The 72,089-nt window shown below is 34.8% G+C and overlaps 1 protein-coding gene and 1 long non-coding RNA gene across 2 annotated transcripts; both read right to left on the bottom strand.

Moving 5' to 3' along the window:
- Nucleotides 1–21,706: 21,706 nt before the first annotated feature.
- LOC105466278 (large ribosomal subunit protein eL19-like) lies at nt 21,707–22,348 on the bottom strand. Its single transcript, XM_011715286.2, has one exon. The coding sequence runs from the start codon at nt 22,310–22,312 to the stop codon at nt 21,728–21,730; it is 585 nt and encodes a 194-aa protein (XP_011713588.2). The 5' UTR covers nt 22,313–22,348; the 3' UTR covers nt 21,707–21,727.
- A 7,665-nt stretch (nt 22,349–30,013) lies between these two features.
- LOC105466277 (uncharacterized) lies at nt 30,014–67,404 on the bottom strand. Its single transcript, XR_978074.2, has 3 exons — nt 67,154–67,404; nt 39,533–39,582; nt 30,014–30,135 (listed from the first exon to the last, which is right to left on the bottom strand). It is a non-coding gene; the product is annotated as an uncharacterized lncRNA (long non-coding RNA).
- Nucleotides 67,405–72,089: the final 4,685 nt, after the last annotated feature.

The following is a 72,089-nucleotide window of genomic DNA, read 5'->3' as shown; positions in this document are numbered from 1 at the left end:
GTAGGACTTTATTTATTAAATTATTTCAGTAGTACATAATTTAGTTATTGATAGAAAATTACCTCAGTAATGTGTTTATTGAATCTCCTGTCTGTAGATAAAATCACAAAATGATTTCATCTTTTCTTAAATAAATCAGTATGTTACATATCTGAAAATGAATATTTAAAAATAAGATCAAAACAAAATCAGAGCTATAGCTAATACTTAGCACTATGTGCCATGCACTACTAAATGCTTCTCATTAGTTAATTTTCGTAATTAGCTTCATTAATTTACTCCACTTAATATCCTGGCAAGGTAGAAACTATTTTTATACCCAGACAGTAGTGCTCAGAGATATTTAATAAGTTTCTCTCCCCAAGCCATATAGCTGGCAAATTTTAAAATTAGCTTTTGGACCAAGGCAGTCAGGCTCTTAAGAGCACAAGGTCCTGATTATTATGCTGCACTGCCTCCCAATGGAAGTTCTAGGTTTTCAGCACATATGGATTTGTCCATCATGGCATATTAGAAGACCATGATCTTTGGAATTAGGCATAAATTCTCAAATAGCAGTTCTGCCGTTAACTAGTTTTCATAATTTTGAAGGTCTCTATTCTTTGTGAACTTTATTTTTTGGTCTGTAGTAAAAAAAAAAAAAAAAAAAAAAAAAAAAATTCTTTCCCACCTCTCAATCATTATCCTGAGAATGAAAGATTTTTACATAATAAGTGTCCAGCACTGTATTTGACATAAGCCTGGTGATTAATAAAAGTTAATTTTTATTCCTTACTTCTTAATTTGATAAAGAATATGTATAGAAGTCAGAGTGTGTGCCATAGTAATCATATGTAGTTTTAAGGACTAGAAAATTCAATAAATGTCATCCGTTAGAACAGGGCTGACTTCCTAAAAAATCTGAATGTTCGTTTGACTGATAGTTAGAAACTATCACCAACAACAGGAATGTACCCAAGCTTGTCTCATAGGTTTTACTCTGATATATCATTCACAGAGAGTTGAAACATGTTTAATCTATATCTATAAATAACTTCAAGGTGGTAAGTTCTAATTGATAGCAGTTCTGGGTTAGTGTCAGTGGCAGCTTTTCAGAACATGAGGAGAAAACCATGGTGCAGACCTGTGTGGCACTAAGAAATAATCAGCCTACTGAAAATGGCTGTGCAGCTTTTACTCAGCAGAAGAACACTGCATGTATGGGGTTAGTGGGTACTGAAAATTAACCCATATTTCATGCACTAAAGCCTCTAGTTATGCACTGGAAATAGACAACCATTGCATGAAAAGTAAGATCAGTGAATGCGCTAACACATCCTCATCATTCCCTACACACAAAAAAATCACTAGGTAGTCAGGCACTCAGGAGTTCAGAACCATGTGTGTTTTTGAACTTACCCTTAGTTGTACAAATATGTGTTTTAGTTAAAATTATTTTTGGTGTGATACACTAATAATTACCTTAATATGGAAAATTACTCAGAGATAGCTATAATTTTGGTAAAGTTATTTTCAATATGGTATTTGCATATATGCATAAAACATTATGCCCCCCAAAATAAGATTTATCTCAGATATGTCATCTCATAAATTATTGGGTCAGTCAATATGTATTTTTTTATTTTTCCAGTGCTATAAAATGTTATTTTCAACATGTTTTTAATGTTTGATAAGTACACATCCCTATGGTTATATCATAATTTATTGTTATGGTTTATCATTGGATTTTTTTTCTTACATGTTGATAAAAAGCAGAAAATTAAACATTTGGGTTAAGAATATGGTCATTTTAAGTTTTCTTTATTTGTCTGATTTAAATAAAAAGCCAAATTGCACTTTACAAATGCTATACTCTTTTACAAAGTCAACAGTAATCTATCAGAAAGTCATTCCACCACAGTCTCATAAAACCTTGATATGGTATTCTTTTGTGTCTTCAAAAATCAACAAATGTTGTCTTATTATAATATTAATTATATACCATTATATTAATTTTTCTTCAGAAGAATTCATTTGCTTATCTTCATTTGCAAATTATCGAGTCATACATATCCTACTATTGGGATGTTCATCTTTTTAAAAAGTTTGGAAAGTACTCTTAATTTGTTTTGGTGAAAACATTGAAATAAGTAATAGAATGAAACAACAAAAATAATAAAAATCTTAGCTAGAGCTAGACGTCTTTTTATGAGTTAAACCATCTATATCTCTGCAACTCAGATGATCATATAGAACATTTCCAGCACCCCACAAGCCACCCTTTCTCATCTTTTATTCACTTACGTCACGAAAGGTAATCACTATTCTAATTTCTGCAACCACAGAAAGATTTTGTCCATTTTAAAATGTTAAATAAGATAAATCATAGTGTTTGGCTTTTTTGTTCCATGTTTTCTATGCAATTGATCTAAGAATTTGCTAGAAGTAACAATTCATTCTTTTTTAAAATTACTATATATAGAAGCATTATTTTACTACTCTTACTTTCTTTTATGAACTGACTATAATATATATATTGTACTCTTTATAGTCATTTCTATTTATTCCATTTATTATACAAATGTTTTTATACTTTACATTTTCTCTAGGTGTTATAATTTCAGTGTTGTATTTTAAAAGTTGTCTATTATGTGTTGAAATAGATTTTTGTTTTTGTGTAACCAAAGTGTTGATTTTCATATATTAATTTCACAAAAAGACATGTTATTATCTTGTTTTGTATTTCTAACAGTTTTTCAGTCATTATTTTGGATTTCTCAAACATGATATATATATTTCTCAAGAACAATTTTAACTTCGTCTTACTAAATTTCTACATTTTTTCTCTAGTATCATTTTCTTGACTTGAAACATTTAATATTGCTTACACTTCAATAAGAATTTTTCTGGCATTAATTTGCTATGCATGATGATTATGTTGGATTTGAAATATAGCCATTTTTTCAAAGAAAGGTACACACCTATTGTCTGAGTTATTAATTTAAAAATCTGGAATGAATATCGTTTATTAGCACAAGATTTTTCAGCTCTGAGAAAGTGTCATTATAATTTTTACAGGTGGATAAATAAATATGATAGTTTCTACTATTGTGTCATACTAACATTTCTAGAATGATCCTACTTACTCTAAATGAATTAATGCTATGCAGCTATATTACATCTGCAATACATGTATTTAGCATTTTATATTGTCATTCAAAAGCAAAATTGGTCTTGTTTTACCCCTATTCTTAAAATTTTTTGGCTTTAAATTATGAAAACTCAGAACAATGAATGTAAGATATTTCCTCCCTCTTCAGGCTTTAGAATTTTTAACCCTCATTATGTGGTTATGTGTTTTGACATTTTAGTAAAATTTATTCACCAAACTGCTTGCCATTTATGCTAATGGGAAGGAAAGAACCTTTACATAATGTTCTATTCTTTCCATGATCATTGGCCAAATTGTTTTCTGGCTCTTCTATAGTAAATTATAGACATATATTTTCTCAGAATATTGTTTGTTTCAACCAAGATTTTCAAATTTATTTAAGCATTATCTAACAAATTCCAATGTCCCTTTATTCTGTTGACTTTGTCATTTTTATTTTTCTGTTATTTATTAATACAAGATTTCCAGCTCTACAGAAATGTTACCATAATTTTTTACAGGTGAATAAACCAATCTAGACATAAAGATAATTTATTTATAATATTGTATCATACTTACATTTCTAGAATGATCCCTACTTGGAATTTTCAAATTTATTTGAACATTATTTAACAAATTTCAATATGCTTTTATTCTGATTACTTAGTCATTTTTATTTTTAATTGTATGCTTTTATAATTACTCATCTTTTTCTTTATTAATTTTGTTATAGATTTAATATTCTATTATTTGTATGTATTACATATTTTTGGTTAATTAATTTATTTGTTTTCATTTTTATTAATTTTTTTATCTCTCCTTACATTTATTTTGGCCATCTCCATCATTTTTAGTTGAACGTCTAAGTCCTTTTTTTAAATATATATAAATGAAAGTGTTAGGAGCATAAATTTTCTTCGATAACTTCTTCAATTATGAAAACACTATGTTTTCATTATATTTTTCCAGTTGATATGCAAATTTAGCTATTGATTTCCACTCTGCCAATAGGAATTTTTAAAAAGAGAAATCTACATCTTTGGGTTTTTTTGTGGTCAATTCAAGGTTATTGAAATGTTTATTAATATTTTTATTAACTTGTAACCTCACTGCATTATGGCCGGAAAACGTGGTATATATTATACTATTTCTAGTCTTACAGACTTTCTTAAAGTATGAAGAATAGTCATGGCCTCTTTTCATGTTTCATGGTTTACATCATTAATCAGTATTCTACAAAGAAACAAAACAAAGAAGGTATAGGTATAGATATAGATATAAGGAAAGAGACTTATATGGAAGTGGCTCTTGGAATTCTGGAAGATGAGAAGTCCCAAGATCTGCAGTTAGCATGCAGAGACCCAACGGTGCTGATAGGGTAGTTTCAGTTAGAATCTGAAGGCCTGGGAACCAGAGGAGTTTGTGTAAATTCCAGTCTTAGGGCAGGAAAACACTGAGGTCCAGCTCAAGCAATCAGGCAGGAGATATTTCCTCTTACTTCAGCCTTTTTGTTCTATTTGGATTGCAATTAATTTGATGAAATCCATGCATTAGGGAGAGCAATCTGCTTTACACTGCATACTGATTCAAATGTTAATCGAATCCTAAATTAAAACTCACAGCTACATTGAGAATAATGTTTGACCAAATGTCTGGGAATCCTTTAGTCCAATCAAGTTGACATGTAAAATTAACGATTATAATGGGCGTAGGGAATGAAAGTGCATTATTGGTGTTCAGGGCATAAAATACCTTTGAATGTATGTGTGTGTTGAAGGGTGTGAAAAGAGGGAGAGAGAGAGATAAAAAGAATTGTATCTTTATTAGTGTACAGTATTCTAAATGTTATTAATGTCTCCAATATATTCACTCATTTGTGTCTGCATAATCAGGAATAGACGGAATTTCAGTTTACTACAACTGTTTTGTTTAATCCTTTGTATTTAAGTTTTGTTTATTCCTTTTTATTTTTGAAAACTTTGCTATATGAATTCTTGTCTCATACATAAAATTTTATAATGATTTTTATTGTAGATTTTTACTGCTTATTATTATACAATTATCTGTTTCATTTTATGCTCTTAATAAATTTGACCTCATTTCTCATTAAAAATAGCATTATTGCTTTCTTTTGATTTGCACTTTCCAAGTAGTTTGGTTTTATCTTTTGTTTTAACTTCCAACTAGTAATATACATATACACAGACACAGACATACACACACACACACAAACACAGACACACACACACGATAGAGTATATTGGTTTGGGTCTTCTTTTTTATCAAATAATAGAATATTCATTTAAAAAAATAAATCCCTTTACAAGTATTGATATGTCATTAAATGTTTTCATTAGTCTTATTGTTATTTGCTTCCAGATAATTTATTTATTTATTTATTTATTCATTTATTTTTTCTCTCTCTCCCTCTCTCTCTCTCCACCCCCCGCCCCCCTTTCCTTCAAACTCTCTTTCTCTCTCTTTGTCTTCCTTTCTTTCTTTTTCTGCTTTGGCCAGTAACTTCTAGGATCCCATTCCTACTTTGATATGTGAACATTTGGTTTTATCAGTGTCATTTCACTTTATAATCATTATTTGTGATTATTCCTCCCTTCATTGAAGATGACAATTTTTGTCATGGAATTCCCTTTTTATTGCTTTATTTATTTGCTTTTCCATAGGGTTAAATCTAAGAATTGGGACGCACATAATTTTACAGGTAATATTTTAAATGGAAATTACATTGCTCATTTTAATAAATTATTGTAGTGAGGCTGTTATCTTGGTTCCACTGTCTTGTCGTGAGTGTAGAATGCAACTCTACTAGTTAGGTGGCTATATCCAATGATTACTATAGAAACTAGGGGGAAAAAATGGAAACAGCCTTTTAATTTTGAACTGATAAACACATATGTTAACTAACTAACTAAACCATTAATATGATAGAGATGTAAGAAGGGTAAATAAGGGCTATAGCATTCAGGAGAGACAACAAAAATCACAGATCATTTGGAATTAATGCCAATGGTCTGTGTCTCTAATTCTATTGCCTATGGGTCAGTGTAAGTAGAGCGATGGGTTTATTTCAAGAGACTGAATTCTAGTCCAAATTCTCCCATTTGTTGGCTTTGTAATTTTAACTGAAATACTCCTTATGCCTTGGCTGCCTTATTTGTGAAACTGAATATTGATGACATTCTTATAAGTTTGTGTGGATAATTTTGGAAAGTTTCATCAAATGTTATTCAAACAATTTTGGAATTATTATTTGAATTAATATAAACTCTAGAAAACTGCTTGAAAGGAATAAAATACAATATTCAGCATGAAAAGAAACTAAGCTTGTGTACTTCTAGTTAACAATACAGCCAAGGTTATAAAAATACCCATGACATATCATTCAAGCGGGTGTGTTACAGTACAGTCCATAGCTACTCTTGATTTAGCATTTCATGACCGCATCCCCACCTACTAGTATGTTTTTTCAGTCCACCTGCTAAACTATGTGCAGATTTGTTCTTGTTTGTTAATCAGTTTAATCAATCTATAGAGAAGATGAGAAATGTTTAATGATGATGAACTTCACTCCTCAGTAGATATTATCAAGGACATTATGCTCAGCATCATTATTTGTAAAATTCTTATTTTTAATGTATTATTAATCCTCCTTCCTCCAGATGACAAAAACAAAGCTGGGTGATTATTTAACAACCAAGTGGCACCAGCTGGTGTTCCAGGCTGGAAGAAGTTACCATGTGTACCTCTTCATCCTACCATAAATTCTTGTAAATGAGAATGCAAAAGGCAAATTAAGTTCATAAATGCCTTTGGATATGAACCATGGAGAAATATCAACATTTTAATGCTATAACCAACCATCAAGGAGATGGAGTGAGAAATGAAGGATATCAAGAAAAATTGATAAACATTAATTACTTTAGCTAACTGATATGACTTTCATGATGTGTCTCCTTAAAGTGCCAAGATGCCATGCTTAGAATTTAAATGCCAACAATGCATACGAATTATTTTCTAAAAAATTAGTCTAGTGATCAAGATATAGGAACAATGAAAAAAATTACACAACAGAGAGGAAGCAATGTTCATTAAAAAGCTTATTTTGTTCATTTACATTTTATTTTATGGCTATATCAGTGTTTTATTGCTTATCTTAGGACAATTCTACTTTATTTGGAACAGTGAGTAATTTTTGTTCTTTCATTAATTCTAAAATGAGGTTTCTATTATTAACTCATAAACTACTCCATTTACTCACTTCTCTTCAGGTACTCAGTGCAAAGTTTGGTTAAGTCTAGGTTTGGCACTTTTAATCATTAAGGGCTTCACTTATAGAATGAAAAGATTCCTATAATATAAAACAGTAATGTTACAAAATACGGTTAAATGAGTTTTCATTTTGGAAAACAATAAAAGCAGACTCCTTATTTGCATTATCCAATATATTTTATTGAATCTGAGGAAAAAGACAGTTAATTTGGGTATAGATGCCTGCCCTTTGCTGGGAAGATTAAATGAAATAAAGTCTGATACAAGTGCCAAGTCTTGTTAATAAAATAGTGGTTAATCTTCTTACTTTTTGGTTTCCCTACTTCTCCTTCCTCCAGTAAACTTGATATGTACTCTTAGCTCTGACTTAAAGAACTGACCACTACTACGATTCTCTCTTTTGGATTCATGTTACCTCTGTACTGCTCTGAGCAGTAAGAAAAAGGAGATAGCCACTCTATATGTGGCCACTCTCATTCTCTCATTTTCCGTCTTCTGCTTTGCTTCTCCAGTCCGATGTAAATGTGGGTGGCAATAGCCAAAGCATAAATAGGTATTCCCTTCATTCTTTGTGCCCTTTGGGGGAAGGTCATACTCCCTTTGAGAGCTCTCTGACAGGTTTGTAGGCAAACATGCATAGGTTCAACACTCAGCTGGCCCCTTGCACATAACTTTGTATTATAATATTTTATTTTGATGGTCCTAATTAGAAAGAAATAAGCAATATTCTGTTATGGTGTGATAGCCTCTAACTGAGAGAGAAGGTGAGAGGGCAAAAGTTGATCTGGAATTGTGTCATAAAGGAACAGAAAACTGAAGGCTTCCATGGCCAGTTTGACCTCATAGATGCTCTGAGTGGTATGAAACATTGACTATCATGAATGAATAATTTAAATTTTCAGTGCTCTTTAGCAATTTAAATTATCATCTGAATATTTCAAGTGTGCAGAAACTTATTTCTAGAATACAAAATCATAAAGTAGATAATTTTGTCATGCTAAGTGAGATAAAATAGACAACTTTAAGACTTTTTTTAAACATTCACTTACACATTTTTGTTTGAAATTCAGGGCATCATTTTTTCCTATGTAAATAAGTTTATAAAGTCATATTATATTTCCAAGAAACCTCTAAAGGCCTTTTTTAGTGCTGTGTCATTTCATCTCTCATAAAACTCACAATCATAGCTGAAAGGGAAGCATATATGTCCTTCTTCACATGGTGGCATCAAGGAGAAGTGCCAAGCAAAAGGGGAAAAGTCCCTTATAAAACCATCAGGTCTCCTGAGAACTCATTCACCATCATGAGAACAGCATGGAGGCAACTGCCCCCCATGATTCAACTACTTCCCACTGGATCCCTCCCAAATATGTGGAAATAATGGGCACTACAGTTCAAGATGAGATATGGGTGGGGACACAGTCAAACCATATCATTCTTCCCTGGGCCCCTCCCAAATCTTATGTCCTTACAATTCAAGACACAATCATGCCCTTCCAACAGTCCCCCAAACTCTTAACTCATTCCAGCATTAACCCAAAAGTCCAAGTCCAAAGTCTCATTTGAGACAAAGCTAGTACGTTTCACTTATGAGCCTGTAAAATCAAAAGCGATTTAGTTACTTCCTAGATACAATGGGAGTACAGCAACTGGGTAAATAAAACCATTCCAAATGGGAGAAATTGGCCAAAACAAAAGATCTACAGCCCCCATGCAAGTCCAAAATCCAATAGTGCCATCGTTAAACCTTAAAGTTCCAAAATGATCTCCTTTGACTCCATGACCCACATCCAGGTCATGCTGATACAAGAAGTTGGCTCCCATGGCCTTGGGCAGCTCGGCCCCGGTGACTTTGCAGGGTTCAGCCCCATTTGTATCTGCTTTCATGAGCTGGCATTGAGTGTCTGTGGCTTTTCCAGGTGCACAATGCAAGTTGTCGGTAGATCTACTATTCTGGGGTCTGGAGGACAGTGGCCCTCTTCTCACAGCTCCACTAGGCAGTGTCTTAGTGGGGACCCTGTTTGGGGTATCCAATCCCACATTTCCCTTTTTCACTGCCCTAGTAGAGGTTCTCCATCAGGGCCCTGCCCCTGCAACAAACTTCTTCTTGGATATACACGTGTTTTTGTACATCATCTAAAATCTAGGTGGAGATCCACTGAAGCCATGGCCGTAGCTGTATTTTGGCCCCTTTTAGTCAAGACTGGAGCAGCTGGTACACAGGGCAACAAGTACATAGGCTACATACAGCAAGGGCACCCTGGTCCCATCCTATGAAACCATTTTTTCCTCTCAGGTCTCCAGGCCTGTGATGAGACGGGCTGCCATGAATGTTTCTGACACGCCCTGGAGATGCTTTTCCCATTGTCTTGGCAATTAACATTTGGTTCCTTGTTACTTATGCAAATTTCTGCTGCTAGCTTAAATTCTCCCCAGAAAATGGGTTTTTTCTTTTCTACTGCATCTTCAGGCTGCAAATTTTCCAAACTTTTATGTTCTGTCACCTCTTGAACACTTCACCGCTTAGAAATTTCTTCTGCCAGATACCCTAAATCATGTCTCTCAAATTCAAATTTCCACTGCTCTCTAGGCAGGGGCAAAATTCTGCCAGCCAAAGCATAACAAGAGTCACCTTTGTTCCATTTCCCAACAGTTTCTCATCTCCATCTGAGACTATCGCAGTTTGAACTTTATTGTCCATATCATTATCAGTATATTGGTCAAAGCCATTCAACAAGTCTCTAGGAAGTTTCAGACCTTACCACATCTCCCTGTCTCCTGAGCCCTCCAAGTCTACAGGAAGTTCCAAACTTTTCACATTTTCCTATCTTCTTCTGAGCCTTCCAAATGGTTCCAATCTCTGCCTTTTATTCAGTTCCAAAGTTACTTCCACATTTTTGGGTATCTTTACAGCAGTGCCTCATTACCAGGTACCAATTTACTGCATTTGTGCATTCTCACACTGCTAATAAAGACATACCCAAAACTGGATAATTTTAAAAGGAAAGAGGTTTAATTGACTCATAGGTCAGCATGGCTGGGGAGATCTTAGGAAACTTACAATTCTGGCAGAAGGGGAAGCAAACTTGTTCTTCTTCACATGGTAGCAGGAAAGAGAAATGCAGAATAAAGTGGTGGAAAAGACCCTTATAAAACCAGCAGATCTCATGAGAATTCACTCACTATTCCGAGAACAACATGGAGGTAACCAACCCCATGATTCAATTACTTCCCACTGGGTCTCTCCCAGGATATGTGGGGAATATGGGAACTACAGTTCCAGATGAGATTTGGGTGGGGATACAGCCAAACCATATCACCCCCAAAGTCAATACACATTTTCCTAAAACAGAGAATATATTATACCCTCAGCTCTGAAATGAGCCAAGATTAGAGGAGGTAATGATGGGTCTAAAGAATTAGACAGGGCCGGGCGCGGTGGCTCACGCCTGTAATCCCAGCACTTTGGGAGGCCGAGGCGGGCGGATCACAAGGTCAGGAGATCGAGACCACGGTGAAACCCCGTCTCTACTAAAAATACAAAAAATTAGCCGGGCGCGGTTGTGGGCGCCTGTAGTCCCAGCTTCTCGGGAGGCTGAGGCAGGAGAATGGCGTGAACCCGGGAGGCGGAGCTTGCAGTGAGCCGAGATTGTGCCACTGCACTCCAGCCTGGGCGACAGAGCGAGACTCTGTCTCAAAAAAAAAAAAAAAAAAAAAAAAAAAAAAAAAAAAAAAAAAAAAAAGAATTAGACAGGTGTTAGATTATGGAGTGAAAAGAACATGTTACGCAGTCAGAATGGCTATTATCAAAAAGTCAAAAAATAACAGATGCTGGCAAGGTTGCAGAGAAAAGGGAAAATTTATACACTGTTGGTGGGAGTGTAAATTCAACCATTTTGGAAAGCAGTATGGAGATTCCTCAAAGAGCTAAAAACAGAACTACCATTCGACCGAGCAATCCCTTTACTGGGTAGATACCCAGAGGAATATAAATCATTCTACCATAAAGACCCATGTACACAAATGTCCACTGCAGCATGATTCACAATAGCAAAGACATAGAAGCAAACTAAATACCCATCAATGACAGACTGGATAAAGAAAATATGCTGCATATACACCACGAAATACTATGCAGCCATAAAAAAATAAGATCATGTTTTTTTGCAGGAACATGGATGGAACCAGAGGCCATCATCCTCAGCAAACTAATTCTGGAACAGAAGACCAAACACTCTGAATATTCTCATTTGATGAGAACTTACGAACACAAAGAAGGAAACAACAGACACCTGGGTCTACTTGAGGGTGGAGTTTGGAAGGAGGGAGAGGAGGAGGAAAGATAGCTATTGGTTATTGGGCTTAATACCTAAATGATGAAATAATCTGTACAACAAACTCCCAAGACGTGAGTTTGCCTATGTAACAAACCTTCACATGTACCACCGAACCTGAAATAAAACAAAACAAAAAAAAAGCACTAAAATCATAACTCGACCAATTGTAAAATGATAGATTGGAGGAAACACAGACAGTTACTAGTATGTTGAAATACCCAACAAGCGCAATGGTGGCTAAACACCTGGGGTAGAAGTGAAGAGAGAAATATGTGTTTGAAAGCAAAATCCACAGGATTTATGATCAATACTTATTGGCAATTTTAATTCTCTAATTTGAGCAGAGTTGTTTGGGTGTTGAAGTGGAAATGTTGTAGGGATTAGATAATGAGTTTAGTTTAGAACCAATCTAGCTAGAGGTCACACATTTAGAGCAATAGCGTGAGCATTAGAGAGGCAGAAACAGTCAAGCTGAGCTCGAGATATTAACATTTCACGATACTTCTTGATTTTTTGCTACTGAGTCTGTTTATCCACACTTGTTCCATGAAGGCTGACTCATGTAGAGATTAGGAAGGTATGTGGACTTTCTATTCTGACCTTACCACTGGCTAACCTGCTATTCTTCCTATTCCAACAGACGAAATCAATGTAAGTAAAACATTTTTAATACTTGACTTACAAAACAATGGAACTATGTGATGCAACTACCTTGTTTTATGATTTTTCTATGGAGATAAAGAATAACAGTTATTTTTGAACACTTACCATGTTCATTGTTCAATTCTATTGTTAAATTCTAACATATTATCTCATTGACTCCTCAGAAGTCTCCATAGGATAGAAAATAAAAATATTATTATTCTTATTTTGCAAATAAGAAGTTAAAGCCTAAAGAATTTAAATGAATTACCCTAAACAATTCATGAGTGATAGAGTCAGAGTCAGGCCTCAAATACAGCTCTGTATGACTTCAAAGACCAAGTGTTTAAACATTAACCTAAACTGCCTCCCTATATTCTTTCTGATTCTCAGCTGGATAATCATAAGTCACATCTCAATCACTTACATTATGATAAAATTCAAACTTTGCAGAGTTTAATTTCCAGATTTTTATGTATGGCCTGTGCAGGAAACAACATAGCTTTATTTCTTCCCACTCCCTGAGATAGAGCAATGCTCTTCTTAAGTCAAATCCTACCAATGCCTGCCTCTTGAATATTCCATGCTCTTTCTCATATTTATGTCTTTACTCAAGCAACACATGTAGGTCTCCACATCCAACACTACTCAAGTTATATATCATCTCCTCGGTGAAGCTTTCCTACACTCTCGCCACCAAGATATTATTTCATTCTACCTCTTCGCAACTGTAAAACTTTGTATAGGCCTTTATTATTATGTTCATCTCATTAATATTTTGTTTCCATGTCTGATTCTCTCATAAGACTATGTACATCTCAAAATATTCTGTTTTATTCATTTCTGTTAATTAATGTTAGTGTCAGTCATTGTACTGCTATTTCATCACATTTGTAGTGTCAAAGATAAAGATGCTCTATTTGCGAGAAAGTGTGGAATTCCTTTCTATGTTCCCTCTCTTCTTTTTAGTTATTTCAGAAATGGCAGTTAGGATCACCCAGTGGAGGAGATCAATTCTCTGGTGGTAGTATTTCTAGGGCAGGTTGAGACAGTGCTCTGGAGATGGTACAGATGGAAGGAAACAAGAGATTCTTATTACTGGGCTGTTTTTTATCAGTAAGTCAATAATAGTCATTTTACATGTAGTGAATTATCTCCTTTCTGGAGAGAATTTTCCAATGGAAGAGAAAAATGGCTTAAAGATATTAAAATATTTTGAGGGAAAATATTATCATATGGGTAAACAGGAGTGTAAATAAGAGAAACCAGAAGTACAATGAGACAATGTTTTCCTTCTTCTCCGAAATAATGCAATCACCGTCTATAGCAGAGAATAACAACTCCAAAAATGTTACAAGGTTCTTCCTGGTTTTGACATATTTTGACAAACACTACGGTCTTAATTATTTGCCCTAAGAAGAAATCATTAGATGCTGTATTTGGGATCAAATATTGAAGATAATACACAGAAATGTCAAAGAAAAGTAATGTTTGAAATGCTTTTAAAGAGCACATAAATTATTTTATTTAGTGGGAAAACATTATATGAGATATATACTCTCAATATGTTAAAGTATTAAAAAATTAAACAACAATACTATAGAGTATAAATTATAGAAAGCAATGACTGTAGATAAATTAAAGTATTCAGTCATAATGCCATTAAAGAGGAAATAAGATTAAGAGAGATGGAGAAAAGATGAGTTTTAAATAGTAGTGCTAAAAGATGGGACATAAGTTACAAAATATTAACTAGATTTGCCATATTTGGTTTATCTGATCAGACCCAAAGAATGTTAATGGCTAAAATTAGACATATTTTTCACAACTTAATATGGGAAGGAAAGAAAGAGATGCACCCCAGAGCAAAATTTGTTCTACAAGGTGGTAGACAAGATTAAGCTAGATTGAAGCCTGTAGAGAATGACTAGAGTAGCACTAATAGCTTAGACTACCCAAAAATGTGTTTGCTTTTTCTTTTTTAAAAAATTGTATAGGTAAAAATGATCAGCCTGCACACACATTACTTGCAAGTTATCCTGTAACTCTCATCTCTGAATATATAACAGATTCAAGTTTATTGGTCAGATTAGTCAGTTGACCTCTTACAGCCAAATCAAAAGAAATAAAATAAAGGAAATGAGATTTTCCTTGAAAAAAATTAAGGAAGAAATTATAGAATTAGGAAACTGTATAAGAGCAGTAGAATTAGGAACCTAGGTCTGGAATTAGGCATCAGGGAACTGAACTTCGCTTGTAATCAATGATGTTATTATGAACTAAATGCTTTTCCCACCACCTGCCACCACTCCAAATTCATATATTGTGGCCCTGACTCACAATGTGATGGGGTTACCAGGGGGGCCTTTGGGAGGTAATTAGGTTTAGGCGAGGTGGCGAGAGTAGAGCTTCCATGATTGGACTAGTGGCTTTAGAAGAGGAAGAGACACCAGAGCTCTCTGTTTCTCTGCCATGTGAGGATACAGCAAGAAAACAGCTTTCTGAAAGCCAGAAAGACAGCCTTTACCAGAAACCAGCCACAGAAACCCTGATCTTAGACTTCCCATGCTCCAGAAATGTCTGGGGCTTAAGCCTCTCAGTCTATGATATTTTGTTACAGCACTGTTAAGACATGTAGAATTAGAGGAGTGACTAAGACAAATGTCAGTAAAGATTGTTTTCTTAAAGAGAGGAGACAGCCATAAAAGGTGATGTCACCCCCTACAGCAAGCATAATGAATCATGGTCTTGGTGAAAACCAACCTGCTCTTAAGATGGTGGCTGAATCCATGTCAATTCTCCCTCTAGGCGGCTTCCTTAATGCCTTCCAGGTGATTCTAAAAGAGTCACCAGCGATACACGCCTGTACATTAATTAACAAGGTAGACTCACCATGAAGATGACATAAATTCTTTTAATCTTATAGCTTATGTTAAGGTAACCATTAAGTGTTTGATGAATGAGAGGAAGGTCACCGGAAATAAAAAACATGGACAATTATTATTATATTATTTTATGATTACTTTGCAAATATTCTCTGAACACTAAAAAAGTTTGAATGATTCTAAGAATATAACTGCAGATCTATTGCATTCCCTAGAGAAACTAGAATATTTCTACATGGACATGAAAATATATCTTTTCCTTTAGTTTTGAGCAGTGTTAAACATTTTCCCTAAGGAATTTTAGCAACAGTAGAACATTATTTTTAAATTAACTTTTTCATTAAAGGCTTGTTTCCCTTGAAAAGGGAGCAGCTGTTTAGTGCTGGCAGATATTTTCCCCCTCCATCTACGAGTGTAAATCAAAAACAATTTATTTTGTGAATAATCTACAGTATGACAATTTGTCTACAAATATGTCACTGCCTGTTTACTTCAGTGTGTGTCAATTGGATTTAGCCCCTTATTTGCAGAGAAGAGAGGAAGGCAATCTTGACAGCATCCCTGCCTGCCAGGCTGGCACCGCAGCCTCTCCCCCAGCTTCCTGTTGCCACTGAGAACCACGGGGAGTGAGAAGCCACACACTGTGCAGAGTGTGGGCTTAGCAGGACTAGGCCAGCAACAAAATTAGAGACCTGGGCTCTCACTGAGAGAGTAGAGAGCTGTTCACACAGAGGCAGATCTTTCTGTACAGCACTTTGATTAAGTCTAGGAAGAACCTTAATAGACTGCCATTTACTAGAAAGGAACCTTTTAGAGACAAGTGTTGGGAGATGGAGTTGGATTTTTTTCCCCTCTGTCAGCTCCCTCTATACTGAACAGCTGATGCTTGCATTAAAGGAAGATCAAATAAAAAGCTTATTCAGCACTTACTAGATTTCCAGGAAGGAAAAAAAAAAAAAAAATTGTCAGCTTTAGCTTACAATATGTAAGTATATCCTTCTATATGTCAGCTTATATCACCCGGGGTGATGTATGATTCACTCCATGTATTTAGTATTATAATGAGCAAATCTCTTTCCCATAGCCGGGACAGTACTCTCCTTTCACATTGGCACTTGCCGGGTTTGCATATTCACAAGATTGACCTGAGCTAGTGAACTCAACAACCACACTAGGTTATTTCTATGGTTTGTGGATTACTCAGACAGATCCTAATATTGTTATTTTGTGACAAATGATAAATGTTCCCTTTCATTGCACTCAGCAGCAGCATTAGTGTTATGGTAACTGAATTACTAATCTCTATTCCTTTTCTAAATATTTGTTCTTTTTATATGTATTTTATATATATATATATATATATATATATATATATATATTTCAAAACTGAGATCTAGGCAGGAAATGGCAAATTCAATAGAAAAGTGATTTAAAGGGCAAAACTTAGTACAGGGCATGTATTCACTTGCTACATGAACACATATTATAGATGATTATTAATTAAAATCTTTAAGAGTGTTTTGAAAGAGTGTTTTGAAAATAAATTTCAAAACCAAGAGCAATCTAAAAACATTTATCTCAAGTTTCAAGTATGTAAGAAGGCTAAATTCTGAGCAAAAATACAAATGCCATTTATTTCACAACAAGACCTTTAAATATAAATTATGATTTTACATAGGGACAGGGAATGGAGGAAGTCAATACTACTTCCTCCTTTAAAATGGACTGGAAAACTCCAAGTTGGACACAATACACAGAATTCGTTTTGAGAGATAAATCCTAACTACTTACTCGGAATAGTTTTTGTTCAGATCCCAGTAGTAGGAAAATGATAATTTAGAGAGACCTAAATTGGAAAGAAGTATATCCCTCTGTCATAGCTGCCTTAAAACATCTTAAAGTAGAATGCATCTGGATGGACAAAGTGAAAGCATATTCTCTTCTTTTTTTCTTTTTTGAGACAGTCTTGCTCTGTTGCCCATGCTGACATGCAAAGGCACGATCTCAGCTCACTGTAACATCTGCCTCCTGGGTTCAAGTGATTCTCCTGCCTGAGCCTCCTGAGTAGCTGGGATTATAGGTGTGTGCCACCATTCTTGGCTAATTTTTTTGTATTTTTAGTACAAACGGGGTATCATCATGTTGGCCAGGCTGGTCTTGACTCCTGACCTCAAGTGATCCAACTGCCCCAGCCTCCCAAAGTGCTTCTTTTCTAACATTTAGAAAAACATTTATTGAAGCTATTAGAGATTATTAAATAAATACTTGTGCTTAGAAAAAATCCACGAAACTTAGAGATGACATTTAAACAATAATTTCCTCTTAATTCCTCTATACATAGGGAAAGAGAACTGTGTAAGTTTCTAAGTTTCTAAAATGCATAGTAAACTTTTGAAAAAAAAATAAACAAAAAGCGAAGCAGAGGGAAGCACATAATTTTACATATTGATGGTGAAGCCAGGGTGTATATATAAAGATGGAGTTTAGACGGATTCATGTTTTTGCTTTCCACTAAAATAAGAAATAAAGATTCAAAGACTCATAAACTCACAAGGATAAAGAAAACAGGAAAAGATAAAACAACAAGTAATGTTTTGGAAGCTAGAGTGATAGATGCATGTAACTGACACAGTCTAATAGAGCTAAATTCTAAACTGGCAATGGGGAAGGCTGAGAACAACATTTACACCATAGAATCCGGAAATGTACAGATGGGCAGCATTGGATGTTTCTTGAATTTAGGGTAACGGCAGAAAGGATTGTTTGAAAGATGGCTGAAGAAGCAGTTAGGATCCGTTCCCCCACCGACATGCTTTCCACCCCTGCACTTAGCTCTATGAACCCCTGTGCCACCAGACACTGTAATGCCAGGCTGGGGTTTTCTTCAAAGATGGACTTGTTTACCCAGTGCTGTGACTACTACCTAGGACAGAGATCAGGTGTCAGCACCCTCAGGGATTGTCTCAGTTACAGAAAGCAATCTCAGCTTTCCGTGGGCTACATCTAATGGCTATCAATGCAGTAGGGTAAGGTTTAACTATCTAAGTCCAACGGGAACAACTCTGAAGGACTGTTCTAGTTCCAGAGCTCTCTGTGGGGTCAGCCAATCTATCATTGGGCCAGTATCACAGCTGGATTTCTCCCTCTGCCTACACATAATTTCTTCTTCTCCTGTCCACAGGGCTTGAACCCAAAGGATCACCTCAATAAATACCCTATACATCAACTCGGTGTCAGAGCCTTCATCTAGGTTCTGCAACAATAATTCTTTCTAATCTCTAAAGAAGACTGTTGACTTATTCTTAGCATTCCGTAAAGCAGAGGGTGTCTCTTCAAATGGGAACACTAGGGAATGTGAAGAGCGGATATTTTATACTTAATACACGTCAAATAATTGAACATTTGTACACCAAAGCAGAGATGCAAGCCTTCTACTTCCTAAAATTTTCTATAGGTATTCAGGAAAAGTGTTTTCCGGAGTATCTGGGAAGTCTAAAAAGAAAGTTAGAATACATTCATATTAAGATAAAATGGCCCAACCAGAAAACCTTGCAGGGAAGTCCAAAGGCAGTAAACTTAATACCAGCAAAGAGCTTACAATAATTTCTTTTGAAGCTTTAGAAGCAAATCTGAGATAAATAAGTACACATAGAAACCTTTTAACATGAAAGACAAACACCAAAATAGGCAAACAAACAAACAAACAGCAACTTGGAGGTACTGAAGACTAGGAAGTAATTATGAAATTAAAACTACTTATATCCTCAGAAAGATAAGAGAAGTTATTATATTCATGAAACAAGAACAAGGTGCTATCAAAAAAGAGAATAGAGTTCCTGAAAATTAAAAAGACATTAGTCCAAAACAAAACCTTGTTAGAAGACTAAGAAGATCTAATGATGCCACCTTTCTGAAACACATCAAAAAGGCAAAGATATGAAAAATAAGATAGAATTCATAAGAAATATGAAGAATCACTCTAGAAGTGCCAATATAAAAATTTATGAAATTCAAAAAAAGGAACTGAGAAAGCAGAAGTGAAATCATCAATAAAATATTAAAGAAAATATATGGTTTTCAAGTGGAAAGAGCCCACAGAATGACTGTCAAAATAAAGGATAATAATGCCAAATTAATGTATCCCATTTTATTTTACTTTATAATTATTTTTTTAGAGACAATGTCTTGCTTAATGTACGCCATTTTAAAGGAGCAAAATAAATATTCTACAATGTCATTGGAAGCGGATGAAAGAGAATATATGAGGTGTTCTTTGAACTTCTCAGAGCAACCCTAGAAGCTAGAAGATCAGGGAGCAATAGAACATGTTAAGGTCAGTAAGATAGAATTGGCAAAACTCTCCTAGATAAATGACTATTTTCTTAAATAAATCAATCCTGGGTTATAGCGTCAACAGAAAAATTTTGGATATCAAAAGAAATTTAAAATATATGAACAAAATATAATATGCAGATCATAGGGTCCTTGTGTTGTTTTTTTAATCTTTATTCAAATTGGCCAACTTAAAAACTAGAAACAGGGAAAACTGAGCATGACCTAGTTATTAAATAATATTAAAAATCTATTTAATTTTTTGGTTATACTATTGCCACTGTGGTCTCATTTTTTTAAGTAGCTTTTATAAGAGATACATGTATTCCAAAACATTTACAACTGACATCATATGATTTCAGTATTTTTTAAAAAAAAATCAGTCCTTTCCCTTCTCCCCTGCAAAAAATAGTATGAAGGGGTGTGAGTAGATTAAACAATATAGCAGGAAGTTGATTGGTGCAAGGCTGGGTGATGAACATTGGAAGATGAGTGTATTATCTTTTCTCCCTTTGTATGTGTTTGAAAATATCAATAGCAAACAGATTTTTTAAAGCTCTGAATGTCCAGATAAAATTCAATTTTATATATCTTTCCTCTGAAAGCCACTTCAGGAGATAGTATTCCAAAATTAGGGGATAAAACAAACAAACAAAATATCTGTGTGGATCTGTGTGGAACAGGACATAGGAAAAACACACAGAAGGGAGATAAAGAATATCCCTTAGAATTATTATAGTTTTATACTACCTGTGTCTACACAAACCAACAGAAAAGACACACACACACTCACAGACACACACACAAATATGCACACGCAAACACATACAAACATATTTTTCCATTAGGCTCACAATCATGTGACCCAGGATTTTACTTGATTCTTTCGGCCCTAATTACATTAAGACAGAATTATGGGATTGACTCAGCAACTCTCAGTAGTGGTTTATGTAAAGCAAATTCTGAGGAAATCACAAAGCTGAGATGTTTCTTCCAGGAACAGACTGCACTGTTTCTTACATTCAAGAAGAACAGAGTTACGATCTTCCTTTAAAAGGTTAAGAAAAGGAGCCTTTACCCTGCCCCGGATGAGCCTCTTGATAACAGTAATCAGGTAATTAGCTATGGCTTGCCCAGCTTCCCTACATTAAGGAACAAACAATCAACGTTGGAGTAAGCGCTGTTAGACACATGAATATCAAAGTCTCCTAGTGACTTTCAGTAATTTCCATCTGATAATTATTTCTCTAATTCTCAACTAAATTGTGATTTGTTCAATTTAAAGCCATGTTTTTCCCCTCTTTATTTTAGTTTTTACTTAAGAACTTTTAACAGTGCTTTGCATTTTTATTGGGCTCTATATTTGTCAAAGCTCTAATTGGCAAGAAGCAGATATCATCTCTGATTTAGGCAGAATGTACATTTATTGAAGGAAATAATGGGGAGTCACTGAATTGCTACAAGCCCAGAGTACCAAACTCAGGAAAATGGACAGGGATATAGAAAACTATTTGTCTAGAACTGATGTCCAAATCACATCACAGATTCTAAGCAGGAAGGACTCTGCTTCCAGGGCCACTGGACGCCAGCATTTGCAGGTGCCCCTCCAGCAGAGCTGGTCCTGATACCTACCAGGAGTCCCCACTAAATTTGCTGCCTTGAGATCCCAGTTATCGCAATGTGGTCCCTGAAGCCAAGAGAGTTCTCTACAGACCTTGCTTCTTTCATATTAGCTCCCAATGCCAGCTGAGAGTGACCGATGGGCCGCGCATACCTATACTCTGGCTGCAAAAAAGTTTGATGAACACTTCCACAAAGATTATTAAGAAAAACATGCTACAAATTCAGAGGACTTGGCAAAACTCTGTGAGACAAATGATTAGTTTCTTCAACAAATCAATGCTGGGGGATAGAGACAGCAGAAAACGTATTGGATATCAAAAGAAACTAAGGGATATCAATAAAATACAATATACAGGTCATGGGAGTCTTGTTTTTGTTTGTTGTTGTTGTTGTTGTTGTTGTTGTTGTTGTTGTTTTAAAGGCTTGTTTTATTTTAATGGCTGATCTATGTAGTCACGGAGGCCAGTATGTACAGACAAAGAGGGGAGCTTTTATTTCTTGGTCTCTTCCTCCTTGGACAAAGTCTTGATGATCTCCTCCTTCTTGGCCTGGAGGCGCTCTTCACGGCGCTTGCGTGCTTCCTTGGTCTTAGACCTGCGGGCCTCAGCCTGGTCAGCCAGGAGCTTCTTGCGGGCCTTGTCTGCCTTCAGCTTGTGGATGTGTTCCATGAGAATACGCTTGTTTTTGAACACATTCCCCTTCACCTTCAGGTACAGGCTGTGATACATGTGGCGATCAATCTTCTTAGACTCACGGTATCTTCTAAGCAGCCGGCGCAGAATCCTCATTCTCCTCATCCACGTGACCTTCTCTGGCATTCGGGCATTGGCTGTACCCTTCCGCTTACCTATGCCCATGTGCCTGCCCTTCCGGCGGGCCAAGGTATTTTTCCGGCATCGCGCCCGGGAATGGACCGTCACAGGCTTGCGGATGATCAGCCCATCTTTGATCAGCTTTCGGATCTGCTGACGGGAGTTGGCATTGGCGATTTCATTGGTCTCATTGGGGTCTAACCAGACCTTCTTCTTGCCACAGCGGAGGACACTAGAGGCGAGCCTCTTCTGAAGCCTGAGCATACTCAGGGCTGCGGCCGCAGCAGCGAAAGGAAAGAGCTCCTGTTTTTGTTTTTGATCTTCAAATGCTGAGCAACCAGAAATATAAAGATTTGTAGTATAAGCATTTTGCAACTAGTGTGTAAAAGTACCTATTTTATTTTAATTTTAAAATTCAAGATCTTGTGAATCAGTAATGATTTAGATCTGTCAGTGCAAACGTTTGCATTAAAGGGAGTAACGTTTTGAAACACTGTATTCTGAGGGCCGCTGTGTGTATTTTATATTAAGTAGTGTTAAGTGTGTATCAGGAGTAGAGGGAGTAAAATAATCAAGATAGTACTTTCTAGTAACATCCTCATCCTTACCCAGCACAGTGAATCTTCTCTTCCTCACTGGTAAGATCACTTGCTTCACACATCTGGAGACGAACTAGTGAACAAGAGGCTGAAGCAAATCTATAATATAGCATATTTGTACAGTTAAACACTAAATCAACTATCTGAGAGCTATACATTGCATCAAATTCTACAGGCTGGCCCGTAGTCAAGAAACCTAAAGTGTGATTCCGGTTTGCCCCCTACAGAACTGTAGCACTTTATGTAAGAAACAGATACCTTTGAATTTCAGCTTGTGTAAGTCGACCAAATATTAGACTTTTAAAAAAACTGTTATAATAACTAATCAGAAATTCAAATTCATAACGTTTAAAGAAATTTGATGAAAATTTTATATAGCAAAGTTCCAGAGCTACTGCACAGGGTAACCTCCAATTTATCCATTCAATGCAACTGAATCCTGAATATAAAAATTATATATATACATATGTATACAAATTTTTGTATACATATGTATACAAAAGTATATGTATATATATTTGCAGGCAGAACCATGAAGGAATTTTCAAATTTTATTTCTTTTTCAGACTGTGGCTAAGTCACAACTTCTGGTCGCAGTATCTAACTTATGCATTGATCTGCTTAAGCTTAAATAAGCAATGTGTTCATAATATAAGCATTTATTAGTACTTCATATAGAAAGAAGTGTTTTAATGAAGACTAGAGTGACATAGATAGCAACATATAAAGACAAATATTATTTTCTCTGATTCTAAAAATGAATCAAAAAATATTTGAAATATCAGTTGGCATGAAAAAGAAAGCTCCATAATTGAAGTAAGCAATTATTTAGAAATTCTTAAAATAATAGAAAATATATATAGACTTTTATAAAAGTCACGTTAGTGCTTTTAGTATTTCAAGTTATGTTGGACCTACTTATTTCAGGTGACTATATCATTAGAAAGTTGTAGTTCAGTTTTCAGTTTCTGATTTCTATTAGTTTGTAAAAGGATTTTACATTTGCATTTAAATAGGAAGAAAATGTGATAAAGATTTCAATTAAAAGGCTGTCTGTTTGGGTTAATTCATTTTTAATAGGAACAGTAAATATTTTTCAGTTGATATAGTTCTTACTGCAAGATCAGTCCATTGTTCTTTTTTATCTAGTTATGTCAGGTGGTGCTCAATAATGAACACTATAATGTCAGCCTTTTCTCTTTAAGGAGCATTTCCCAATTCTTCATTGATTTTTAAGAAAACAAAGCAAATTGCTGAATAGTGCTTCAGAAAACTAATGACAGCAGCTTGCTGTGTAAGTACAAAAGATTATTTACACACACATAAACTATATATAACATTAATATGTTTGTTCAAACAAGTGTATACATAGACACATACAGAATAGATTTTCATTCTAAAGTTACTGATGCTAGATTTGATGGAAGGAAAATGAAAAACTGTCTTATCTTGAAAGTTTAGCTAAAACTTCAGTCACATCTACTTTATATGGTTAGGTTGTGTTCTCTATAGAAAGAAATGCCATCTTTTAACTAGTGTTCATAGGTATAAGACATTTTTTAAATGGAGGGAGATTCTGTAAGGACAATAGCAGTCTCCATCTGACATGTCAAACTTTTTTTACTTCCAAAGTTAGCTCTTTGAAATTTGGTCACCTAGTTGTTGCTTGGTTTGTAGGTATGTCCTTAGTTCTAAAAAAAATTCAGTTACCTACATGGGATCTGCTTGAAATATTTTACATTAAAATAATTTAAATGTTTCTTACGTCTTCAGGATGTTTACTTTTTTTGTTTTTTGTTTTATAGCTACAATTATGTAGCCTGTCATATGTTTCTTTACTTACCCAGTTTCTAAGCAATTTGCTCACTTTCTTTTTTTCTTACTTTGTTTTCAAATTCCCGAAAACACTTTGCACTGGACATCATTTTCTGAGAGAGGGCGGGGGTGAAAGAGTGAAACTTTTAAATAAATAATTGAAGCATTTAATTAGTATGTTCTGGCTTACTGCTAGCAGAACATCACGCTAATGCGTAAGTGGATTATGTTTCCTGTAACGCCAGCCAGGAGATATCTTGACAGTTGCGTTTTTTCATTCTCAGGTGTCTAGTTAAGAAAAACACAGGGGTCCAATTCAACCTTTAAAAATGTTATCTTTTGACTAGAAAGATTACTGCTTTAAGATGCAATGGGATTTTCCACAGCAAACTTAGCAGAGGATTATGCTTTTCATCTGAATGAAGAGTGAATAGGTGGTGTAAATAGAGGATATTTCTAGAGAAAATTTCTATATAAATTGTGATTTATTTTTCTTGTTTCTACTAAAAATTCATAAAGAAAAGAAGTGGCTGTTGAATTAAAGAAAAGTCCATACTATCTTGTGAAATTGCTCCTTCCAAGTTATACACACACACACACACACACACACACACACGGGGCGGGGGGGTTTCAAGTGTTAAAATAATTCTGTTTTATTTTACCTTATTTTCAGTTGTTTTATTCATTTTTGATATCATTAGAATCTATTCTCCCCACAGTATGTCTGTATTTTTAGGCAGTCTGTAAATTGACCGCTTCATGGTTGATTTTTTTTCAACCATATTTAACCACTGATCTCAGCTGAATTGATTAGACTGACTGTGGAGTAATTCAAATCAGATAAGATGGTTGAGCTCACCAAACAAACCATGCCATGGTCCAGTAATTTTGTTCATATAACTACAAGCTAATCCACTGCCGTAAGTCAAGCCTGTTGGGACCACAAACTGTAGGAGCTATCTATAATAAATTTTAAGCCGAGATCGCGCCACTGCACTCCAGCCTGGGCAACAGAGCAAGACTCCGTCTCAAAAAAAAAAAAAAACAAAAAAACTTTTGTTTATTATAACTTATTTTCTTAGATTTTTTTTCAATCTCTAATTTAGCAATGTCAATCTCTAAGGAGATTTCCATGCACATGTCTAGGGAAAGGAGTACTCAACTGAAGAATCCCAGGGACTTTCCATAGTTAATTTCATTTCATGTCTTTCCAGTGTCTGCAAAGCCAAAAGCAGGGGTTACTGGAAAGTGTCAAATTTAATATAATCATGATGTTTTTTCAGCATTTCAGCAGAATCTGAGAATTAAAAACTGTGTACATACATACACATATAGAAGCACACCACACATGAGAAACTATGAGAGAGGAAGTATGTTCTAAGCCTCTAATACTACTTAAAATGTAGTATAAGTAAATACATAAATAAATAAACTAATTTACAAATAAATACATTTATAAATAAATGAGTAAATCTATACTAGGTACAGCGTTGCTTTATTTGACTATTAGTTTTCTTCATCTCTCTGCAGACAAGGCTTGTGGTAACATGTTTAGCATCTATTATTTTAACAGGTTTTTCTACACATACCGGTAAATTCAGCAAATACAGTTTGGATATTGTTCCCACCCAAATCTCATGTTGAAACATAATCAACAGTGTTGGAGATGGGGCCTGGTGGAAAGTGGTTGGATCATGAGGTTGGATTTCTCATGAATGGTTTCAGCGCCATTCTTTTGGAACTGTCCTCACAATAGGGAGTGAATTCTCATGAGATCTGTTTGTTTACAAATGTGTGACACTTCCCTTTCTCCTGTTTCTGCCCATTTAAGACACCTGGTCGCCTTTGAATTCCACCATGACTGGAAATTTTCTGAGGCCTCCCTAGAAGGAGAAGTTGCTATGCTTCACCTACAGCTTGCAGAACTGTGAGCCAGGTAAAACCCTTTTATTTGCAAATTACCCAGTCTCAGGTATGTCTTTATTGCTATGTGAGAATGAACTAATATATAAGTAAACCGTCAAGCAAGACTATTTTTTTTTGTGAATATTAACATTGTTAATTAAATGAATATATTTAACTGATTATTTTGATAAGAGTTAAAAATTGTGAAATTGTTCATATAGGTTTATAGTGTTATCTGGAACACTTTCTACCTACACTTTTTGAATTTAAAATTATTTTCAAATTGCACATTTTTCTTAAAATGAATTATGCCATTCCAAATTGCTGTCAACCCACCTGGTTATTTCCTAGCAATCATTAACAATTGCATGTTGCTAGGCCATATTTATACTATTTAAAACCAAAAACTGTCTATTCCTCTATCCTGATGTCTAAACAAGCAATTGCACAAGAAAAACAGCAGTTTTGGAATTCCATTGAGTTTATCACACATAAGCTTTTTTGTCTTCTTTCACAGTTAGCATTTTTTGAAGCATCATATATATCTCATGGCATTTGGAAAAAGAGCTACTGTTGCTATATGGATCAGTGGTAGATAATGTGGCAACGGACAACCCAAACCTCTTTCAGTTTAGTTTAGTTAGAACAGTCCATGTATGCTCATTACATTTGGAAGGAAATATGTATGCAATCTCAATCTTATTACTTTGGTTTTCTCATCTTACCCTTTATTTATACTAAAATTTAAAATGTTCTATGAAGTATGGCAAACAAAGGTGTGACAAATTTGTAATGTATTTAGAAACAGTATTTTAAGGAGGCTCTTTCTTTTGGAACTTGTGTTTCTTTTTACAAAGAATTATTTTATCAATTCTTTCTAAATTAAGAGTGCCAGAATTTATAGTTGTCAAAATACACATTTGAAATGACTGTCTTTTTGAAGAAGCAATCCTTCCACTAACGGTTATAAATCCATCCTTTTTATGGTTCTCTAAATATTTCTGCACCAGTATTCTTTCAGGCAGAGAATGTTTATATTAAGCACTGATTAATGGAAAATATGAGTATGAATAAGAAAATCTTTTTAGAAGAATTTTTAAAAAAAATTTGAATGCTTACATGCTGTATAATACTTTTGTTATTTCACAGAAGTTATGTAATGAATAGTGGTATGTTGACAAACGAAATTAGAATCTGTGGCCTAGGGAGGAAACAATGAAAAGTATTGATGAAATCTACTTCAAAAATTTAAAATAAATTTTAATGGTATACAGACACATACCTACACACACACATGCACATTAAAATTAAGTTGATGTTGAGACAAATAAGACGACTTGTAAAGCTTAATTCTTGAATGCTGCTCTGTTTTGTGACATTACTGGTAACAAGTCACATCTTGTTGGAGATTTTAGATTAAAAATGATCTATTTTGTAATTCAGAGTATTACTGCAAGTCCATAAATTTGATTTTGTCTCCTTTTTATGTATAATGAACTGAGGTGCAGAAAGTTAATTGACATTTGTACCCAGTTATGCCATTAATTAGTGTGGTGGATTCAAACTCAAGTTTTTCAGCTCCCAAATTGTTATTTTAACTTTAATTAATTAGGGATTATCTCACAAAAGCCATTAAAATCTATAGCGCTTCATTTGTGTAAGAGCAGTCCCTAACCATTTTGGCACCAGAGACCAGTTTCTTAAAAAACAATTTTTCCATGAAACTGGGGGTGGGGCAGGGTGGTGATTTGGGGATGAAATTGTTCTACCTCAGATCATCAGGCATTATTAGTTGGATTCTCATTCTCATGTGGAGCACACAACCTAGATGACTCACATGTGCAGTTGACAATACGGTCTGTGTTCCTTTGAGAATCTAAGGCCACTGCTGATCTCACAGGAGGCGAAGCTTAGGTAGTAATGTTCACTTGCCTGTCACTCGCCTCCTGCTATGCGGCCTTATTCCTCACAGGTACCAAATCATGGCCCAGGGATTGGAGACCCCTGTTATATAAGACTGTATTCATGAATGTACACATATAGGTATCTAAATATAGTATTAACCTCAATTGTAGGAGACTATTATATGTAAATGGATAAACAGGTACAAAACTAAGAGCCTAAAATTCAATAGGGGATATAAAGAGAAACATGAAAATTAAAGCTAAAATAGTTCAGATCAGTAAGTGTATCATGATTTTGTTGAAGTATAATGAAAAGTTCCAAAATTATGCTAACCAGCCAGTATGATCCTGACCTTTAGGATTTCAGTGGAATTATTTTCTAGCTTTGATTGAAATTCGTCAAAGGGCGTTTGTATTTGTTTTAATTCTAGTCAAACCACCTCATAAAGGTTTGCTAAAAATTTCTAAAAAACTTACTAAGGTGCTTTGAAACTGCCAACATCTCTACAAATCCAATTATGGGGCATTAATGTAGTCTTACTGTTTTGAAAGTAGAGTTAATTGTAGGCATGTGTCTCAGGCTGATGTACATATATCAAACAAAAGTGTTGATCAACCCTTTTTTAATAGAAATTTCAATATTGTAAGTATGGAAAAAGTTACCTTTAATGCTTATAAACACAGAACAACAAGGATGCGGGCAGTTGAAATTGATCAAGTTTATTATGTTTCTTTCCTGTCACATTCTTCCAAGCATAAAATAGCACTTTTTGTTTTGTTTAAAAGCATCGTATCTATTTCCATTAAATTCAAACATTAAATTTATAAAATTCAGCTACATATTCAGAAGGAACGGATTTAAGGCAGTTACTGACTTCAGTTTAGCAAGTATTTTGGCATCCATAGCAGTTAGGATAGTTGAGAATGAAACTTATTTTAAAACTTTTCAATTTATATCTGAAACTGATAGCTAGTCTAGAAACATTGAAAAAATAAATTGAAGACTACTATACTGACTCATTATATAATAAAAAAGAATAACATCTAGTGAGGATAATAGGAGCCAAAGTGAGTTGAACTATATCGTGTATGTGTGAAAATGAAAATGACTATACTCATTTAAGATCCTATGTGTCATCTTGGTTGCAATCAATAACACTTGTTTATAGAAGGAGTAGCCTTTTGGGCTTTTTATTATAAGAATTATAAATCCAGATTTTTGTACCAAATGATGTCAGTGGCTCTTACATTACATGATGTAAGAAGATAATGCTCTTCTAAACATCTAGATTTCTGCCAGGTGTGGTTGCTCTTGCCTGTAATCCCGGCACTTTGGGAGGATGAGGTGGGTGGATCACGAGGTCCAAAATTCAAGACCAGCCTGGCCACGAGATCTGGAGTTTGAGACCAGCCTGACCAATATGGTGAAACTCCGTCTCTACTAAAAATACAAAAATTAGCCAGGTGTGGTGGTGCTCACCCATAGTACCAGCTACTTGGGAGACAGAGGCAGGAGAATCGCTTGAACCTGGGAGGCAGAGGTTGAAGTGAGCCGAGATCATGCCACTGCACTCCAGCCTGGGTGACAGAGTAAGACTCTGTCTAAAAAAAAAAAAAAAAAAAAATATATATATATATATATATAGAGAGAGAGAGAGAGAGAGAGAGACTTCCAAATGAAACAATAAAATACCAAAATATTGATCACTTTTGTTAAATAAGAAACACTTTTTAACTTTGTTCTCATACATGTTATATATTTATATACACAAATTCATAAATATACAAGTAAATTTTGATAGATAGTTGTCTTGAGACTTTCTTGTTTTTCTGCTCTGAAGTACTCCGTATTTTGAACACAATGCTGTAATTAAAAAAAAAAAAAAAGAATCTGAATCTCCAATACACGTATATTTATTTAATATCAATTTAGGTATTAATGCATGCTATGATATTAATCAGTAATATAAAGAGAGAAGTTAAATATAAGGCAAGGAAATAATTAGAAATATAATCTTAATATTTTCCTGCTTCCTATGGATCACCCAGCACACCTATCGGGAGGTGCACATCCACCTACTTTGAGGGCCACTGTTCTACACTAAAAGCACGTAAGTCTCCTAGTATCAATGTGTAACTCAGAGAGAATCTGCATCAGAATCAAAATAGTCTACTCTGGGTAATATTCTAAAATGATGCCTGGGCTCTTAAAGGGGGAGTTGGCTGTCCTTCACTGTTTGAAACAAAGTTTTGTTGAATTGACTGTTAAGGGTAATACAGAAGATTTTCTAATGTAAATGTAGCCCTCATCCTCTATTCTAGTCCTCTCATTCCACGGTCAATATTCCTCTCTTTGGGCAGTTTCCACTTGTAGAACATTCACATTTTTGTTGTTGGCATAAAAATCAACAACAACAATAAAACTTGGGCCAATGCACTGTATAGTAAGACTACGTAAGTACAGTGATTCCCTCAATATTATATAACAGCTGTCAGTCGAAATGTATAACTTTTCAATTGTATACTTTTATTTTCTTGACTAAGAAATATTTTCCCCATTTGGTTAGATTCATTTTGTAGTCTTAGTCAAGGTGTATGTCCCAAATTGTAAGAACAGATGAGATAAATTCCTAATTAAACTAAACATAAGGTCATAAAGTCATCTTAGATTTCTATTGCATAGCTCAGAGCATATTTTATGAGTGTGTCATAAGCAGTGGTTCTTAAATTGTAATATGCACATGATTCTGATTCAGTATTCTGCTTTCTAACAAGATCCCAGGTGACATAAATGTTGTTGGTTCATGGATCACAATTTGAGTTAGCGAGTTCCTCCTAAACAATGTTCACCAGCAGGTGTTGCATCTGTTTAGTAGAGGATTGTGTAGACAGGTGTATATGCTGTGGCACATAATATTCAGTACTGGTATAAAAGGTAAAATGTGTGTAAGGATTAATGTCTTATAAAATTGAGAAATTGATGAAGTGGGAATCCCAGTCTCAATGAAATCTTATTAAAAATTGATCAACTTAATAACTAGGCTGGGAACCCAGAGAAATGAGGTGATTTTAATGAGCATCCATTACAGTATAATATGTCTGTGACTTTTATTTTTATTTTTCATTGTTTTGGCTAATTTTAGTTACAGAATAAAGATAATAGGTTGAGCCTTCTTTTTCCAAACTGAGTATGTTACGAGGAAAAAAACAGATTTTTGGCAACTTCTTGTGGAATGTTATTTTCTCTATTAATAGCTAATGAGCTCACCAAAATAGATTTAATTTGACCATTTTACTTTACTAATTATATATATTGCCTATTTTATTTTTATTTTGAATAATATGAGAATCACTGTTATTGTTAGGGATACATGTCTATTGATAATTAAATCAATATTCAGAAATTGGGAATCATTTATTAACTACAACAGTATATGGAAAATTATAATCCATGGGTCCAATTCAGTTTGAAGCCTGCTTTTATAAAAGTAAAACTTATATAAAGTTTTACTGGACCAGAGCAGAGCCATGCCCATTTGTTTATATATTAATATCACCTATGGCTGCTTTCCCAATGTAATGGCAGAGTTGAATAGTTGCAACAGAAACCATCTGGCTTGCAAAGCCTTAGATATTTACTCTCTGGCCTTTACAGAAAAAGTTGTGTTTGCTCTAAACTCATATAAAATGTTTTTAAATAATAAAAATTTACTCTTTCCACATGCTGTTCTAAAACACTTTTTATGAATGAGAAAACTTAATGCTAGAAATAATAATATAATTGCAATCTTTTTTTCTTTTTTTTCTTTTTTCCTGTTTGAGGTACTATATTGTATAAGGTACTACTCTAAGTGTCTGTGCCAGTTTGTGATTCTTGAAGAGTCTGGATTACACCTTGGTCTTATATATTTTCTTCTAAGCAGATCATGTTTTTTTCTTTTCCTCTTATGAGTTTGCTAAAAAGAAAACTAAGAAGAAAACTAAGAGTTCCAACCACCCAGTACATTACGCAAGAGATGCAGCACTTTAAATACAAAGGGACTTGATTCAGCAGGACCACTACAGTTGTCAGCCAAAATAGAATGATGTATTTGGCAGTGATTTCAGCTACATGTTAGTGTTTCACCTGACACAGCAAGCCCATAGATTGTAGCCTTCAAAGGAATTTATGGGTTGACACTTTGCTATTGAGATAATGTAAGAAGACAAAGTCCATAACCCCAACAGTTGCTTTTTTTTTTTTTTTTTTTTTTTTTTGGTTCGTTGTATAATTTATGCAAAGTTAGAAGGCCCACAGTAGGAGGCAAACCATAATGTCTGGAAATTTTACTCTAGACAAATAAGGTCTCCTCCAGCAGGTATACACCAACCCTATCACTTAGCATACAGTATTAGAGACAGTGTGGAATTAGTATATAATGGCTATTATATCTACATGATTCCTCTTGTCTTCAATGTTCTTATGTGTAAAAAGATAAGTCCATTATATGTATATTATTTCCTATTGTCTTCAATATTCTTACATATATAAAGATAAGTAGCCCAGGCGCAGTGGCTCACTCCTGTAATCCCAGCACTTTGGGAGGCCAAGGCGGGTGGATTGCCTGAGGTCAGGATTTTGAGACCAGCCTGGCCAGAATAGTGAAACTCCGTCCCTACTAAAAATATAAAAAATTAGCTGGGCATAGTGTCAGGCACCTGTAATCCCAGCTACTCGGGAGGCTGAGGCAGGAGAATCAGTTGAACCCAGGAGGTGGAGGTTGCAGTGAGCCTAGATTGCACCATTGCACTCCAGCCTGGGCAACAAGAGCGAAACTCCATCGCTTAAAAAAAAAAAGATAAGTCTATTACATCTATATTATTTCCTCTTGTCTCTAGTATTCTTATGTATAAAAGGATAAGTACAAACTAGAGGTTATAGGGAACTTTGTAATACGATTTTTCGGAGAAGGTTTTAAAATAACAATGATATCCTGACTATTTTCAACTAATAAAAAATCAGAAAACTTGGGTGGTTTTAATGTGAGCTGAGATTTAAAGTCATTAGACTACATTATAAATAGCATGCAAATTTTCACAGGTCATGCCAAATGTGGTAACATTACTCCTCTGATTTTTATCTGGATGTTGGGGAAACAGTGAGTAGCAGGAATTAGGCAGCAAAAAACTTAGGTGTGTCCTGATGTCTTTTGCCTTTAGTAGGAACATACATAGACAAGACTCGAACACACACATATATTATTGCAATGGATAGAACAATAACACAGAAGTCTTATGGGAAATTCCACAGACGCATCTACTCAGCAGAATGTATGTGAACTGGTATATTTTGTTTGTTTAACACAATATTTAAACCAGTAGGTTTTATAGAAAAATTTAGATTTCCAACTTATCTTGAAAAATCTGCTAATACCAGATCTGTATTTCCACAGGGTAAGAGTTGTCAAGATCTGAGTAACAGCAGCTCATTTTGGAAGGGACATAATGTGTCTGAATTAACATGGTTCCCATCATTGTCTTTTATCTTCCCAACATCATAGTGGAGTATCAGTTGCCATTTATTGTTTTCCTTGTTCTATTATGGTAGAGTAACATTATCTGTACTATGTCTCTGTCACAAGAGAAAAGACAGAAGACAGACCCATAAGACTGTAGTTTTCAAGAAGAATGGGAATAAACATTTTTCTCTGTGGTGGTTCGCCTCACTCCTTTATTTTACTTGCAAGTGAACAATAGACATTTGTACCTGTGACCCAATCTAGAGCAAATATATTATTGTTCTTTATTATTTTATGATAAATTTCCCAATATTTCTTTGCTCTGAGATTAGAGGTTTTCCTTGGACAAATTCAGAGTAGCTATGCTTTCCACATACTTAGGATGGCAGACACTAAGCTTTTTAAAGACTGTGTATGCACACACATATTTGTATGTTAAGCATTTGAAACAAACCCTAGAGATTACCACTAGTCTTTTCTCTGTCATTTCATTCAGTCTTTACTATCATCTTACCCTTTTAATGATGTAGAAACTGAAGCTTCAGAATAAAGTAATTGACTCAAGGTCCCCAGAGTAACTGACTTAGGATAACTTGGAATAGTACTATGACTTTGGTCACTGTACATCTTCTTAAACTCTAGACTGTGTTGTCTCCATAACTTGAGAGGCTAAGTTATTTCACAAAGTTCAGACATAAAATCTCTTCTGGTTGGGCGCGGTGGCTCACGCCTGTAATCCCATCTCTGTGGGAGGCGGAGGAGGGAGGATCACGAGGTCAGGAGATCAAGACCATCTTGGCTAACATGGTGAAACCCCGTCTCAACTAAAAATACAAAAAATTAGCCAGGCGTGGTGGCGGACTCCCTAGTCCCAGCTACTCCGGAGGCTGAGGCAGGAGAATGGCGTGAACCCGGGAGGTGGAGCTTGCAGTGAGCCGAGATCGCGCCACTTCACTCCAGCCTGGGCGACAGAGCGAGGCTCCGTCTCAAAAAAAAAAAAAAAAAAAAAAAAAAAATCTCTTCTTACAGACACTCTCAAACTTAATGTACTGTGGTTTGGTATTATTATGCTAAAATTGTAAGTCCTTTTTTTACTCTAAATATAAACACCTATATTTTTATTATTTTCTGAATTTGTACTTTTGTGGTCACCTTGAGGAAGCTGGGATCAGTTCTGATGATATAAAAGCCATAGCCTGCATATGAACCTCAATGACACTTTTTCCTCCTTTGAGACACAATATAGAACATTACATTTTCTTCATAATTACTGAGTTTTCCCTCACACAGTTTTAAAAGTGAGATCTTTGAGGACTTATTTTTATTATTTTTGTGTCTGCTGAATCATTCATAGTATGTTTAACAGTATTGACTTTAATCAACTATTGGATTGCTTAAGAATAAAAGGGAAGGTAGAATGCATGTGTGAACTCTCCAAAATCTACTCAGTACAGAGAAAAATAAAAAGCCTTGCATGTGAGCTGGTGGTGGGAGGACCCTTATTTTATAAACTGGCAAGAAGCAATACTTTGTTAGCTCTGTCTTGTTTGTAATGCATCTTTCCTAATTAGAAATTGTATTGCCTGAGCTACTTCAGATAATATGGCATGAGTGGCTTTGATAAGACTATGTAAATTTTCCAGGGATGAGATTCAGTAGAGGAAATGTGAGGAAAGGCCTGGCTGCTGACAAGGTTTCCAACGGAACTCACCATGTTTCCTTTACAATCAGGCAGTGAGTGGCTGTGAATTTTAAAATTCAGTTACATACCATTCTATAATAGTTTTCAGACTAGGCTTCTCAGCCTGCTACATTGTAAAGTCATTTTGACAGCGTATTAGTTGGCTTCAGTCTTTGAACAGCAAGAAAACAAATGAAAGTTTCTAATTCAATTTTTAAACTCCAGACATAAATAGCAAAATATCTGGGACAGTTATCTCCATGAGAGGGATTTACCTTGCCCCGTGGTTATAGAAATAGCATCTAAACGCTGCTCAAAAGAGCCTTAGCAAGAGTAAAGTGAAACAATTATTTGATAGGGGTCGGGATGGGACAAGACACTATTTCAATTATCCTCTCATCTCTAGGTCATACCCAGACTTGAAATTTTGGCTGCAGAATGTGTACGCAGCATGGCTTTGTGCTATGATCTCTAGCAAGCTTTTGAACGCTTGTAATCTGTCCATGAGAATCTTCCTGAGGCTCAGCGTTAAGAACATCTCATAAAAAGAAATAGTTGCAAGGTGGTGTCACTCTTATTGGACTCACTCCTAAGCACTTGGTATTGTAACAGGTAGGAGTCTACCTTCCAGAGAGCATGCATTCAGGGTTTGCTTTTGTAATCTGAGTTTAGATCCTTCAGGCACTCAGCATGTTGGCAATCCCCTGTAAAACGGTATCAGCAGGGGACAAAGTGAAGTAAAGCGGATTGTATCTGACAGAGCTCCTTAAATAAGTTGTTCAATTGACGGGAGAGGTAGGAAGCCTTCCCAGGGTGATTAATTCGAATGACCTAAACTAGTTGATGTGTACTTTTAAATGATTTTTGTCTCTTATTATTTTCCTGAAGAATACTCAAAAATGCATTTTGTAGTTCGTATTTTGTAAAAGTTTAACCATTTGAAGCCTTACGTTGTGGAATAATTTTACCTAAAGGCAGCAGTTCTGAAAATTAAGGACACAGGAGAATATCCAGTGTCCCACTATGATGATTTTGTAGTCTGAGTTGGAACCTAGAAATTAGGGTTTTTAACAGGCACTTCAGGTATTTGTGATGCAAATAATTCAGTTAGATGACATTGAGAAGAAACGATAGAAACATCACATCCACTTGAGTCTTTCTTCCTTCTTACCTACATAGATTCACCTTTTGTCAGGCAATTGAAACAGATATTACTTTGGCCAAAGAAACAGGAAAATGCCAGCTAAGTTCCTTAGTGAAAAATGAAAAAAAAAAAAAATATCTAGAGCTCCCCTTTAGAAATTGTCTTAGAAAGTAGTTTTCAAAGTGCTAAAGAGAAAATTACCAAAGTATTTGCCTGTGCTTCTGTCACTGATTTGATCTAAACTTTGTTTTCAAGCTAGTGTAAAAATATTTCCTATTTTAAGAAAAATACCTATTAAAAACACTTCTCAATCACACCTTAGGACTCATGTAAATTTAATTTAAAAAAAACTGATTAAAGATCCATAAATCATGCTTGGATTTAGACCTAGTGGGAAATCATAGACATATATTTAATTTATCCTTCCTAAATTTTGCACTTCTGGTTCTATCTAAGATTCCTCAAAATCTGTAGTATTCCAAGGAAATTAATGTATAACAAAGTATAATACACTAAAGTTTACTTTAGTAAGGAAATACCTTCCAAATTATATTGAATATAGATTTTCAAGGTATTTAAAATTTTAGAGTTCAATAACAATCTTTTTAGCCCTGACACCATTAATAATTGTCCCTGTGTCACACCTTACAAATTTATTTAATCATGTGTTAACACTGTCTGCTGGTGCTAAACATGAGTCCTTAAGCTCAAAGCTAACAACATATCTTTGAAGAAATTCCACCTTTCTGTATATCCACTAATTATAACTCTAGTTTCAATGTTAAATGACATTTAGAGGGTAATATGAGATCATATAATTTAAAAATAATACAATTTCAATGATTTCTAGAAAAAATATTTCATATTTTCAAAGTATTGATCATTTTTTTCTTTTTTCTAAAGCTATAACTAAAGTTAGAAAAAGTAAGAGAAGGACAGATTGAAATAATATTCAAGTTAGTGGTTGAGATGACTTTTTTAAAAAAGATATTTTAATTGTATATCCTTATAGGGTACAAAATGATTTTTTGATATATGTTTACAATTTGGAATGATTAAATCACATTAATTAACAAATACATCATCTTGCATTCTTATTTTTATAGTGAAAACATTTAAAATTTACTAGTTAGCAATTTTATAATATACAATACAGTGCTCATTGCAGTATTATTCACAATAGCTAAGATTTGGAAGCAATCTAGGTATTCATCCATGGAAAAAGAAAATGTGGTATGTACACACACACACACACACACACACACACACACACACACAAATGGAATACTATTTATTCTTAAAGAATGAAATTCTATCATTTGTGACAAAATAGATGAGCCTGGATGATATTATGCTAACAGAAATAAGACAGGTACAGTCTCACTTACATGTATAATTTGACAAAGTTAAACTTACTAAAATAGAGTAGAATGATGGTTAAGAAAAGGGATGTTTAGGAAGGGAATAAGGAGAAATGTTGATCAAAAGGTACAAAGTTTCAGTTACAATAACCTTTTGCAATCTAGTGCACAGAATGGTGATTATAACAACTCATGCATTGTGATGACTCTTGATGTGTCACCTTGACTAACATACAGTCTCCAGTTACTTGATCACATGTTATCTGAGTATTGCTGAAAAAGGATTTTAGAGGTGTAATTAAAATATCTAATTACTTAACTTTTAGTGAGGCAAATTGTCCAGGTAATATGGATGTGCCTGATTTAATAAGCTGAAATAACTTGAAAGCAGGGCTGTGGCTTTTCTAAGAAAAGAGGAAAGTTCACCTGTGGATGATACCTTTAGTCCATGATGGTAGAGTTCTGTACTATTCATAATATTCCTTCCTGACTACTGGTCCTATTGATTTTGGATTTGCTTAACCAGCTTCCACAATCACAAAAAGCAATTCCTTGCAATAAATCTCATAACAGAAATATTTATATAAATAATAAATATGTGTGTGTGCATGTTTTTGTATGTGTGTGTGTACAGGACAGTATTGATATCAGACTACTATAAAACATTCTTAACAAAATTTCTATACCCTTAAACAATATAAAGTAGCTTTATCTGAGAACATTAGGTCAAAATCAATACTTACACATGGACCTGCCTATATTTATTTTAATTCATTTGTTTACTTATATTATGATTTTTCTAATGCCATTATTCTAGGATAAAATCCTTGTACAGATAGCACATTGTTTTATGTTCAATAGACAATAAATGAATAGAAAATTGAACTATTGACATATCCCTTTACCCAAGGAAAACTGAGTAAGTCCTAGAGTATTCTCCTAAAATGCTACTGGCAGCATTTATTACACAATTCATGGTAAGTTTCCTTCATGAGAACTAATTTCTGTTTCTGATTGAACAGTTAATAATATGGCCTCTAAAAATTTACCTTTTATGAATATATTATTCAGCAGTCAGTTATGGTTAAAATAAAATTATTTACCATTTTTAAAAGGGGTAAAATTGGTGTTAGAATAATTTTTGTACCTATGAGATTAACCTCCTCAGCTATATAGAATAACACATTTTTTTTGGTAATATATAATTTTGTTGATGGTATAGAAACACAGAAAGTAACTGATAATACTGGTTAACCTAAAGCAATTTGTCAAGAATCATATTATTGCACTGATTAGACCAACTACACTTTTCCGTCTTATAACTCAAGATGTTTTTACTATAATAAGTCCCTGGTCCCTGGAAATTATCCTTACACAATGTAACAAATTTTTCTTGTTAAAGCCCTCCTAATTTTGTGTATTTATGTAGAAGTAATAGTGTGACATGATGTACACATTTTTTACAAAAAGGGAATTTGCCATTGACAAACAATTTTTACACTACTTTGCAGATGTAAGTCTTCTATATTTCCTAGTAATGCCTAAAATGGTCTTATAATCATTTAACACTGACGTACCCATCAAAGTGCAGATATGCCAAGTTTAATCAGAGCCGATACTTTTCAACCTAAATATGAGATACAAAATATTGTGATTATCATAACAATAATTGCAAATGATAGTGTTACTATAACACTTACTTTATTACTTTTATTACTTACTTACTTTAACAGTTATATTACTTTTGCTGTAATATAAGCCCATCTAAACAGTCTTAAGTTGCTGGCTGCAAGGTTGCTGAACAACAAAATTGCCTTTATTTATTTACTAGCAGAAAGATATGACATTAGCTTGCAAAACTAAGACCTTTAGCTGGATTTAAATAAATTTTTTATGATAGGTCAAAATGAGGCCAAATGTTTATGGGTCCATCAGGTAAGGAAGTAATTTTTAAAAAAATACATAGACAAAAGCAACAACAGCCAACAAAAACAAACAAACAAATGAAAAACCCAGAGGACATGAGCATGTGAAAAGGATACTGGTACCAAAGAACAATCTGGAAAGATCTCCAAATGGCCAAAGCTGGCTTAATACGGGCAAAAAAATAATGAGAGCATTAGATTTTAATTCCTAAAATGATACATGAAATTGTACAATCTGACTAGTACTCTTCAAAACCCTCAAAGTCATGAAAAACAAAGATTGTGGAGCGGTCACAAATTGAGAGAGGCCAAAGAGACATGATAATTAAATGCAGTGTGGTATCCTGAGTACTATTCAGGAAGCTAAAAATGTGTATTAGTAGAAAAACTTGAGAAATCAAAATAAAGTCTGTAGTTAATAATACTGTGCCAATATTAATGCTAGATGTTCATAGAAAGGAAAGCTAAGTGACAAGTGTATGTGTATTGTCATTTTTACACCATGTTTTTAATTATGATAGTTAATTTTATGTGTCAACTCAGCTGGGCCACGGAATATTCATGATTGAACTTTTTTTTTTTTTTTTTTTGGTGTGTACCTGTGAGGGTGTTTCCAAAATATATTAACATTTAAATTGGTGAATTGAGTAAAGCTGATGGCCTTTCCCCTTTTGGGTAGTCATCCTCAAATTCCTTGAAGGCCTGAATAAAACAAAAAGATGAAGATTGATTTCACTTTCTGCTTGACTGTTGGGATGGGACATCCATGTTCTCCTGCCCTTGATACTGCTGATTCTTAGACCATCAGACTCAGATGGAAATCTACATTTTCGGTTCACTAGGCCTTGGGCCTTTGAACTATGCCACTATGAGCCTTCCTGGTCTGCAGTTTGTAGACAGCAGACCGTGGGACTTTGCAGTCGCCGTCAATCATGAGTCAATACTTTTAAACAATGTGTGTGTGTGTGTGTGTGTGTGTTGTGTGTGTGTGTTTATCCTATTGGCTCCTTCTCTGGTGAATCCTGACTAGTACAGTAACTATTTTGTGAATCTAGAAATAGTTACAAATAAAAGACTAAAAATTCAAAGAAAACTGATCAATTGTCTAGACAAGGTGAGGCAAACAGAACTATGAGATTTATTCTTGTGGATTGGCTGAATGAAAGAGCAAATATGCAGATATTATTAATAGTTATGCTATTTATATCATTTTTTCTAATTATTGCTCTTGCCAATTTTATCAATGACTGTGTTTGTATTCATTTCCAAAGTTTCATATTCTAAAATTTTAGTGAAACTATGGATATGGTAGAATCTGTTCAAACTGCTTGGTGGGATATTATTTTTATGTTGCTCATTGTTAATATAAATTATCAAATTAAAGATGAAATCCCCTCAACTAATATAGAATATATATTATCAACTGTGTTTCGGTAATATAAATCTTCAAATGTATTCCAGAAAAAAACTAGTTTATTCGAATTTATTAAGTATTAAATGACAAAAGAAGACTTTTCTGGTCTAATAAAATTAGAACACACTAGGTTCAACAAAGTTAAATCATTTACTTAATGATTTCTCTGAACACTTATAACAGTAATGTGTTTTGTGAATCTCTAAAAAGGTAAAACATAAACATTATTACAGAAACTTTTTCACTTTGTGACTCTCACAACTTATTAGGCTAATGTGGGGCGAAATGTTTGGAAATGCTCTGGCGAATCATATAATTTAATCGTGAACATATTTAGAATTTCATGTGCACTGAAAAAAATATAATTGTGAAAATATAAGTATCATGGAAAAAACCTATCATCAAGGGAAAGTGCAGCAGCTCAGTTCCCTAACTTTTGAATTTATTATTATCATTCTGACCATATTTTCTTCCATCAAGTTTCCCTCTACAACTTTACCTTCTATGCAATCATTCTTATTTGCGTATGCAGTGGGAGCAACCAAACCCCTACAAGGCACAGATGTTTATATTATTTATAGGTCATTCTTAAACTAAGTTCTCCTTTCCCTTCAGCTTTAGAAATTGTATTCTGATTTCTCTACTAACCAGAAAGTATATGGTTTATTTCTGCTACCACCACCAGCTGTCATTTTTTGTTTTTTAAAAAGTCAGAATCCTATTTATTGTAATAATTGAGATAATCATGGGGGAAAGCTTAAGCACTTAATTCAACTAGTTCTTGATATATTCTAGGTATCCTTACTCCAGAGATGAGATTGAGGAGGGCTTTCTTAGTAAACAGTGCAGTTCTGGTGCTGAAAGGAGTTTCATCCAATTCCATATAGAGGAAGCTCACTCCATCCTGTCCTCCCATTAAAGATATTGCATGAAGCAGCTATCTGAGGACCTTGAGAGGTAAATTTGGTTGTAGGTAGATTGAGATCTATGTAAAATATGAAATACTGTCAAATTGGTATTAAATGTTTTCTTCTAGTGTCTCTCAACCTAGACTCAAAGGCAGCCTCAAATCTCAGAGTGTACACTAAATGAGAACAGAAAAAGTCTCAGTAGAGTCCACCTCCTTCTATCCTACGGAGTGGGAATGGATGCTCTAAGAGTCAAACCATGTGAAGAAAATTCTGTAAAGATTTTTCGTCCTTTTTTTCTTCCATTCTCTCCTGAGCTAGCCCCAAGAAATCTTACGGTAGTTGTGAGTTGAAATCAGCATCTGCTGTTAGGCACTGAGATTCCAAAGAAAAATCCCTCTCTGTATCCAGCAGAGGTATGGGGAAGAAACACACACACACACACACACACACACACACACACACACACACACACACACACACCAGACTGCTATAGAATGGAAAATCTAAAGTCCCAGCCTCGTGGTTAGGAAATTGGGAAGAGAAGCCTTTAGGGAACCAGAAAATGTCAGGAAGCTTGCAGATTGGTGGAGGGCTCAAGAGAGCAATTTCATAAAGTCGTGAAGAAACTCCTGGGTTCACCTCAGAGCCCAATATGCGTAAATCTGACCCTAAACAGCATATGATAGGTCTTGAGAAGACAGCTACATGGTAGATCACCATGTAGCTGTACCCTTAGTTGGCACACTAAGGAATGAGCTGTACCCTTAGTTGGAACACTGAGTAGATCTGAATAGTACTTTTTTTTTTTTTAAATAGTATAGCATTATGAAAATGGAACTGACATCAAAACCACACACTAAGAAGGGACATGAGAGCTTGTTGGCTGAATCCAGTCTGACAGATTTTGTCCTTTAAAAACACATTGACAAAAGAACATTCCTTTTAGATTTAAACAAAGACCCAGAGTCTCATAACATAATATCCAAAATGTCTAACATACAATCCAAAATTTGCGGCACACAAAAACAAGGATAATTCCAACTCATAAGAAAAAAAAAAAATGATTGAAGATGGCAACAATGTTGGAACTGTCATAAAGGTCGTGAATGCTGCTATCATACCCATACTCTGAGAAGTAAGGGTAAATCCTCTTGAAAGAAATAGAAAGAGGGCCGGGTGCGGTGGCTCAAGCCTGTAATCCCAGCACTTTGGGAGGCTGAGATGGGAGGATCACAAGGTCAGGAGATCAAGACCATCCTTGCTAAGACAGTGAAACCCCGTCTCTACTAAAAAATACAAAAAAACTAGCCGGGCGAGGTGGCAGGCACCTGTAGTCCCAGGAGCTTGCAGTGAGCCGAGATCGCGCCACTGCACTCCAGCCTGGGTGACAGAGCGAGACTCCGTCTCAAAAAAAAAAAAAAAAAAAAAGAGAGAAAAAAACTCAGAAAAGAATTAGATAATATAAGTTTTTTAAAAAATAGTAACATTAGAACCAAAAACATATTTACAATAGTGAAAAATTCATTGGAGTTAAACAGCGAATGGAGGTCAAAATAAAGAGTCAATGAAGTTGAAAATAAATAAAAAAAATTATATAAACTGAACAGAGAGGGAAAAATAAAAAAAAATAATAATAATTAACAGAACCTAGGGAACTGTGGGACAATACAAGCAACGTCTAACATTTCTGTAACTAGGGTCCCAGGAGTGAGGGAAAGTGCATGATGCTGAAGAAATATATGTATGTGAAGGAACAGTGAGTAAAAACATGTCAGTTTTTGTAAAAGACAGAAGCTTATTCAAGAAGATCAGGGAACTAAAGCAGAATAAATTCAAAAAAATTCTGCCCAGGTGACAGATAATAATTAGAGTACTAAAAAGCAAATACAAGAAAAAAATATTAAAATAAATTACAAAGAAAGGATGCATTCAATCTATAGAGAAACAATGGTTCAAATAATTGTGGATTTTTCATCAGAAACCATGGAGGCATGAAGAAAGTGAATCAACATTTTTAAAATGCTGGAAAAAAATCGTTTCAGAATGTATGTACAGGGAAACAAAAAATAAAAAAAAAGACATATAGTTAAAAAGAAAAAAAAACTGTAAGAAATGAAAATGGAATAGTAAAAAATGTTAAATATACTTAAAAAGCAGAAATAGGAGACAAAAAAGACTCATATCTTCCAAAAGATAGCAAGAAAAAGAAAAGAGAAAGACAAAATATAAGGAACAGACAGAAAACAAATCATAAAGTGAAAGACCTAAATACAATTATAGTCATGTGTTGCTTAATGATGGGATATGTTCTGAGAAATTCATTGTTAGGCAATTTTGTTGCTGTGCAAACATCATAGAGTTTCCTTACACAAACCTAATTGGTGTGGCCTGCTATCCACTTACACTATACAGGATAGCCTATTACTTCTAGGCAACAAACCAGCACAACCTGTTACTGTACTGAATACTGCAGGCAGCTGTAATACAATGGTAAGTATTTGTGCATCTAAACATATCTAAACATTAAAAAGGCACAGTAAATATACAGTATAAAAGATAACAAAATGGTACACCTGTATAGGGTACTTGTAAGGAATGGAGCTTGTAGAACTAGTTGTTCCGGGTGACTCAGGGAGTGAGTGGAGAGTGAATGTGAAAGGCTAAGACATTACTCTGCACTGCTGTGGACTTTATAAACACTCTACACTTGGGCTACACTAAATTTATTTTTAAAAATTTCTTGCTTGAATAATAAGTTAACCTTAGCCTATAGTAATTTCTTACTTTATCAACTTTGTTTTGTTTCAGCTTTCGACTCTTACTTGTAATAACACTTAGCTTAAAAGACAAACACATTGTACAGCTGTACAAAAAAAAAAAGTTTCTTTCTGAATTTTCTTATTCTTCCATTTTAATGGAATTTAATTTTTTTTTTTTTTTTTTTTTTTTTTTGCTTTTTACATTTTAAACTATTTCTTGTTAAAATGAAATCACAAAGACACCCATTATCTTAGGCCTACAAACAGTCAGGATCATCAGTATCCCTGTCTTTCACCTCTACATCTTGTCCCACTGGAAGGTCTTCACAGGTAATAACACACTTGAAGCTGTCACCTCCTATGATAACAATGCCTTCTTTTGGAGTACTTCTTGCAGAACCTGCCTAAGGCTGTTTTCCAGTTTACAATTTATAAGTAGAAGGAGTACACTCTAAAATAACAACAAAAAGTATGGTATCATAATACATAAGTCAGTAAAACAGTCATTATGATCACTGTCAAGTATTATGTATACATAAAATTGTATGTGCTGTGTTTTTATATGACTGGCAATACAATAGGTTGCTTACAACAGCGTGACCAAGAACACATAACTGTTGCACTATGACATTACAATGGTTATGACATCATTAGACAGGAAGTTTTCAGCTACGTTAGAAACTTATGGAACCATCATTACATATGAGATTCATCTTTAATGAAAACATTGTTATGAGACTCAGAACTGTATATATATATGATTGCATTATATGCAAATAGTCTAAAACTCTAATTAAATAATGAAAAAAATGGCAAGTGAAGAGAATTTGTCACCAGCAGAGTGACTGTGAAAGTAATGTGAAAGCAAATTCTTCTTATGGAAGTGAAATAGACCAGTGAAATAGATCTATATTTCACTGTTATCTAACATAATTCAAGGCTGGACTTGAGTACGGAACTAGAGAAAGCTGATGGAATGCCAAGCACTAACGTGCAGAGGACCTAGACGCACACAGTGGCTATGTTATGCCTGGCTGCGGTCACCTTCTTCTGAGAACAAGATATAAATGATTAAACTGTATTTGAAGGATGAATTTATCCCCTAGGGAGCAAGCTTCCAGATCAGGCTTGAGATGCTAGACTTCAGAGTAAAAGGACTTGTGTCAGATGGTCTCTAGAAATATGGAAGACTAAGATTTAGAAATAGAATAAACAAAATAACTTAAAAAAGAAAAAAAAAAAACCCTCTCCTAGGATCCTCTGTGTACAACAGAAACAAAAACATTTTCCAGTTTAACACATTTCTGACTGAAAGTCATTGTAGGGTTGAACCTTAAGGAAAAGTAAATTTAAACTTTCTTTGCATAGTATTTTATCTTTCTTCATAGGGTTAGAGGTGGGGACTAGAAAACATGATAGAGTTTTGAATTAATATTATTAAAGAGGCAATATTTCACATTTTAAAATGGCCTGAAACATTCCACTGTTCATTTTGCTGACAGGTGATATACTCTAGAGAATCAAGCAAGGAATCAAGCATATGTTTATTATGCTTAGTCATAATAAGCATATATGCTGTGGGTCTGGTGACTCATGAACATGTCAAGCAGGCCATGTTCTTTAGCAGTTTCTGGTCTGGTCCTGATTTAGTAATCTTGCAGTGGAACTTAGGCACATAGCTAGGAATTGGGTACCACTTCCCTGTAACCTAGCCTACACCCCTTTGCCCACTCTCAAGCCAATCGGTCTGTTCGTCTCAGTGCCCTTAGAAGGTGATGTTTTGGGCTGCGCCCAGTCACTCACGTCTGTAATCCCAGACATGGGATTTGGATTGTTAGAGGAAATAAATTTGGACCGTTAGAGGAAAAAATGAAGAGGAAGGAAGGAAAGGAAGAAGGAAGAGGAAGGAAGGAAGGAAGGAAGGAAGGAAGGAAGGAAGGAAGGAAGGAAGGAAGGAAGGAAGGGAGGGAGGGAGGGAGGGAGGGAGGGAGGGAGGGAGGGAGGGAGGGAAAAGAAAGAAAAGAAAGAAATCAAAGAAAGAAAGAGAAAGGAAGGAAGGAAGGAAGGAAGGAAGGAAGGAAGGAAGGAAGGAAGGAAGGAAGGAAGGAAGGAAGGAGAAAGAGAAAGAAAGAGAAAGAAAGAGAGAAGGAGAGAAAGAGAAGGAAAGAAGGAAGGAAGAAAAAGAAAGGACGAAGGGAGGAAGTATGGGCGTTAGAAAGCACAAATATAGGTCCGGGCGCGGTGGCTCAAGCCTGTAATCCCTGCACTTGGGGAGGCCGAGACGGGCGGATCACGAGGTCAGGAGATCGAGACCATCCTGGCTAACATGGTGAAACCCCGTCTCTACTAAAAAAAAAATATACAAAAAACTAGCCGGGCGCTGCGGCAGGCGCCTGTAGTCCCGGATACTCGGGAGGCTGAGGCAGGAGAATGGCGTGAACCGGGGAGGCGGAGCTTGCAGTGAGCTGAGATCCGGCCACTGCACTCCAGCCTGGGGGACAGAGCGAGACTCCGTCTCAAAAAAAAAAAAAAGAAAGCACAAATATATATGTGTTAAATATGTGTGGTACATGTTAGAAAACACAGTTGTGTTATAGGGTTTACAGTGTATTTGGATATCATACATATAACTAGTACAGTGTAAAGAGGGAGGGTAAAGAAATCTATATGTTCCTGAGGATTCTATAGTCTACAAAGACTTTTTTAAAAACTTTTGTGGAAAGTTATTTTCAACATGAAATTTTTGTAACTTTCGTGATAAATATACAATAAAGTCTACTGAAGAGATGTCTACTTCCAGCCAAGATAAACTAATAGCAGAGTTTCCTGAACCAACTTTAAAGAAAAGACAAATTATATAAAACATGGTATTTCAAATAGTAAATATTAGCTTTGGTCCAATAAATTTATTAAAATTAATAGAGGAATTAACATATTAAAATCAAAAAATTTAACATGAAATAAGTAAAGAAGAAAAAGGAATAAACATGAAAGAAATATAGAAAACAAACAGCAAAATGGTTGATGTAAGTCCAACCAGATAAATAATGACATTAAATGTGAATGGACTTAAAACTGCAATCCATCAAAAGATAGAGATTGATGGATAAAAATAAAAGACAACTGCTTGCTATCAAGGGGAGACATATTTTTAATTCAATGACAGAAAATGGAGAAAGTAAAAAAAAAAAAAAACTATAGAAAGATATACCATGCAAACATTAACCTTAAAAAACCCCAGAGTGGCTATATTAATATCATAAAATACATATTTTAGGCAAGATATAGTAAGAGAAAAAAGAAGGACATTTGAAAATGACTGAAAGGTCTACACATCAGGAATATATAAGTGTAAAATATTTAAATCTAACACAGCCCAACCTATATAAAGCAAAAACTGATAGAAGTGAACAAAGAAATGGCAGTTTAACAATTACTGAAGATATCAATATAGTCCTCTTGATAATTTCAAGAACAACTAGAAAGAAAATCATTAAGCATATGGAAATCTTCAATAATACTATTACCATTTTGACAAGACAATTTCAAAATACTTCACCCAATAACAGCAGAATATACATTCTCTTTGAAAGTGAGTAGACTGTTATTCAGGATAGAACATGTGTCAAGACATAAAACAACTCTAAATACATTTTAAGGAATTAAAAAATAAACAGATGAATAGAGAATATCAATAAAGCCAGTAATTTACTCTTTGAAGAAATCAGCACAATTCATAGTTAGGTAGATTGTACAATAAAAAAAGATATAAAATAACAATCAGCAATGAAAATGTATAGGATGTTACTACAGAAAAATAAAAAGATTATCAGCAAGTACTAATATTATAAGCAACTTTATGCCAAAAAATTAGAAAATGGCAGAAATCACTGTAATTGACCAAAAAATAGAAAATATTGATAGGCAATAACAAGTAGAAAAACTGAGGAAGAGTCAGAGCAAGATTGCCAAATAGAAGCCTCTAACAATCATCCGCCCCACAGGAGCACCAAATTGATCAACTATCCACACAAAAAAGCACCTTTCTAAGAATCAAAAGTCAGGTGAGTAATCACAGCCCTTGCTATTAACATCATATTAAAGAAAGTGTCACTGAAGACCATAGGAAAGGCAGTCTTTAACTTCCTATACCACCCCTGCACTCCACCACCCGCCAACCCCCAGCAGCAGCTATGAGGCACAAAGAGAAAATCTGTGTGCTTGGGGAAGGGAAAGTGCAGTTATTGTGGGATTTTGTATTGGAATTCAGTGCTGTCCTGACACAGCAGAAAACAACATGGGGTAGAATTCAGCTGGTACCAACAGCTGTCAAAATCTGAGTTCCTTCAAGTCCTGCCACCACAGGCTAAAGGGCTCTGCAGTTCTAAATAAACTCGAAAGGCTGTCTAGGCCACAAGGGCTGCATTTCCTTTGCAAGTCCTGGCTTGGAGCCAGTGGATTTGGTGTGCACATGACTTAGTGAGATACCAGCTGAAGTGGCCAAGGGAGTGCTTTCATCACCCCTCTACCAATTCCAAGCAGCACAGCTCCCGGCTCTTGGAGAGACTCCTTCCCTGTGCATGAGGAGGAGAGAGAGGAGAGTAAAGAAGACCTTGTCTTACAACCTAAAGAGCAGCTCAGCCACAATAGAATAGGGCACCAGGCAGTGTCCTCAGGCTTCCATTCCAGGATGTAGCTCCCAGACAACATTTCTAAATATTTTCTGACCCAGAAAGGAGCCCACTACATTGAAGAGAAGGAGCCAGTCCTGGAAGAATTTATCACCTGCTGATTCAAGAGTCCTTGGGCTGTAAATAATCAGCAATGATAGCTTGACAGTACTATCCATGGGCCTGAGGCAGTGATGGCCATGGGAAGAGACTCCTTTGTTTGAGGAAAGGGAAGGGAAAAGTGGAAAGGACTTTGCCTTGTGACTTGGGTGCCAGCTCAGTTGCAAAAGAATAGAGGACAAGGTAGATGCCTAAGATTGCTAACTCCAGGCTCTGGCTCTTGGAAAGCATCCCTGGACCCACCCAGAGCCAAGGAGAACTCACTTTCCTGAAAGGGAGGATGCGAGTTTGAATGAAATTGCCACCTACTTATTGTAGACACCTTGGGCCTTTTGGGGGACTAAAAAATTAAAACAATTGAAATAATGGTGATAGAGAGTAAAATGATGGTTACCAGGGGCTGAGAATGTGGTGAAGAGTCTAAAATAATATACTTAGATTGTAACACAAAGAAAGGATAAATGCTTAAGGTGGTGGACACCCCATTTATACTGATGTAATTATTAAATTTTGTATGCCTGTATTAAAATATCTCATGTAGAAATGCAAATTAAAGCCACAATGTGATACTGTCTCACACCAATCAGAATTCTATTATTAAAAGGCCAAAACACAACATGTAATAATGAGGCTGGTACCAGTTTTTCCTTTTCATATTTAGTGCTTCCATAATGGTGATCATTAAAAAGTCAGGAAACAACAGATACTGGAGAGGATGTGGAGAAATAGGAATGTTTTTACACTGTTGGTGGGAGTGTAAATTAGTTCAACCATTGTGGAAGATAATGTGGCGATTCCTCAAGGATCTAGAACCAGAAATACCATTTGACCCAGCAATCCCATTACTGGATATATACCCAAAGCATTATAAATCTTTCTACTATAAAGACACACGCATATGTATATTTATTGCAGCACTGTTCACAATAGCAAAGACTTGGAACCAATCCAAATGTCCATCAATGATAGACTGGATAAAGAAAATATGGCACATATACACCATGGAATATTATGCAGCCATAAAAAGGATGAGTTCATGTCCTTTTCAGGGACATGGATGAAACTGAAAACAATTATTCTCAGCAAAATAACACAGGAACAGAAAACCAAATACTGCATGCTCTCACTCCTAAGTGGGAGTTGAACAATGAGAACACATGGACACAGGGAGGGGAACATCACATACTGGGGCCTGCAGTCGGGGAGGGGGTTAGGGGAAGGATAGCATTAGGAGAAATACCTAATGTAGATGATGGGTTGATGGGTGCAGCAAACCACCATAGCACATATATACCTATGGAACAAACCTGCAAGTTCTGCACATGTATCCCAGAATTTAAAGAATAAAAAACAATAAAAATGACACCAAAGAGAAAAGGAAATGCTTATACACCATTAGAGGAAATGTAAACTATTTCAGTAATTGTGGAGAAAATTTCTCAAAGAAGTTAAAACAGAGCTACCATTTAACATTCAACCCAGGTAAGTCCACTACTGGGTATATGCTCAAAGGAATATAGACCATAATACCAAAATGACACATGCACTTGAGTGTTCATTACAGTGCTGTTTACAATAGCAAAGACATGAAATCAACCTAGGTGTGCATTGATGGTGGACTGGATGCAGAAATTGTGGCGTATATACACCATGGAATACAATGCCACCATAAAAAAGAATGAAAACATGTCTTTGCTGCAACATGGATGGAGCCGGAGGCCATAATCATAAATGAATTAACACAGGAATAGACAATCAAATATCTCATGTTTTCACTTATAAGTGGGAGCTAAACATTGTGCACACGTGGACATAAACCTGAGAATAGACACTGCAGAGTACTAGAGGGAGGAAAAGGGATGTGATTTTAAAAGCCACCTATTGGGTACAATGACCATTACTCGGGTGTGATATACCCATGTAACAAACCTGCTCATGTACGCCCTGTATCTAAAATAAAAGTTGAAATTAAAAGAAAAAATACCCATGTATCTCCTAAGTATATACATCTACTATGTACCCACACATTTTTAAAAAGGAAATGATACATAACATTTTCCCACAAAAAAACTCAGCCCCAGATGCTTCATTAGTAATTTTTATCGAACTATTTTCTGCAATAAAAAAGATAATACATACTAAAAGAACATTAGGTTCAAAATATTATGCTAAGTGAAAGAAGCCAGATATAAAAACACATATAATTTGGGAGTCAATTTATGTGAAATTTCTGGACAAGGCAAAACCATAAAGACGTGAAGCAGACCAGTGGGACTGCAGCACTTCCTGGGACTGAGGATGGAAGCAGCGATTGGCTATAATTTATTTTAAGGAAAGTTCTGGGAGCAATGGAAATGTACTAGAAATCTCTCTTGATCACTGCATAACTCCTTTTTATTAAACAGTACAGTTAAAATAGATTAATTTTATGTATGATTAGATTAATTTTATGTTAGCTTATAGTTTTATGTTAGTATATTATGACTTAAAGATGCTAACGAAGGCAGAAAAAAGATTAAAAAAGAATGCTTCAAAAAAAAACATACATAAGGCAAATATCTAATTAGTATTCGATATAATTAGTCATTAGAGTAAAGCAAATTAAAACCACATTGAGCATCTTTTTTCATTGCCAAAACTTGAAAGCAACCAAGATATCTTTCAGTTGATGCATGGATAAATAAACCATGGTACATCTACACAATGGAATATTATTCAATGCTAAAAAGAAATGAATTATTAAGCCATGAAAAGGCATGAAAGAAATTAAACATATATTATTGAATGAAAGAGACCAATCTGAAAAGGCTACGTAATGTACAATTCCAACTATATGACATTCTGGAAAAGACAAAACTATGGCAACAGTGAAAATATAGGTGCTTACCAGAAGATAAGGGGTGGGGGGTAAATAGATGGAACATCAAGGATTTTTAAAGCAGTGAAACTGTTCTGTCTGCTACTACAATGGTGGATATTTGTCATTATACATTTGTCAAACCCATATAATGTACAACACCAGGAGTAAATCTAATTCCTAATGTAAGCTAATGATTTTGGGTGATAATGATGTGTCAGTGGAGGCTCATTGATTGTAATAAATGTATTACTCTGGTGTGGAATGTCAATGGTGAAGGAAGATTTGCATGTGTTTGCGGGACAGAGTATGTGGGAACTGGCTGTATTTTCTACTCAAATTTGATGTGAATCTAAAACTCATTTAAAAAGTAAAATCTATCACAAAAAACATGAGGTGCTACTACACACATGTCAGAATGTCTAAATAAAGTCTGACGATATGAAATGTTGATGCAGATATAAAAGAATCAGAACTCTCATATACTGTTGCTGGGAACATCCAATTTTCAAAACACTTTGGAAAACAATTTGACAGTTTCCAAAATGTTAAACAAAAACCTAACGCCTGACCCAGCCATTCCACTCTTGGATGTTTACCTGAGAAATGAAAGTCTTTTCCATACAAAGACTTATACACAAGTGGTCATAGTACCTTTAATTTTAGTAGCCCAAAATGGAAACAACCCAAATGCCCATCATTGGTTGAATGTATAAACAAATTGTGGTATAGCCATAAAAGAAAATACTATTCAGCTTAGAAAATAACAAAATAGTAATACACAAAACAACATGGGTTTCACTGAATGGACACAGCAGGAAAATGTTACTGTGTAATTCCATTATATGAAATTCTAGAAAATACAAACTATTCTATAGTGACAGAAAGTGATTAATGGTTGCCCGAGATAGGGATGGGTATGCAGGGGTAGGAGAAAGGTATTGCAAAGAAACACTTTACAGATGTTGGAAATGTTAATTATATTGAATGTAGTAATGGTTTTATGATGTGTCCAATTGTATACTAAAATAAGGGCAGGTCATTGTATGTCAATAATCTTCAAAAAAGCTGTTAAAAAGAGATTTGATTGATGTATTTAAGAAATTGGTCTTTAGTTTTAATAGCTATGTGATATTGACCTGCTAATGATTTTTAGAATACATTATTTGGTTCTATTTAACACTTCAATTATTTGAGAAGATAATTGTGTAACTTTAGATAAAGTTATGCAGAAATGTAGGAATGATGAATTCTGCCATTTGTCCAATGTTTTCAGGAATGCCCTGTAGTCAAAAAGCAAAAACTCTGTCATGGAGGGTTGTTTGCCTCAGGGATTTTTGCAAGTAACAATATATTAAATTCATTGTTTTATTCAGTATTTTGCCAACATTAGGCCTCAATAAAAATATTTTTGGCACTTTTATTAATTTTATGTGCTATCTACAGATGGGCTAATTTCTGTGGGAATTGTAACATGTAGAGGTCATCCTGTTCAGAGAGAAATGATATGATGACAGTTTTATTCGAGATAGAATCTGATAGAGCACAAGCTTAAGTTTTGTAGGCTCTTTTGACCCTCTTAATAATAATAGCTAACATTTAGTGAGCACTTAATATGCACAATATATTCTTATTAAATCTTCTCTACAACCTCTTGTGATTTGTACTATAAATATCTTCACTTTACAGATGAGGACACAGAGGTTCAAATAAATTAAGCATCTTGCTCAAGAGAGAAGTAAGGAGCAAAATATCCAATCCAGGTGTGACTATGTACAGAACTGAGCTCTATCTCTGTATATTTTATGTCTCCGTCTTAATCACAGAAAATAAGTAATAGATATCAAGCTACAAATACTAAATTATTGGTTTAAAATCATAGATGTTTTATGTAATGATCCTCTCATCATAGAACTAATTTCATGCGATCACTTATTTATTTCTTTATGCCTACTACAAGAAAGGTAAAATTTCATAGGTTTGTAATATCTGATTCATTTGACATTATTTTGGAGATAATAAAGCTCTAGTCAAGGTCACTACAACCACCTATAGAATACCTTATCTCTTGGCTCCTTTGCCTTCTCACTTCTATGTCAGAGGAAAACTTTTATAATTTGAGGAAAAAGAATAAATGGCTGTGAATAGAATCAGCTACAATTTTTTTAAAGATAACAAGTGATAACCCTCAGAGGCCTATCACCTCTGTATCACAGGGGCAGGTTTCTTCATATGCACCTGAGGACCTATTGTTCTACTGCATGCTTCTCTCTAACTTAACCTCTTTTGTATTCCTATGTCTCATCAGGGGTGTGTGTGTGTGTTTCTTTTTTTCTTTCTGTTCTCTATTCCTCTGGGTCAGGCGTGAGACACAAATCTTTAAAATAGTTCTATTCAAGCCATTTTTCTGGCCAGTAAATTTAAATTGAACCTCCCTGTCCCTTTCGCTCTGCTTCCCACATACTACCTAATTTACCACTGCCAGTGCCTCAGTGGGCTCGTGTCCACATGCTAGGGACATCCTACAGGTCTCCTTGTGCTACTGACCATCTTTGTGACCAGTCTGTCCCCTGTGAACTCAACAAGGCTTCACTTTATAGTCTCCCTCTACCTCACACATAGTACCACTGGTACTTTTGATATCAATTCATTTTGCCCAATACAAATAAGATGTAATGATAACTCATATATTTTCCTCCCTTGCTTTTCTTTTAATTTTTAGTTTCTGTCTCTGTTACTTGTTCCTCTGCCATTTTCTTATTGTCTTCCTCTCTCATTTCCTTTGATTATGACCTATTATTAAAATATTCTAGGGTTTTTTAAATTTAAAATTGTGTTCCCTATTCTTTTGTTTGCTTGTTTTGAGACAGAGTCTTGCTCTGTCACCCAGGCTGGAGTGCAGTGGCATGAGCTCAGCTCACTGCAACCTTCACCTCCGGGGTTCAAGCAATTCTTGCGCCTCAGCCTCCCGAATTGCTGGGATTACAGGTGCCCGCCACCATGCCTGGCTAATTTTTGTGTTTTTTGTAGAGATGGAGTTTCACCATGTTTCCCAAGCTGGTCTCGAACTCCTGACCTCAAGTGATCCACCCATCTCAGCCTCCCAAAGTGCTGGGATTATAGGCAATAGCCACTGAGCCTGGCCATCCTAGCCTTAATTTAAAATTGTGTGAATCTGAATTTTTACTCAAATCTGGTTTATATTCTTATTTTGTATTCAAAATGAGGCAACCCTGAAGTTTTGTGTTGCCTTCATCTCAAAATAATAAATAACCCCCTTAATTTAATTAGTGAATGGATTTATTTATGTAAATATGGCACTTCATTTATGTTGGACATAGGCCATGAGTCATAAACTATTATGTAATATATAATACCTCAACATATTATTTATAAGAATCAAAATTTATTTATTTCAAGGGAACTGTTACATATGTATACATGTGCCATGTTGGTGTGCTGCACCCATTAACTCATCATTTACATTAGGTATATCTCCTAATTTTATCCCTCCCCCCTCTCCATGACAGGCCCCAGTGTGTGATGTTCCCCTTCCTGTGTCCAAGTGTTCTCATGGTACAATTCCCACCTATGAATGAGAACATGCAGTGTTTGGTTTTCTGTACTTTCGATAGTTTGCTGAAAATGATGGTTTACAGCTTCATCCATGTCCCTACAAAGGACATGTATATGTGCCACATTTTCTTAATCCAGTCTATCATTGATGGACATTTGGGTTGGTTCCAAGTCTTTGCTATTGTGAATAGTGCTACAATAAACATACATGTGCATGTGTCTTTATACCAGCATGATTTATAATTCTTTGGGTATATATCCAGTAATGGCATGGCTGGGTCAAATGATATTTCTAGTTCTAGATCCTTGAGGAATCACCACACTGTCTTCCACAATGGTTGAACTAGTTTACAGTCCCACAAACAGCATAAAAGTATTCCTGTTTCTCCACATCCTCTCCAGCACCTGCTGTTTCCGACTTTTTAATGATCGCCATTCTAACTGGTGTGAGGTGGTATCTCATTGTGGTTTTTATTTGCATTTCTCTGATGTTGAGTGATGATGAGCATTTTTTCATGTGTCTGTTGACTGCATAAATGTCTTCTTTTGAGAAGTGTCTGTTCATATCCCTTGCCCACTTTTTGATGTGGTTGTTTGATTTTTTTTCTTTAAATTTGTTTATGTTCTTTGTAGATTCTGGATATTAGCCCTTTGTCGGATGGGTAGATAGAAAAAATTTCTCCCATTCTGTAGGTTGCCTGTTTACTCTGATGGTAGTTTCTTTTGCTGTGCAGAAGCTCTTTAGTTTAATTATATCCCATTTGTCAATTTTGGCTTTTGTTGCCATTGCTTTTGGTGTTTTAGTCATGAAGTCATTGCCCATGCCTATGTCCTGAATGGTATTGCCTAGGTTTTCTTCTAGGGTTCTTATGGTTTTAGGTCTAACATTTAAGTCTTTAATCTATCTTGAATTAATTTTTGTATAAGGTTTGAGGAAGGGATCCAGTTTCAGCTTTCTACATACAGCTAGTCAGTTTTCCCAGCACCATTTATTAAATAGGGAATCCTTTCCCCATTGCTTGCTTTTGTCAGGTTTGTCAAAGATCACATGGCTGTAGATGTGTGGTACTATTTCTGAGGGTTATGTTCTGTTCCATTGGTCTATATCTTTGTTTTGGTACCAGTACCATGCTGTTTTGGTTACTGTATGCTTGTAGTATAGTTTGAAGTCAGGGAACTATTTTGTTACAACTTATAATTCTGTAACATTCTGAACCATTCTCTCTCTAAACATGTTGCAATTCTGAATTGCCAGAGGCACACCTTATTATGAGCACATCTAGTATCTAGTATGTGAAAAATGTATTTAAAAAAGAATGAGATTAAAGTAGTAATTATTTTTGGTGGTGGTGGTGGTGGTGGTGTTGTATTGTTTGAGTCAGGGTCTCACTCAAGGCTTCAGTGCAGTGGCACCATCTTACCTCAAAGCAACCTCCACCTCCTGAGCTCAAGCAATCCTCTCACCTCAGCCTCCTGAGTAGCTAGGACCACAAGCAGCCACCTCCATGCCTGGCTATTTTTTTTTTTTTTTTCCTTTGTATTTTTAGTAGAGATAGGGTCTCACCATGTTGCTCAGGCTGGTCTCAAACTCCTGAGTTCAAGCAATCCTCCTGCTTCAGCCTCCCTAAGTGCTGGGATTACAGGCTTGAACCACTGGGCCAAGCTAAGTAGTAATTCTTAAGCTAGAGATGGATGTCTGTATATCTGTGTGGATATGTGTGCTTTCACATTATTTTGCTACGAGATACTGCATAAACTAAAGCATATGGAAATAGGCATAATATGGCAAATATGGCATAGATTATATAGCTTTTTTTTACAGATTATATGACATATTTATAATTCTAAAGACGTGTATGTTATAAATAAGTATTGCAACTAGAATCGTCTTCTTTTTAGCTTCAATGTCATCCAAACTTACAAATTCACGTTTTAGTTTTCCAATATACCTCTGAGTCAATATAGATTCATCAATTTTAGATCAGATGGAATAAAAAGCTGCAGGCTCTTTGAATTATTTCCTCGGGGGATTTGAATTGGTGTTATCAGGTAGGCATAAAATCAGCCTTGAAGAAAAGCTACCAGATCTATAATCTTCACTCCATGCCTCCATATTAGGCAGCTTCAGGCAACACATTTAACTTCTAGTCTTTATTGTCTCATATTTAGAAGGGGAGAGATGGCAATTCAGTTGTAGAATAGTGGTCCTCAGACCTTGGTGGGCAGAAAAAGAAATCCACTAAAAAATAATTTAATAAAAGGGGAAAAAAAGTATAGTTATTCCTGGTCTAGCCCTCAGGGACTTTTTTTTTTTTTTTTTTTTTTTTTTTTTTGACTCAGCAGTCCTTGTTGAAACACTTCAGGTGGCTCTGACAGAAATGAAACTTGGGCTTTGAAGAACACTTCATACTCTTGTGAAGAGTTAATGAATAAAATCACTTACTGCATAGTGGATACTTGTAAAGGAATTATGAGACCAAGTTTTAGACCATGTAATTTATGGAAATATACAAAAGTAGCAAATCAAGGGAATCCTAAAGGTATAATCCACAATACTTGCTATGGGGATTCCAAGGAAAAAGACATTTCACCATTTGAAATATAGAGTTACATGGAAAAGGTACTAAATAATACATTTATTTCAATTTGAAAAAATTTAATTTGGAAAGTATTATAGGATGCAAATTAGAACAATGTTATTCTGATAATAACAAGTCAGAAGCAACACAACAATGAGGACAGGAACAAAATTAAGCAATATTAAAAAATAGAGAAATTCAACTAACAAAGGGATATATAGATAAGTTATACTTATATTCTGTATTATTTATATGTGTGTGTGTGTGTGTGTGTGTATATATATATATATGTATCTTTTTTTTTTTGAGACAGCGACTCTTTTGCCCAGGCTGGAGTGCAGTAGTGCGATCTCAGCTCACTGCAACCTCCACTCCCTAGAACAAAATGATTCTTGTGCCTCAGCCTCCTCAGTAGCTGGGACTACAGGTGCGTGCACCACACTTAGCCATTTATTTTTATTTTTATTTTTGGTAGAGACAGGGTTTCACTATGTTGGCCAGGCGGATCTCAAACTCTTGACCTCAAGTCATCCACCTGCCTTGGCCTCACAGAGTGCTTGGAATATTGGTGTGAGCCTCCACATCCAGCCAGAATATATATTTTATAGATATAAAACATATGTATACATTAAAAAAATTTTGGCTTTATTAAATGTAATCAAACAAATACAGCAAGAACAATAATGGGGAAACATAGCAAAATTACCGTGCAAATTGGAAAGAATTGTATAGATATTACTAAAGAGAAATTATGGAAAAATTATTTCAAGGGACAAAAATAATGTAAATTGTTAAGACAACATGTGGAATACTATGCAGCCTTAAAAAAGAATGAGTTTATGACCTTGGCAGGGACATGGATGAAACTGGAAACCATCATTCTCAGCAAACTAACACAAGAACAGAAAACCAAATGCTGCATGTTCCCACTCACAAGTGGGAGTTGAAAAATGAGAACACATGGACATAGGTAGGGGACTATGACACATTGGGGACTGTCGGGTGGGGAGAGATAGCATTAGGAGAGATACCTAATGTAGATAATGGGGTGACAGGTGCAGCAAACCACCATGGCATGTGTATACCTATGTAACAAACCCACACGTTCTGCAAATGTATCCCAGAACTTAAAGTATAAAAAAAGTAAGACAACATAGTTAAAGAAACTATGCATTTTGTCAAAGTTATGCATAATAATGCAAGTTGAGACAATTTTAATGACTGACTTTACACCTGCTTATCTAATACAATTCATTAACTCTGTTTTGCGAGACTATGTAGAAGTATGCATGTGTTTAGATTTGTTAATGGGTTGTAAGTTTGTTCAGTTATTCTGGAGACTAACAGACAATATATAATAAAGATTATGAAATACTTTGAAAAAAGGAATAGAAATGCTCTCTGGTCAATTATTTGAAAATATATACCCATAAAACATCCTAAAATATAAAAAGTTGGTCATAGGCATGCATAATATTGAAAAAAAAAATCCTTCTAGAGGCCTTCTGTGTAGGCAACATCATAGTAAAAAAAAAAATGAATAAATTCAGTTGGTAGAATGCAATATAGCTATTAAATAAGTTAAATATAGTTTTAGAAAATATCTTCTCTTGAAGCAGAACTGATGTATTGATTTAACATATCCAAAAATTACAACTATTTAAGATCATTAGTTACACGATGTAGCCTTTTTCCACTATTAATATTTAATGTTTGGCAAATAATTTAAAGTACATTGGAATTATTATAAATTGTGTATAATAACATGTAAGGTGTTTCAGAAAAACTAAACTCTATTTGCACAACACTGTTTTTCAATTCCAACTGAATAACACTGATTAAGACTTAACTGTGAGATACCTGGCTTAATGTTTTCTTCCTGATATTAGAGCTAGATTTAGGGCTACAGGATTGATTGTTTCAGGTGATTTATTAATTTAGTAAAGCAATTAGCTTGTTGATTGTTTTCATTGAATCAATTAATTGTTGGAAAAATTAACCGAATTCATTTAATTGTTTGCTGACATAGCCCTAATCATCTTAACTTTCTGTCTTTGTTTTCCAAGTGAGAAATTGGATTTCAACCACAGAAATCATGTGAGAATATTGCAACAGGAAAAGGAAAGGTACTTTTAGCTCAGCTGATATTGTCTGTTGCATGTGGTTAGCTCCTGAGCTGTAATGAATCAAAAAATAATTATTATAAACACTTAACAATGTTCATCACATTTCTGCTATGACAAAAACATGACACTTCACTCTTGGCTAAAAAAGATAGCACAATTTCAGGGATAAGAGTAACCGAATCTCAGAAAGTGTTTTAATTGCTACATATTATGATATACCAGTGTCTCTAATTATTCCATTTGCAATATGTAAAGTAGCTTTGTTCATGATAGCAAATAACAGTTTGGCAAGAGCAATACAGTTATTGGCATCTCTGCGTGAAAAATTATTTTTCTGTATACTTTACAAAAAGTCTACCTGAATTAAAGAAATATTTCTAGAACAAAATCTCCTACAAGGCTATCAATGGATGAAGCTCTCCTACTATACTTTTAACATTATTGTTCTCAATATTAAAATACATGAGAGAGAAACAAATTACTAAAACAACACAAAACATCTATATCTCTATATTTCTATTTCTCTATATAAATTGTATCTTGTAAGGGTGGTGTGATTTTTCAAATGGCATTAATTCTATTAGTATTGGTTGGGTTGTGATACAAAAATTTGAGAAATGTTTATGACTCCCATAGTGTAGGCCCAAAATTATCAGTGGTGACTAATACGTTCAAGAATATCACGGATGCTAAGGTACAAATAGCTCATGTTTTCCTCTTCAGTTCTCAAAAGAGAACAATTTAAGCTTCAGAAGCATGAATGAAGCAGGCAAGGGAATTGGAAATCTTTTTTGTTACTAGTTAACATAACTGTTCCTTGGTACAGTACAGGATTTGGGAGGAAAAACCTTAATAAGTAGTTTTTGTCGAAACCATTAGAACAGTTATCAGTTCTCAGTGACGATTGTTGTCTTTAAGAATCCACATAAATAGACAAAATTGGTGTCTGCCTTTTTATCCCAATAATAATTGAGGTCTTCTCTTGAGAGGGTAAACTTCCTATATCCTCAGAAACTTTATGGGTTTTGGGTCAAAGCTGAAATTAATAATAAAAGACCCATGTAGTTAAACTATTGTTGCTAGAAAAGAGAATATGAAAACGCTTAATCTTGACTTGGTTGATAACGTTATAATGTGCAAAAAGAAAATCATAGGTGAGTGGGTGGGGCAACCACTGAAGTCCTTTCATATTATTCGTATTATTGACCTCATGCTTTTTGAAAAAGGCACTGGATCCCAATTTCAATACCAAATGAACTACATTGAGCTCGGGTAGGGATGACAGGAGGTAGGACAATATTAGCTCCATTTGAAAATGAAGTAAATGTTTGGAATTTCAAGTGTGCCTTCTTTAGGTGTTTCTTAAAAATTGTAAAGGGAAATTATTGCAGATAATCCCCATGTGATAATTTTGTTATTAGTTCACATAAATAGACTACAAAAAGTTGTTAATATTGTTTTTAATGGCATGCATTTTATTAGCAAACATTTGGAAAACCATTCCACATACATGATGCAAATGTTTTGGTGTGCACATAGAATTTGAAGCTCTTACACTAACTTGTGTTCACATCTTGAAAACTCCTCCTGCATATCTTTAGTAAGGAAGAATTTTGCAAAATAATGCTAATTTGAAGTGTCCATACATCACAAGTTTTTCTCCAAAGAGAATTTCAAAAACTACTTTGTTAAGCATGAGTATAACATTCAAATTAAAAGACTTTATTAAATAATGAACAGGTGATGATATTCAAATGAGGAGATCACATTGCAGAGGAGTATGGTGCCTTGCATTATGAATAAGTGGGAGAATGACAGTCCAGGATAAAAAGTGAGAATGTAAAACTAGGAAGACTTTAGCTATTATCACAGCATGGGGGCTAGGAAAGTTTATGGTTTTGAAACACAAAAGTAAAATTTTGGAAGGAAGGCCTAAGGTAAAATTTTTGAACTGTACCTCTATATATAATCTTGTAAATTCTCTATTCGCGTCCTTCTGAAGTCTTTGGTATATTGCTTATAGATTCTTTGGGTAGAATGGAATTCTATAATATAAACGATCCAGTTTGGCAAGAGCTAAAAAAAAAAAAAAAAAAAAAAAAAAGGCTTTCCCTAGAAACATGTCATCTAGGAATGACACCAGATATGACTGAGTGGAAACTTTTCATATTATTTTATTTTACTGCTTAGTTCTGACAGTGAATACCATGATTGATATTCATAGAAAGCACTGTAGACTGTAATTGATAACCTTCATTAATCCTTTTGCTTTTTGGTTTTTTGGGGATGGGTCAAATGAGAACAAACATTTCAAAGCCTTAAAGATTTCAAATAAAAGGGCTTTCTTGAAGCGGATCCCATGGAAATTCAGTATTTTTAGGCCAGATAGGATAAATAAAATAACAATCTAACATGATCAGGATTTATAAGTTTTAATTTAAGGTAAAAGCCTCTGTTGTAATATGTAATAATGCAAGGTAATTATATCTGACATGAATAAAAATATACAAGTATACAGACATAAATTATTATGTAAACAAGAGTACCTCATTTTGCAGACACACTTGACCATGGGTGAACATGCAACTTTCCTGTTCTAATCTCATTTTTTAGGAGAAAAATGTTATTCACAAAATTTTTTATTTGGAAAACAGAATGATTTTTGATAGATATAGTCCTACATTAGATTGTGTTTGTTATGAAATTTATTCAAGATATATATTTTTTTAACACATTGTCAAGTAGCACTGTGAAGAGCAAGTAACAGGCTTGTATTTACCAAGAACATTTCATCCCACCAGAAATGCAGATTGATATTGGAACCAAACATAAAGAGGATCTTAGAAAGGCAGCCATTGATCAGTCTAGTGCTGTGGGAATCGAAAGAGGCCCGAAAGTCTTGTTAAAATAATCCTAATGAATGAAAATCATTTGGGAAAGAGTAAAATGGTTTTCTCTTTCATAAAGCACTATTGCCTCTTGGCCAGTGTTTTGCAAGGAACAGTGTGTATCAGGAATATCTAGGACAGCTTTAAATGTAGTTGTTTAATTTCTATTCCAGAAAAACTGATTCAAAAGGTCTAGGGCAAGCAGGCAGGTGGTGGGCAGAATGTATAAGAACACACTACTAGAGGCTTCTAAGATGATGGCCATGCCATTTCTCCTCCAAATTAGGAACTTTGATGCTCTGAAGTTCTTGGAGAGAATGGTCTAGCAGACTGATTCATCATTCAAAACTAAAGGTAGCAACGGTTAAAGTATCAGAATGTTTTTCACTTTTAAGAGAAGTACCCACAAAATATTAATATTGACTTAGGATATTTTTTAAGGTAAAGAATCTCAAAGATTATGCTTTGAGGCCTTAAATTATAAGGTGCTTTCTCCAATCCCTACCCTACTTCTTTATCAAGTTGGTTGCATTAAATGTCTGACACACTAAAGGCTACATGATTTCCAGAATTTTTGCTTGAATTTCATCCAAGAAATTACAAAGACAGCAAGATAGAGACAACTGGTTTCACCAAAACCAGCTTTTTAAACATATGTTATATTAACATATGTAATATGTAATAACATAAGTAAAATATATGTTATAAAATATGTAATAATTTTTTTTTTTTTTTTTTTTTTGAGATGGAGTTTTGCTCTGTCTCCCGGGCTGGAGTGCAGTGGTGGAGTGCACTGGTGCAATCTCTGCTCACTCACTGCAAGCTCCGCCTCCCAGATTCATGCCATTCTCCTGCCCCAACCTCTCGAGTAGTTGGGACTACAGCTGCCCACCACCACGCCCAGCTAACTTTTTGTATTCTTAGTAGAGATGGGGTTTCACCATGTTAGCCAGGATGGTCTCGATCTCCTGACCTTGTGATCCACCTGCCTCAGCCTCCCAAAGTGCTGGGATTACAGGTGTGAGCCACTGCGCCAGTCCAATCTCATTCTTGAAGGCTGCATAGTATTCCATGATGTATATGTAGCACAGTTGGTTTATCCAATCTGTCATTGATGGGCATTTAGATTAATTCCCTAAATTTTAGGGAAAATAAATAATAAAGACACATGCACACAAATGTTCATTTCAGCACTATTCACAATAGCAAATCTTTGACTATCAATAGCAAATCTTTGGTTTGCTATTGTGAATAGTGCTGCAATGAACATTTGTGTGTGTGGGTCTTTATGGTAGAATGATTTATATTCCTTTGGGTATATACCCAGTAATGGGATTGCTGGGTCAAATGGTATTTCTGGTTCTAGGTCATTGAGGAATCGCCACACTGTCTTCCACAATGGTCGAACTAATTTACACTCCCACCAACAGCGTAAAAGTGTTCCTATCTCTCTGCAGCCTTGCCAGTGTCTGTTACTTTTTTGACTTTTTATTAATAGCCATTCTGACTGGCAGGAGATGGTATCTCATTGCGGTTTTTATTTGCATTTCTCTAATGGTCAGTGATACCGAGCTTTTTTCATGTTCTTGTTTTCCCACACGTATGTCTTCTTTTGAGAAGTGTCTGTTTACATCCTTTGCTCACTTTTAAATGGGATTATTTTGTAAGCTATAAAAATTAAGTTGTTTTTACATTATTATTCTTTATATTTAAAACATTAGTATTATTTCTATAATAATTCTTTTCCATAAAAAGGAAAACATAAATTCTCACTCTACTTAGTTAGTCAAATCCCTATTCTCTGCTTCCATAGCATTTTATCTATCCTAGAGAACCAATCAACAAGCTGTTTCCTAACCCAATAGCACTACTAATAATTCTTATATTTGTGTATGGCTTTATTCACCATGCAACAATTATTATTGTATTGATTTTCTGTAGTAATCTATTAACTGGTTGCAGCCTATGTTTTCAGCTCATTTGGCATAAAAAGAAAGTGAGTTTCAGAAATGTTAGGTGAGCCGATGACCAGTAATAAAAAATGATGTAAGTAATGTTTACTGAATCACATAAAATGTTTTTTCCCAAAATCTTATTTGAAGCAAATGTTATTTTTTTTATTGTGGCACTGAGAGTGCCCCCGGATTTACTATGTATCATTTCGGATATCAGATTCATTGAAACTTCTAAGAGTTTCACAATGTTATTAATTATTATAACATAATGTAGTAGAGCATTATGTTCATAAATAAGATTTACAATGTGTTTGTCTTCCAAAATGTTTTTATGAGCATATTAGTTTGTCTTCATCATCATGCAAAGTAAGCTCAAATTATACTAATGTCAAATCATTTAAGAAACACTCTTTCATTTACTCTAGTTTTTATGCATCATGTATAATTTGCATTTTGAAATATATGATAGAATTTCACTTAGAATAACTTAGTACCTCTGTGTAACATCAAAAGCCTTTTCTAACTCTCTGTCATAAATAATGACTTTTTTTAGCGAAGCTAACTTGGTCCAACAAACAATGCCCAATTGTCACAAAAGATTTGGCTTCACTCTGTTGAGCACTCATGCATTAATATAGAACATTTTTAGTTCCCAACAATTCATATGTTGAAGTCTTAACTACCAATGTGACTGTATTTGGAGACAGGGCCTTTAAGAAGGTAATTACAGTTAAATAGGGTCTTAAGAGTGGGGCACTAATCCAATAATATTGGTGTTCTTATAAAAAGAGGAAGAGATACCAGAGAACTCTCCCTCTCCATGTATATACAGACAAATGGTTGTATGAAGACACAGCAAGAAGGTGGTGGCTGTCTGCAAACTCAGGAAGACAGGCCTCGTGAGAAACTAACCTTGCCAGCACCTTGATCTTGCACTTCCGGTTTCCAGAAATGTGAGAAAATTGATTTCTGTTGTTTAAGCTTCCCTGTCTGTGATAGTCTGTGATGACAACCTAACCATAGTAATAGAGATTAATGTAATTTTCTTTTTCAGAAAAATCACGCCAGAACTGAGAAGGATTTGTTGATGCACTACTAGAAATTGGAGATCAGTCATTGAACGGGAATTTATACTTGGCCTGAAATAAAGTAATAGTGTCTAGTTATTACAGTTGACGGGGCTTAATACTTCATGGTATGATGGTGTGAGTGGGAGCTGTGCATTTGCCAGAAAAATGTGTGTATGAGACAAAGAGAAAAAAAAAATTAATGAGAATGTGTGTGTGGAGGAGACATATGAATTTTAGTTGGAAGATGTATTAGTCTCTTATGGCTACTATACCCCAAATTAAGTGGCTAAAACAAATGAAATGTATTGTCTCACAGTTACGTTGGTGAAAAGTCTGAGATTCAAGTACCAGCAAGGTGTGCTTCTTCTGAGGGCTATGAGGAAGAATCTGTTCCACAGCTCTCCTTTTGTTTCCAGTAGTTTGCTTGCAATCTTTGGCATTCCTCACTATATAGAAGTATTATCCCAATCTCTGCCTTCATTTTTACATAACATTTTGTATTTTCTTCCTGTGTGTCTCTTTACATATGTCCTCTTTTTATATTGACACTAGTCATAGTGAATTAGAAGCCCACCCTGCTCCAGTAGCCCTCATCTTAAGTGATAACATCTGCAACATCCCTATTCCCAAATAAGGTCACATTTTAAGGTACTTGGCATTAGAATCTCAATTGTGAGGACACAATTCAACCCTTAACAATAGAACATGGGCATCAGTACCTTCTTTGCTGAAATGTTCTTTCAGTTACCCAGATTTGCACCTCTGCAAACCTTTTGTGTACCTTTTTGATCAACATTCATGCTATGACATTACAGATTTCTCTTTTACTATAGGCATGTTTTACACTTGGTAGTGTATTTTGCTTTATGCACTTCAATTTTCTCTGCAAAAGTGTGCATAACTCTTTAAATTACTCAATCTAATAATCTCTTCCCCTATGGACCTTTAAAATAGATGGTGGTAGCTCTATGTGATGAAAGTATATATTCCCCTAACTGTTCACTCAATGTTTATAACGACCCTTAGTTCACCTTTTGAACTGCCCTTTTTTATAATCACTGGAGAATAGGTATGTGTTTCATCATCAAGAGAGTTCAGCAAAATAAATGAAGCCAGTGGGTGGGACTCTTACAGGATCTGGCTAGTGAAGTACAAACTAATTTCCTTCCCTTTTTCTGAGCACTGTCAATTTTTTATTAATTTTAAGTATAATTTTTTTTTACTATAAAGGTATTAAAACTTTACTTCACAGGGAAAAAGCAAAATATATAAAACAAATAATTCAGTTACTTATAATCTCTATCTAAGATACACACTAAGATGAACATATTTAATACTTTTATTTCCAACTTTCTTTCAGTGCTCCTCCTTCTCTTTCTTCTCCTCATCCCCTTTCTTCTTCTTATTGTATATTTTCTCATAATTAGCATCAAACTATTTCTAGCTTTGTTTTCCCAGATATTATTCATTGTGAGCATTTCCTGATAGCAAGTTAAATTATTGAAATTTAGGTTTGGCTAAGTATAACAACAGCAAAAACAAAAACAAAAACAAAAACAATCAGAATTAAAATGTTTTTCTAAGGAGAAAAAGTTAGTTTACAAGCCACATTGCATGCTTCCTAGTGTCAGGAATCAGGCTCTTTCTATCTTGTTCTCCACAGGATATTTCCATTGCCAAACTCATGCCATAGTCTTAGATGGCTGTTGAATCTCTAACTAGTGTATCTAGCTGTAAGTAGTATATGTTAATATAAGCATTGCCCTCTTTGGAACAGTAACATTTTACTTCCCCACCTCTATTCAGAGGTGAACACCCATGCTCACTTGCCTACATGCTAGCTCTATGTCAGAACTTTGTTAATACTTGTCTATGTAGCACAATACCATCTTAGATTGGAAATCAATAATACAACTGTAGAAAGATTCTTCCATTAGTAAGTTTATGCTTCCATGATAAGTTTAGCCTGTTAACTGTGAAATAAATATATTTTTTAAATCCTCTTATACTTAGGATATATACTCTTTAAGTATTAGAATTTCAGCAACATAACCTGCATCCACTTGAAAACTTATTTTTCACTGAAATATGAAGGGCAGTTTTATAAAGCACACTTTTTTAAAGGACAAGAGTGGAGTACTTAACTTTATTGAAGCAATGGGCCTTTCAATTAGTTTGATAAAAAGGCTGTCAAAATTTAACTTTCTCAGTGTTGAAAAAATAATATTACTAAGGTAGAGAATTTAGTGATTGTTGAAATGACTAAAGCTTCTAGCTACTTTATTTCCTAAGGAAAAAATAGTATCTCAAACTAACCATTCCACTCACTGTAAACAATATGTATCCAGTCACATAATTGGTACCTACAGAGCAATGTGGGAGAATGCATGATGAATTGACATCCAACAAAATTGCTTTAAAAGTGGATATTATGCCTTTAAATATTTTTCTTGCAAGTCCATTTCTAGCACTAATCCATGTGATAAAAATGAAACACTGAAATAGCACATTACTACTGTTTTTCTGCCTTATTAGACAAGATGAATTGTGTAATCTTCTTTCATAGCACAAAGTGAGGTAGAGAGTTATTTAATTACCTGTGAATCAAAGCAATTTAGGAGACTCTTTCCGATCATTATCACAGAGATTCAAGAAACCAAAATGCTTAATAATCAATAATAATGTCAACCACAAAACAAAGTTAAGCTCTTGCAATTTTCATGGCATAGTAGGGTTCACTGTTTGGCCAAGTAGGATTCCATTGACTGCAGAAGTCCTCTGCAAGACTCTCTCCTCTGACACAGTTCCTTGCGCCCTTGGGTAGTGCTTGATCCTATTTCTACTGCTGCACTTATCACTGTTTAGTTTTTGTTGTTGTTGTTGTTGTTGTTTTCTCCACATGCAGTCCATTTTAGTTGGCAAACATTAATAGTGCAAGTGTGATTTATGTATATATGCATATTCCTAATACCTAGAAGTATATCTGCCACATTCTGGGCAGCAAAATATATTTATTTGAAAAATAAGTTTTAAAAACATTTACACTTTCCTCTACAAACCTACTTGTAGAGAATGTACTAGTCATGGGGATTTCCTTATGACTTGGATTCTAAGGACAAGCCTATTAACTTCTTTAGATAGTATGTGAATTATGTTGCATGTATTCTATTTGTGATAAGTAATAACAAATTATCCCAAAACAACAACAAACACAAAATCCGTATGTCAACAATAAAAGTCCTGTTGAAAATAGAAACGTTGAGAAAAAGGTTTTTAATGTTTTAACAGTCACAGAACATTTTAACTTATTGAAGCATTCAGTGGTCCTATACTTGAGACATAGTCTTATCATGTTTAATCAATTATTCTTATTTATAAAAAAATTCATTCAGAGCCACCTTGTGCAAAATATTTTGGGAAATGTTACCTTAGTTGTATTCTAACATATGTAGCAATTGGCTCTTTTCTGTTTATTCTTCCAAACATTTATCAACAATCAACTCTGTGTTAGGCTATGCAAATAAATAATATCTCTTTACCTTCAGTTACATAACAAAGTAGCACATTTGAAACAGAAATGAGAAAATGAGATAGAGAAATGCATGAGTTCTACATAGGCTTCAGCACACTTGATCATTTGAATATGGCTATCTTGGAAGGGTAGTATCTTATCCTTGTGTGCTGGATTCAGCTTCTGACTTAAAAATCAATTACTTTTTAAACTATAATTCAGTCATTTCATTAAAGTTTATTTCTTAATTGTTTGGAAACACTCTAATTTGGTAATTCTAAAACTGTTAGAGCAGCGGTCACCAAATTTTTTGGCAACAGGGACCAGTTTGGTAGATGATAATTTTTCCATGGATCCAGGGTGAGAGGGGATGGTTGTGGGATGATTCAAGTGCATTATGTTTATTACACACTTTATTTCATTATTATACGATAATATATAATCAAATAATTATACAACTCACCATAAAGTAGAATCAGTGGGAGCCCTGAGCCTGTTTTCCTGCAACTAGATAGTCCATCTGGGGGTGATGGGAGACAGTGATAGATCATCAGGCATTAGATTCTCATAAAAAGTGCAGGAACCTAGATCCCTAGCATGCGTAGTTCACAATAGGGTCCGCGCTCCTATGAGAATCTAACGGCGCCACTGATCTGACAGAAGGGGGAGCTCAGGAGATAGTGTGAGTGATTCGGAGCAGCTGAAAATACAGATGAAGCTTCACTCCCTGGCCTACTGCTCACATCCTGTTGTGTGGCCCAGTTCCTAACAGGCCATATATGGGTCTGGTCTGTGGCTTGGAGATTGGGCCCCCTGTGTTAGAAAGTGTCTTGACATCTTTAAAATTGATGTGTAAAATTTTAGGGAATATATAATCCTTAAAAATCTACTCATATGTATAAATATCCTACTGGGTTACAAACTTCAGGTTAAAAATTTTTATTTAAGGGATACATCAATATCTCCATTTTTCATAGAAGAAAATAAAGTTCAGAAAGGCCAAATAATTTTTCCATGGAAATCAGCTAAGTGGAAGGATAGAATTCAAAGCCAAATTGGCTAAGCCTTGGTTCAATGTTTATTCCACCGGACCACAGGTGCCTCTTCCCGGGCATACTCCTGAGATGGTTTAATTTTTTTTTGTCTTTTTTTGTTAGAAGAGTTTTTCACAGTGCTGTCTTATGTTAATAAGAAATAAATAAGCAACAATTTTAGATTGATTTAATTATTGCAATTGTATAGAGGGAGTTATTTATGTTAATAAGAAATATGTCTTATGTTAATAAGAAATAAATAAGCAACAATTTTAGATTGATTTAATTATTGCAATTGTATAGAGGGAGTTATTTGGTAGAGAAAACGCCTGAGGGATTCAATGCCTTTAGTATTCATTGATTTGGATTGTGTTTTCATTGGTGAGGACATCATTTTGTTTTTCTGGAGTATTTTTTGAATAATAATTTAATCCATACCTTTTTACTCTTAATGATTTAAATTGAATAGATTCATAGATTATTATCAGTATGTTAGCATTGGCTAATAAAATTTTCCTGTTTTGCCACTGCTCTCAACACATCACTTCCGTCCTCTGAGCAGAATCAGGCAATTATCTGAAGACTTATTTTCTTCAGGTGCCCTGAACTAAGATCTCCAAAGATGACCAATTAAAACTTAGATGGTCTACTGTTCTTACAGTGATTTTTATTTTCACCTCTTTACTATTTATATGGGATGGTAGAACTAGAATAAAGATAATTCCTGTTATGAAATCAG

This window comes from Macaca nemestrina, chromosome 5 (genome assembly GCF_043159975.1).
Source record: "Macaca nemestrina isolate mMacNem1 chromosome 5, mMacNem.hap1, whole genome shotgun sequence".
Classification (NCBI taxonomy): Eukaryota; Metazoa; Chordata; class Mammalia; order Primates; family Cercopithecidae; genus Macaca; species Macaca nemestrina.
The sequence above is the reverse complement of the archived record's forward strand: the minus strand, read 5'-3'. Positions and strand labels throughout refer to the sequence as shown.

Bases quoted from the DNA above. Each gene is read 5' to 3' on its own strand.
- LOC105466278 (XM_011715286.2), bottom strand. From the start codon at position 22,312: ATGCTCAGGCTTCAGAAGAGGCTCGCCTCTAGTGTCCTCCGCTGTGGC.